Source organism: Arachis hypogaea, chromosome 14 (assembly GCF_003086295.3).
Source record: "Arachis hypogaea cultivar Tifrunner chromosome 14, arahy.Tifrunner.gnm2.J5K5, whole genome shotgun sequence".
Classification (NCBI taxonomy): domain Eukaryota; kingdom Viridiplantae; phylum Streptophyta; class Magnoliopsida; order Fabales; family Fabaceae; genus Arachis; species Arachis hypogaea.
In genome coordinates, this window is record NC_092049.1 from 137,854,011 (window position 1) to 137,905,642 (window position 51,632).

The following is a 51,632-nucleotide window of genomic DNA, read 5'->3' on the forward strand; positions in this document are numbered from 1 at the left end:
TCTTCCATCCCCATTCTTTTCGTTCACCATGAAAAAGAAAACAGCACTTAGAAGAAGTGGCCGAACCCTCATTCCAAAAAGTCCACCTTTTTCATCACCTCAAACTCACACCCATATCCATCTTCATTCTACATCCTCTTCTACTCATACACCCCCTCCAAAAAGACCGAAACTATGCGCCGGAAAGTCGTTGCTCAGAAAACTTCAGGGAGAGGCAAGACTGGAAAGAAAAAGCAACCGAGTGTTGAAGAAGATGAAGAGGAATCACACACTTCACCCCCTCCATCACCACCCAAAAAATCCACTCCACATGCAAAAAGCTCTCAGAAGAAGAAAAGCTTTGTGTTACATGACACTAGAGAACCTGCAAATTTGGAATCACTAGAGTTCAAGAACAAATTTCACAAAACTCACTCACATTTTGATCCCTCTCGGTTCTACTGCTGTGTCTTCTATGAATTCCACAAAGAGGTTCTGCTGACACGTCATCTCTGCCCCTCATACTTGGTAAATCTTGACAATCTGGCCACCAAAGGAATCAACTTCTCTTCTCTGTTCGATGCCCTGAAGTGGACCCCATTGGTTCACATTCAGAAACTTGTTTACCCAGGGCTGGTCCGGGAATTCTATGCAAACATGCGTTTGATAGATGGTTCAATTCACTCTTACGTCAAGCGTGTTTACATGACTCTCAATCCTCAAACCATAAGCGCTTCTCTTGGGTACGAGGATGAAGGACCAAAAGTTTACATGATTGATAAATGGGATGATCTAGTTGGAGTTGCACAGCAAATTGTCTTGCAACACATCTGTGCAAATCTTTCTGGATTAGATGGATTAATCCCAACCCATCGAGCACTTGGTCCTGGGAACTCACTATTGCACCGGATCATCACTCACATCCTCACTCCACAAAGTGGTTCTCACCATAGAGTAACAGTTTCTGACTCCATTATTCTCTTTGCCCTTATTACTTCTTCTCCAATTTCATTTGCTTATATTATGATATGTCATATGTGGGAAGCAGTTAAAAGCACTAAAAAGGCTAATCTTCCTTATGGAATGTTCTTCACATGTATCTTTGAGTATTTTAAGGTTGATTTATCTAATGAAGTTGTTAAAAACAAGGTCTCGACGATTAAAGGAGGAGGAGTTTCGGGTAGGAAAAGCAAGCGCTCAATGCCCTCCGAGCCGTCACTCAGCGATCTTGAGAGCGTCCCCCTGAACCTTCCAAAGTGACTGCATCAATCAGGGAAGTTCTTAATGAATTTCTCAACATGTCAAAGTTGATGGTTTAATCCCACAAGGCTGCCCGGAAGTTGGCATATGAAAATGAAAAGGCCTGGAAGAAATGTCACGAAAGGGTTGGCTTCATGATTCAAAGCTTTGAGGATGAGATGGGGACAGAGGATAACGAAGATGATTCTGATTCAGAGTTCAATCTTTCTGATGATTGATGACTGTTTCTTTGTTTTATTTGATATTGGCATTATTAGGCTCAATCTTATTTTGTAGAGGCATGACTTGATACTCACTGCTCTATAACACTTTGATACACTTTTGTTACTTTATTATGGATATTTTGTTGTGCTGTCAATACCTTTCTTTGCAGGTGCCCCTTGATGACAAAAGGGGGAGAAAAAAGGTTTCCAAAATTGAAACTGAAACAGGGGAAATTGAAAACTGAAACAGGGGATGAAATTTTTCCAAAATTGAAATTGAAACAGGGGAAACTGAAAACTGAAACAGGGGATAAAATTTTCAGTTGAAAATTCATGATCACCCTTGTTAAAAAGATGCATGTTGATATTGCATTTGTTTCACTGAGTTCACTGCTGCTGGAAATGCATTTGACATTTGGTTATGATATATGTTTGGCAATGCACTTGATTACATGAATGCCTGGTTGTTGATGAATATGCATGTTATATTGAATATTTTGAATTATCTTAGTAAAATATGTTTACTATGTTTATAATACATTCTATTTACCTTGAAAAATTGATTTATGTTGGATTTATTTTTGGCAGTTTCTTTAGCTCGTAATGATGAAAATTGCTGTGTTTGAAAAGATTAAATCATGATTGAAAAATATTTTTCCTACCAAGAATGCTCTTATTTATTTTTGAACAGCAAGTCTTCTGCCAAAAATAGATTTTGATTGATTATGGTGAGTTTGAGCAGAAAATCAATTTATGATAACAAATGAGTTTTGATTATCATCACACTCTGCTCATAAATCAAGCATTCAACATTTCAAAATAAATATGTTGAATAACATTGTTACTTGAAACTTGATTAAATTGTTACAGGTTAGTGCTTCCCTTGTAAAAATGGTATATATTAAGGGGGAGCCATGTGACAATTAGAAAGGGGAGAAATTCAAATTCAAAGGGAGTATTCTTTACTCAATCTTTAAATTTCTTTCCATTTCAATTTTAATAATGTTTGTCATCAAGGGGGAGATTGATGAGTTTGAAAAACTCCAATTTAATTTTGATGATGAACAAACATCATTGAAATATTTAATTAACAAAATTATTAATTTGATTTTCATTTAACATATGTTAATTAATAATTTTGTGATGCAGATCATAATTGGGCCGAAAATTATTTGATTTGATGCAAGCCCAAGTGTGAATTTATTCAGCATGGATATAAAAATTAAAATGACTATATGGCTGAATTGTTGTGATATTAATTAGGCCAGAATGAATTTTGTTGCTCCAAGCCCAATCATGACTTATGCTAAGTGATCCAATGCTTGATCCAAAAATCCATCAGGAAAGCAAATGTTACCATTTGCCTTGTTTCTTCCAACGGATCCCATTTCTCTTCCTTGAATGGATTTCAAATTTAATTTGCTAGCATTGGAAACATGAGAGAGAATATGAGTGACATGATTGATGTGTTTAAGCTACACGCCACTCTAAGGGAAGTAAAAGCATCTTTTTAATTAAATTGTTTAACTCATTTAATTGCTTTTCTTCCAAGTTGTTCATTCTTTTTCATATCTTTCCTTCTCTTCTTCGGTCATTAACCAGGAAACCATGAAAGTAAAAATGAGCTACCAAAGTGAAGGAAGAACAATCTACAAGACCATCATGATGATGGCAAGAAAACATAAAAAAGAAAAAGTATGCTGTTGTTAAGATCTTCAACCATGAATGGTAAGATATGGTGACAAGATCTTGGCTTCTTCATACCAAAAATGGTAGAAGTAGATTCGGCCAGCAAGGAAGAGATTCTTGGAGGCATGGCTTGTCTTTGATTCTGCTCAACCACCACAGGAAGTAGCTAGAGTGGCGAAGTGATGGAAGAGGCAGAGATTGAAGCAGATGAAGCCATCATCATCATGAAGCATCAAGGGCCAGAAATCCATCTTGGATAGCAAGCCAAGGATGGAGCGCTCGGATTGATGGAGAGTGATGACCAAGGAAGGACTAGAGGTAATTGCATGTTGGGTTTTGCATGAGTTATCTCTTCTCTCTCTCTGGCCGAACCGGTTGCATGTGAAGGAAGAAGAAGTTAAGCTTGGATTTTGGTTTCAAATGTGGAAGCTTCCCTCTTCTATAAAAAGAGAGAACAGCCACTATTTGGAGCAAGGAGTTAGAAGTAAGCAGTGAGAGTGCAAAGCACAGGATTCTCAGAGCTACCTAAGCTTATAGATTTTCTTCTCCTTCAATGTATTCTGTTTTGTATTTTTCTGTTTAATTTTGTCATGTCTTGAGTCTCATGGAAAAAGATAAACAGTGAGGTTTGTATGAAAAAGCCATAGAGCGGAAAAAGGCCGAGAGTGCAAAATTAAAAGAAAAAGCCATAGATGTCCTTAGAGTTCCTTTGTTCATCTATGTTGTGTTTCATGATTTTGTGGGAATCCCCTTGTAAGTTGGGTTAGCACTTTACAGTTTGTAATCAAGTTGATTATAGTGAAATTCCATCATTGTTGTGATGGAGACTGGATGTAGGCTGCATTGCACTTAGCAGTTGAACCAGGATATATCTGGGTGTAATCTTCTTTCTCTACTACTCCATTTCTGTTTCTACTGCACAGGAGCTAAAACAAAAAATTATCTCGTGCCAAGTGACGAGACAAAAAGAAAAAGTCTCGTGGCTAGGGACGAGATAAAAACAGAAAAGTCTCCTCAAAGTTCAGCAAGTGTTACCAAGTAAAAAAAGGGGGTTAAGATTCAACCCCCTTCTCTTAGCCACTGAAACCATCATAAAGATTTCCAAAATTTTCTGGAATAGTTCCATTGAAATCATTTTCACTCAAATCCAAATATTTCAAGGATAAGAGACTTCCAAATTGTGGAGGAATGTTCCCATGAAAAGAATTGGATCCCAAATGAAGGTACAATAAATTAGTGAGGTTTGAAATTTGAGGAGGGATTTCTGCAAAGAGGCTATTATATGCGAGATCAAGATATTCCAAGAAGAGCAAGTTGCCAAACTGATGGGGTACTTTTCCTTGGAAGCCAGAGTGTGAAAGATTGAGGTATCTCAAATGGGTTAAAGAGGCAACAAAGATAGCAATTGATGGGGTGAGATTGAAAGAAATGTAACTAAGATCCAAATAGTTCAAATGATGCAACTCAGCCAGTGCTGTAGTAATGGAGCCAGCTCTTACAATATGATCAGAAACATGAAGATCAAGCTTCAAAACATGGCCTGTTTCATTGCTACACTGGATGTGTTCCCAGTTACAACACTCTTTTTGATTGTCTCCGTGTCCCCAAGAAGAAAGCCAAGCATTGTTGTTGAGATGAAAACCGTGTTTCAAAGCAAGTAGTGCATGCCTTTCACTCTCTATGCACTTCACAGTAACGTTGCCAATCATGGGGTTTAATGCAAGTACATGTAACACTGATATGTGCATGAAGAACACAATAAAGACATAATAATGAAATGCCATAGAAAACCTTGGATTCATGGTAATTGTGTAGCAAATGGAAGCGTGTATACATGAATGAAAGAGGAATGATTATTTACAAGAGCAAAGGTCAGTCATATATTAAGCTTAAGCTAACCACCTATGTGTCAAAGACTAGTCCAAAATTGAAGACATGAAGAATGGAGTTGAATTGATCAACGCGGGTTAACTAATCTATTCTTAATATATAAAAGTAGATACATAGGTTTACCCACATTATTTCTAAGTTATTTCTCTTCTTCTACTAACGCCATATCAGCACCAACGCTTACTTGACAAAATTTTAGAATCCACCACTCAAATCTTGTCAAATTAACTTTTATTTTCACATAAAACACAAAACACAACTAAAAAACACAATAAAAACCAACAAATTAACTTTTTCAAATCAATCCTTATTTCTAAAACAACAAAAACACAAATTAACATTTACCCTAACAAAAAGCTCTCAAAACCAAAGAGCTTATTACCTTTCTCAAATCCTCACCTTTTTAGCACCTCTCCGTACCAAGATCTTATTTCCTCCATCCTCTTCCGATCCCATTCTATTTCCTCCGTCCTCTTCCGGTCCCATGAGCCATTGTTTTTTCCTCAAAACAAATTGTACATCGCGATATCCATCTCCGGCGGAGCCGCATTGCATAAATTGCAGAAATCAAGGCAAACTCCATTCCTCTTCTTGCGGTTTTCTGCCAGAGCTCGATTTTGGGTCTCAGACCAACATCACCACTCGCCGCCGTCAACGTAAGAAATTTGTCTCGGATATCTTCCTAAAGATTTTCAACTTTGCCGTTTACTCTTCTCATTGTTCAATATCATTTTCAATAGCCCTATTTATTTGTTATAAATAATAACATTTTAATTGTGAACTCATTGCAAGTAGCACAAGTTTATGTATTCTTCTTTTGTAAACGGTTCTCCAAAGCTCGATTCTGGGTCTCAGACCAACGTCACCATTTGGCGCCGCTAACGTAGGAAATTTGTCTCAAGTATTTTCCTAAAGATTTTCAACTTTGCCGTTTACTCTTCTCATTGTTCAATATCATGTTCAATAGCCCTATTTATTTGTTATAAATAATAACATTTTAATTGTGAACTCATTGCAAGTAGCACAAGTTTATGTATTCCTCTTTTGTAAACGGTTCTATCCAACACTCACAACCAAAATTAATGTGCATTTAAAATTATTGCTCCATATATACTATTGATTGCAATATTTCATCATCAAATTATAAATTGTTATTTTACATGTGGAGTACTTCTTCCGCAATTTATATTTACGTGTTCCTCTTTTTCAAATTGTTATTCCACATGTGCAGTATTGCTTCCACAATTTACTTAGAATGGATTATCATTATTTGACCATGTCTTATTCTCTTTGTTGTAGAAGGATTTGCAGTGGTAATGACAGACCGGATGAGATAATACCTAAAATTGTTAGATGAAAATCAATCCATCACTATTTAGTAAAATATTTAAAAAAAATTAAAACAAAAAACTCTTATATATTATTATTCAATTGAAACATCAAGTATTAATTAAATGCAATAAACATACATTAAAAGTGTCATAATAATAATAATTATAAAAAATTTCAGTTACAAATATTCAAATTCTACAATTTATACATATTAAGACTCTTACTACTCTTCATTTCTTAATCTCTTATAATAATTGTAAAAAATTCTTTAAATTTAATATAACATTTTTATATGTTTTTCATTCTCATTATTTATTTTTTTCATTATTTACAAACAAAAAAATCGCAAGAAAAGATAAAGTGTAGCCTTTAATGCAAATCGAAAAATGAAAAAACAAAAAAAAAATACAATTTTGTATAATTCTAATATAAATAACTTATGTCTTTTTTAAAAATAAATAAATTCAAAATCTATTTATAATATGTTCTCTAAAATATTTTTAATATAATATTTATTAAAATATACTATATAGTATAAATAATCTACCTCTCTGCGCAATGCGCAAGTCTCACTCTAGTAGATATTAATTACGTAGACCAAGTAACTAGTGCATTAGTGCAGTGAACCGATACAGATGAATGAAGTTGATCAGCGCGTTTTAATTAAGACTAGATTAAAACCTGCTATATATTAAGAGCTAAATTAATTATATTATATAATATAAATTTAAAATATTATATTAGATTAATAATTAAATTAGTTCTTGAAAAATAAGGTATTTTTTAAATTCGTCCCTTAAAGAATTTTTCAATCAAATTAGTCCATTAAAGATTACGAATTAATTATATCTATCATTCAATTACTCTACTCACAATTTTCGTCGACAATTAATAATGTAAAATGTTAATTGATGGTATACATGACACATAACATGTTGAATTAAACGTTAACTAAATATGTTTACAAAAACCAACCAATTTAATCACTAGGTCATATTAGAAATAGGATTCTTGTAATTGGGGAAGATGACTAAATTAATAAATTTTCATAAACATGTTTGGTCAATATCCAATTAGACATATCAGGTATTATATATGTTATCAATTAACGTTTTATCACATCAATCTTTGAAAAAAATTGTTAATGGAGTGACTAGAGGACAAATATGATTAATTCTCAATCTTTGAAGGACCAATTTGATTTTAAAAATATTCAAAGAATGAATTTGAAGAGTGTCTTATCTTTGAGAGATTAATTTAACTATTAACCCATATTATATTATGGATGAATTAATAATATGTAAATTAATATTGAATTTAAAAGTTAATTTATAACAAATATTATACAAAACTTTTATTTGAAAATTTATATATAATTTAATATGATTATTTAAAAAAAATAAATACAAAAAAATAAACCGTTTTGATGTAGATAATAATCGTTATTTTTTAAGTTTTGACTAATGATATATATTAAATTTAATTAATTAAAAATTTTAAAATTTTATTTAGTGATATATTAAAATTAATTTAAATTTTGTAATAATTAATCATAAATGATATATTAATATTATATAAAAATTTAATTATTTTTTATATTGTAAATTGACAAATATGTATGTAAAATTATTGACGAGGCATAAATACAAAAAATAATATAACATAAATGAGTAAAGCTATGGAACCAAAAGCATATCAGCCAAAACCCAGCTAAATACCTTTAGATGAATTCAAAATCTCTACGAGTTAATATATATGGATGTTTCTTCTACTAAGTATCAGAATGTTTCTTTTTCATATTAAATGGATGTTCTTTTATATATTTTTCGAATTTTTTTGTATTGCAAATGTGAATGTCTCTATTTCTTTAAGAATTTTATATTTTTTTAAAAATTTTATAGATATTTAATTATTTTTGTTAAAATATAATTAGATGTTTCTTTTGTTAAGTATTAGGATGTTTTTTTTATTTTTCTGTAATTGTTCAAGGACTTCTTTTAACTAAGATCAAGTATGTAGTTTATTAAAAGGACTCCTAATATCTCAAAATAATTGCGTACAAGGTAGAATCTCTTCATACAATGTGATGAAATTCCAGAAAAGAGTGTGTCCAAACACAAAAAAAAACACATTCATAAAGAATCAAAAGAAATATGAATACAACCTCCCACATCTGTCAACATCCATACCCTTTAACTACTAGTATAATAACTATCCCTAGACCCTAATAAAAACAAAACCCAGTACACACTGATTCCAGCCCCTTCTCACTTGAAGTCGCATTGCATTCTACTTATCACCAAACATGTAATGCTTCACATAAAACCTTGAACGCAACAGTGAGAGAGAGGGGTTTATGTGTGTGATTGTTGGAGGTGGGTAGGTTAATGTGAGAGAGAAGAGGAAAGTTTTTATAGGTTTTAATTAAGTTTACTTAATCAATTTAAAATTTTTTAAATTTTAAATTTAAAAAATTTAAAATTAATTAATTATTAATATAAATTAATGTAGTTTTGTTTAGTTTTTTGCTGATAAGCTTTTGGTTCTTATACTTTTCCAACATAAATTCATTCTATTATATGTTAGTATCAACTTTTATATAGATATACAAATAGATAGATAGATATCTTGCGCTATATTTCACGTGATGGAAATGATACAGTTGAAAAGTGGAAACCACCACGAGTGTAGTTTATTTTTTTTTTTTATGGAAAAAATCAATACAAAATTAAACATAAAAATGATGAGAAGTTGTGAATATTCCTTCCAAAAAAAAAAGAGTTTTTAAATAAATGAAGAAAATTTATCAACTTCAATTGTCCTATAGTTAAAATTTATCTCCTCTCATTGTGTTTCTTGAAATGTTAAGAGGAAACCAATGCTTTTTGAAAGCTTTTCTACTTTCTTTTTCTTTGAAAGAAGAAAATATTAATTTTATATGAAAATGGTAAGCATGAACTGAACAAAAACAGAACTACCACAAGTCCACAATAACTAACACTTAATATCGTTCCTGAAAATAAATTACAGCAATAAAACAAAGGCCAAGTTTTACAATCACACCAATATAACAAAACAAACACCCTGCAGCTATAGCAGAAAACCTAAAAAGAGGGCTAGAATATGCAAACATAACACTTATTATATTAACTGCATCTCTAAATGTTATTGGTCTCCTTCCAAATGGATACACATGCATGAAGATTCTGGCTGTATCACAAACAAAGCTACTCTTTTGCCTGAAAGATATGACAACATTACATGTTAGATAATATTCAAAATATATATGTGTAAAAGAGCAGAACTATACATTTAAGTAACATAAATGCAATCCATATCCCATAAACATATATTATAATACAAGAACAAGTTCACATGTTTACAATTGTATATATATAAAGACTAAATATATAATAAAAGAGTCTGCATGTATAAAAAGTGAAAACAGTAAACACTCTCTTGAGTATAGTTTAGGCTTAGTTTGGTAAAGCTTTTACTTTTCAAAAGTAGCTTATAAAAGTTAACTTTTAAAAGATGGCTTTTTAAAAGTTGTAGCATTTATGTTTGGTAAATCAAATAAAAAATAACTTTTAATAAACATAAGCAACATCAATTGTGTTTGGTAAAATAGCTTTTAAAATTCAAAAATACTATAATAGACATAAATGCAAGCATTGAATTTAAAAATTAGTTAACATATGAGGTTACATGGCTTGGGATTCGGTGGTCCCAGAACGTTTGGACCACTTAGTGGTCCCATAATAAAACATGTTTTTTAAGTTTTTTTAACAACTGCTACATAATCCTTTAACTAATTTTAATTATAGATTGACCCCATATATTTTATATAATTATAAGGGGTCAATTTATAATTAAAATTAGTTAAAGGACTATGTAACAGTTGTTAAAAAAACTTAAAAAACATGTTTTATTATGGGACCACTAAGTGGTCCAAACGTTCTGGGACCACCGAATCCTGAGCCACTCTGTTTTCGAGAGCTGTTGATATACTTAGGCTTAGTTTGGTAAAACTTTTTGAAAAGGTGCTTGTGCTTTTTAAAAGTTCAAACTCCTCATTTTGTGTTTGGTAAATAAAAAAGATCATGTGCTTGTGCTTGCAGCTTTTAAAAGATCGGAGTACTTTTAAAAGCACCTAGGATAGAGCTTTTCAAAGTTGGCTTGTACTTTTCAAAATTTAAAAGTTTAATATAACCTCGTATGTAACCTGGCTCAGGATTCGGTGGTCCCAGAACGTTTGGACCACTTAGTGGTCCCATAATAAAACATGTTTTTTAAGTTTTTTTAACAACTGTTACATAGTCCTTTAACTAATTTTAATTATAAATTAACCCCATATATTTTATATAATTATAAAAACGATTTTTTATTTTATAAATAATTAATTTATCATAAATCTATCATGTTCATTAACAATCAAGAACAAAAACAATTTGTTGGCCATTACAATCGATTAAAATATTAAAGTTGATTCGTCTCGTTCGCGAGGAATCATAAAATTGTGTTTTCTGCGAAAACCAATCGATTGGAATAATGAATCAATCGATTGGATTACAGTTTACCACTAAACAATCGATTGAAAATTGCCAAAAATATGATTTTCGCATAACTCAATCGATTGGTCATACGATCCAATCGACGATGAATAAAAATTGGATTTTTGTAATTCAATCGATTGTTTAGAATTTCCAATCGATTGAATGCTTCAAAACAACCTGGGTCTCACCAAATTCAATCGATTGCTTTTGTGACTCAATCGATTGAATTTACCCAAACAATATGAATTTGCCAATTTCAATCGATTGTAGTGTGTGTGAATTCAAATTCAATCGATTGAAATAATAATTCAATCGATTGGAACATAGGCGTAATACATTGCGTTCCAATCGATTGAATTATTATTTCAATCGATTGAATTTGAATTCACACACACTACAATCGATTGAAATTGGCAAATTCATATTGTTTGGGTAAATTCAATCGATTGAGTCACAAAAGCAATCGATTGAATTTGGTGAGACCCAGGTTGTTTTGAAGCATTCAATCGATTGAAAATTCTAAACAATCGATTGAATTACAAAAATCTAATTTTTATTGATCGTCCAATCGATTGGATCATATGACCAATCGATTGAGTTATGCGGAAACCATGCTTTGGCAATTTTCAATCGATTGTTTAGTGGTAAACTGTAATCCAATCGATTGATTCATTATTCCAATCGATTGGTTTTCGCAGAAAACACAATTTTATGATTCCTCGCGAACGAGACGAATCAAATTTAATATTTTAATCGATTGTAATGGCCAACAAATTGTTTTTGTTCTTGATTGTTAATGAACATGATAGATTTATGATAAATTAATTATTTATAAAATAAAAAATCATTTTTATAATTATATAAAATATATGGGGTCAATCTATAATTAAAATTAGTTAAAGGATTATGTAGCAATTGTTAAAAAAACTTAAAAAATATGTTTTATTATGGGACCACTAAGTGGTCCAAACGTTCTGGGACCACCGAATCCCAAGCCAAACAGAGTAGCACTAGAGAACTTGAATGAAATCAATCCACTTATACAAAAACACACTAAAACATGCACTCTTAAACCAAAAAACGTGAATAAAATATATAAAACCAAGCTTCACACCCATATATAAATATCCAATTTAGAAAATATAAACAGAGTGATACGAAAAAGCATTCTGTCCAAACTTCATCAATTCGCACCTACAACATAATTTTTAACCATGGAAATCCTTAGAAAAAGTGATACTTATTCTCAACAACATATCCACTTCAAACGGATAACCATGAAGATCTTCTTGCATCAAACGAACACATGTTCGGTAAAATACAACATATGTTTGTTAGGAACTAATATTATAAGTAAGCTACTGTTTTAACTAGGAAGTAATCAACTAAGCTATGTTTTAACCATTCAAAAATCAATAATAAATGGTTTATTTGGTGTGTCCAACTTAAGGTTTCAACTATAATAAAGTACATTTTAACACTACTATAGTTTGTTTCGTTTATATAGATCAGATATTAATTTTTTTGGTATACCAATATTATGAATATAACAACTATATCAACAATAACAAAAACTAGAAGAAATGAAAACGGTGCATACCTTCATATTTGAGATCTGATCCTTTTCAGCTTGGCCACCTTGATCGCTGTAAATACATAGAGCTTGTCATAGACATCACTCAACAACTTGAAATAAGCATATCTCCAAGATTTCTTCAAAATCAATGAGAAGCAAACTCCCCAAAATGCCATAACAAATCCAGCAGCCATAGCAATGTAGAACCCCTCGCTTACAAATTGTTCATCATCATCACCATCAGCATCATGTTCACTGATCTGGTGACCATGAATGGGACAAGTATTGTTGAGGGGAGCACCACAAAGTTTTGGATTTCCTGCATAATCAGAAGCATCCCTAGTTTGAAGTTGCGTGCCAAGTGGGATTTCTCCAGATAAATCATTGTATGACAAGTCAAGAACACTGAGACGGTCAATCTGAGCAAGCTGTGAAGGAATTGTTCCTGACAAATGATTTCTGGATAGATCAAGAAAATCTATTGACTTCAGCTGTCCAATAGTTGGAGGAAGGTCTCCACTGAACAAGTTTCTTGAAAGATTTAAAGAAACCAAGCCAATAAGACTCATCATCTCAGTTGGTATTTTCCCTGTTAACCTGTTGCTGGAGAAATCAATACTTCTCAACAATCCCAGGGTGCTTCCATATTTTGACATTTTTCCTTTCCATATGAGTGATGTGCTATCATTATAAATTATGGAAACTTCGGGTCCATAGGTAGAACCGTTATGCACGTCAGTCGTGATAACATTATTATGATAGTCATCGGTAATGGTTGCATTTGAATTTGCTAGAGTGGCCATAGCAGAAAGATTACTTATGCATTTAGGTATATTGCCAGAGAGAATATTGAGAGAAAGGTCCAAGACATGGAGTTCATGAAGATTGCACATGCTTAATGGAATGTTACCATGAAAATGATTGGAATGTAAGCTAAGTACAAGTAGCTTTGGAATATTATCTCCAATCCAGCTTGGTATTGTTCCTGACAAGTTATTACCTGCAACATCAAAAACTTGTAGTTGTGTGCAATTATGCAAGGATGATGGTATCTCTCCTGAAAAATCATTGCCTTCAAAGTGTATTGACTGGATATTTGTTAAAGACCCCAAAGATTTTGGCATATTTCCATAAAACTGATTATTGGATAAATCTAGGACGACCAATAACTCAGAACTCCTCCAACAATCGGAAAGTTCTCCTCTAAGGTTGTTGTTTGACAAATCCATAAATCTCGTGTATTTGGATGAGTTTGCACATAGAAGAGGATTTGCAATTGAAAATCTGTTATTGGACAAGAAAACATGTTCAGCAGTTGAAAGGAATGCTGGAATTGGGCCTTCAAATAAATTGAAGCTCAAATCAACTGAAAGACCTTCGAGAGAAACAATAGCTGGTAGAATTTGGCTTTCAATTTTTCCTCGAAGACGGTTGTGAGAAATATTCAAATTCAACATCTGAGGAAGGGGTTCCCAAAACCAATTAGGAACAGTGCTAGAAATTCCAGCATAGGAAATATCCAAATCCCAAATATAAACCTGGGTCTGAAGCCATTTTGGAAAGTTAGGCCCCAAATTGCAAGAAGCCAAGTTAACGACACTTAAATTGAAAGGGGGAACCCAATCGACGCTAACATTAAAAACAAATGCATTATGAGACAAATCCAAAGTGTAAAGATTGGAAAGTCTTGAGAAATGAGCTTCAGATATCAAACCATGCAACAAATTATTTCCAAGGCTTAAGTCACTTAAATTGGATAGTTGTCCAATACCTTCATGAATGGTTCCACTTAACCTGTTGTTATCAAGTCGTAACACTTTCAAAGATGAAAGCTGTGAGAGGTCAGGGACCATCCCCGTAATTTCATTCCATCCCAGATCCAAGATTTGTAAGGGTTTATGAGCACAAGGAGAAAACTCTCGAATATATTCATGAAACTCCCCTGTCAAGTGGTTCTTCGATAGGTGTATTTCTACCAAATTGCAACTATGAAACAAGGATACAGGTATTTGGCCTTTGAGCTCATTATTTGCAAGATTTAACTCCTCAAGGGAGCTCAAGTTGTCCCCGAATGTTTTTGGAATGGTTCCTGTTAAACCATTATTATTCATTCTGAGAGTAACAAGGCTACCAGTGGAATTCATTAACCAGGGGAATATCAAGGATGCATCCCTTGGAGAGTTGTTAGAGATATCCACATATGACAGAGAAGTGGAGAAATTAGAAGGGGATGCAAGTGATGAAGTGAGCACCGAATCAACAAGATTGCAACCATGCAAGTCTAAATATTGAAGATGAGAAAGGCTACTCACTTGTTGTTGCCAATTGCTGGCACCACTTAGATTCATCCAAGGAAGTGAAAGATACCTCATGGTTGAAAGCTCAGATAGCCATTGTAAATCAGAACTTAATGACATGGTTTTGTCCCAGGCATAATACATAGGATGGAGGTCAAGATGCTGTAAACGAGAAAGGTTTTTGAATTGACTAGGAATGGTTCCGGTGAATGCATTTGCACTTAGATTAAGATGTTCCAAGGATAAGAGATTTCCAAGTTGGGGTGGCATTGTTTCATTAAGGCTATTATCACTAAGATCCAAATATTTCAAGGATGACAAATTTGTGAGTTGAAGAGGAAATCCTCCAACCAGATTATTGGAACTAAGATCAAGGTACACTAAATGAGAGAGATTTGACAACTGAGAAGGGATTTGTTGCGGAGGATCAAAATCATTCCCTCCTAGATCAAGATACTCGAGGAAGATCAGATTTCCCAATTGAGGGGGTATGTTTCCACCGAAAAAACAATAAGAGAGACTGAGATGTGTCAAAAAGGTTAAAGAGGCAATGAAAGGAGGGATAGATGTGGTGAGAGTAAACTGAATACCGCTAAGGTCCAAGTAGTTCAAATGATGTAACTCAGCCGTGATGGGCTTATGGAGCCAGCAAAGTGATAACCATGGAGATCAAGCATGAGAACATGACCAGTTACATTGCTGCACTTGACGCCTTCCCAGTTGCAACACTCCTTCTGCTGCTCCCCATCTCCCCATGAAGACGGCCAATCATCATCATCGGTCAGATCGAAGCCACGTTTGAGAGAAAGCAGAGCTTGCCTTTCACTCTCAATGCACTTCACGCTTGGCACCACCACTGCACTGCTGGTCCATGCAAGTACCTGCACCATCAACACCGCATAAACTACACCATTCATCATCATCACTCCAACCACACAATATTTCAAGTGAAGTTGTTGTATCATATCATATGTGTGTGCTCAACAAAATAAGGCCATATTTCCAATTTATAACAACTGATTCAAATTAACAAAATAATCAACGCGTACGTAGGTTATACTCACAAAATACATAATGAGGACAGCAAATTCCACAAAGACTAATTCAAACCAAAGATATATACTAAATCTAATATAAATAACTTGTCCAGTGTGGCTCAAATGCTTCCACTCACTCAACGTACTCTATACTCACATCACTCATGACTTCAACTATTGACTTAACAAGTCAGCTTATTATATTCATCACACTAGCTATGAATTATTTATTGTTAGTTCTTTCTTAAATATTTATTATGAATAAAAAAATTAATAATATTACGTGATAATATATAAGAGATACTTTCGCTTGCTTATTACTCCAATTTCAATTTGAGTGCTTTAATTAGAGAATTCCACTCATGAAATCAAATTTCAAAAAAGCTTTCCTAGTTTGATGTACGTTGCATTATATGAGAGACTCAACAGTCAACACCAAACATATATTCCTAGAAAAATTGGCTTTCTTATCTCTTTCAGTGGGTTGTGGACTTTCGTGAATATTTCGAACCGGGTAACAAATAAATAAGAGAATTTGTAGTTGAAGTTGACACAATGATCCTGCATTTTGTACAAACACTCGTGACATTCATCTCCACTAATTTTACGTCAATTTTCTGGTTCAGAAATGTTTAGTAACCAAAGAAAAACCATAATTTATTTTATTTAACATTTATTAATTGTTGTGACAATTAATGAATGCTAAATAAGATAAGTTGTGGCTATTTTTTTATCTTCCTAACATTACCGTTTTTCGATTATGCATAAGCTTAAGTCTTCTCTAACCCTTATTTTAGTAAAATTTTTATTTTTTAAAAATAGTTTATAAAAATTGTGTTTAGTAAATTAAATTAAAAAAAACTTTTGATAAATACAAATAACAATAATTAGTACGTTCGATAAAATAATTTTTAAAATTTAAAAATATTATATTAGACATAAATATAAAAGTTAAATTTAAAAATTAATTTATATTAATTATATTAAATTTCTTAATTTTAATAAATATAAGTTAATTTTAAAAAAGTTATTTTAGATACTTTTTAAAATATCCTTATCTTTTAAAAACTATAAGTATAAATGTATGTTTACTAAATAAAAATTAAAATACTTATGATATATATTGAAAAATACAAATTCTTTCTCAAAAGATAATATATTTTAGATATGAATGCAATACTACACAACAAGACTATTGAAGATATGAATGCAATACTACACAACAAAACATTGATGGACTCATTTATGATTGGATATAATTTTCTGCTGTTTTTTTTTGCAGCACATGTTAGTGTAGACGTGACCTTTATATTATCTGTTGCATAAATATTATGATCACAATGAAACAATACTAGCATTGTCACTATTGGATACACTTGATGCATTTTTAATGTAAATAGAGATAACAATTAAATTGGTCTTTTAGTTTTCACTTAATGATGATATTAGTCTCTCAATTTTAATCCCTAAATTAAGTTAGTCCTTCTATTAGTAAATTATTATCAAATTAGAATGAGATAGCGCAATGTATGGAACAGTAAATTAATGATAGTATATAATAAATATTAAAAACTATTATATTTTGTAGAATTAAATTAAATATGTGTAAACTAAAGTTAAATTTAAAAAGTATTTTATTTAGAATAATTTATAATACAAAATATTTGGATGTTGAAATTATTAATTTAGTGACATTTTTATTTGGTGGTTTAATTTTTATATTTATTTTAGTTGATGGATTAACAAATATGGGTTTTAGCAACGCCAAATTTTGCAACGCCTTAAACCGTTCTCTAAGATAGTTTTAGACAACGGTTTTTACTTTTTTGTAGTATTACTGTTGAATTCAATTTTTCATTATTTTATAACAACAAATTAAAACCATTCTCTTTGACTATTTTAAAGAACGGTTTTATAACCGTTACTATGATTTGTTTTTAAGCAACGGTTTTTTATTGTTGTTTAAATAATTGTACAAAAGAAACACATAAAAATCGTTGCCAAAATGCTACATTTTAAAACCGTTCTATTAGATGATTTTAGACAACGATTTTTACAATGTTGCTGATGAAGTTCAATTTTTTATTACATTATAACAACAAAATAAAACCGTTCTCTTTAACTATTTTAAAGAACGGTTTTATAACCATTACAACAGTTGTTTATTAAACAACAATTTTCTAATATTATTTAAATAATTATACAAATTAAAATATACATATAAAAATAATTATAAATAATCATACAAATTTAAACAATTTATTCTATAAATATTAAATTTATAAAATACTCAAAAAATATTGTTATAAATATATAAAACATTATTTTTAGAAAAAATAAAATTAAAATAAATTTATAATAAATATTATATATTTTTGTTATAAATATATAATGTAACATCTCACATTTTTGAAAATTTAAATGGATAAATTGTGATTTTATCTTATTAAATTTAAATTTTATAATTTTAGAAATTATTCTATTAAAAAATAATTAAAGAGATTCAGAGATAAATTCATTTTGAATCAATTAATATTCTTAAGTAATTTTATTGTAATGGAATATTTTGTATAATTTTAATAATTAAAAAATAAGAAAGAATTGTACAATTTAATTTAAGTAACTTTTATTATAAAAAAGTTATGACTTATTTTATTAATTTAAACTCCTTATTTTATAAATTAATCTATTAAAAATAATTAAATTAATTTTATTAATATTTAAAATTAAATTAATTAATATTTTTGTGTAATTTTTATTAATTAGTTATTTCATATAATTTGAAATTAAAATTCTGATGATAGAAAATGATAAAAAGTTATATTATTTAATTTAAATAATTAATATTTTTAAATTTAAAATTATATTTTATAAAATGTGATTAATACATTTATTTTATAATTTAAATTAAAAATAATTATTTTAACTCATTGATATATTAATAAATAAAATTTTTTATACATTTTAAAAATAATTTTTACCATATTAAATTTAAATTTTAAATTATTATTTTATCTTAAATATTTTATAAAATTATTATATTACTAATATATATTTTACCATAATTATAGAATTACCAAATAAAACTCTAATTTCACAAATTCCTAAATTTGTTACCTGATGGCTGAATCCCTAAACACACACTTACAGAAAAGGAAACAGAAGGAAAGGGGAAAAGGAAGAAAAGGAAAAAAGAGAAGGGGGAATCGGGGAAGAAGGGAAGGAGAAGGAGAAGAGCCCGCCGTCGCTGCGCCCTGCCCGCCTGTCGCCGCCGTTCCGTGGAGCTGCCGCCATCGTCGCGCGAACCGGAGGTGTGGAGACGGAGAAGAGTGCGCGCGAGAGAGGAGAAGTAGCCACCATCGTCGAGGACTCCATCACCGCCGCTGAAGGTCCTGACCGTCGAGCTCGTCGTCGCCGTCGCACCTCCCATCACTGCCGCCACTGAGGAGCTCGAAGAGAGAGAAAGGGTTCGCGCAGAGAGAGAAACACGATGAGGGAGGAGGAGGTTGCCTCTGTTGCTGCCAAGCCGTCGCTGGCGGGGTTGGGTTCGCCGTCGCCGTCGCCGTTGGCGTCTGGATCACCACTCTGTTTCTGCTGCAACTCGCCACTGTCCTGGTGAGCTTTACCGTGCGAGTTACTTTGCTGTTGCCTAATATTGATTTTAATGTTGACTTGGTATAATGTTGTTCTGATGTTGATTTGGGAACTGGTTATTTGGAAATGCTGTTGTGATTTTATTTTTATTTTAAGATTGATTTAGTATGTAACTGTTTCTCTGGACTCTGGCAATGCTGCTCTGATTTTGTTTTGATTCCAATTGCCCTCATACTCAATTTCACCAAACTGGACATACACTTACCTTGAAGCAGCTTGGTCTGATCATTGGCAAAGGTCAGTTATTCATTATTATTAGTAGCTTGACATTGTGGTTTAGTTCTTTTACTTTCATATTCATTGCATAGGACAATATTTTGTGCATTTTTTTTTCCTTTGAATCTACCGCTGCTTGTGCAATCTGATGATGAGAATTTTTTTTAATGGTCGAGTATATGGCTAAATTCTTGCATAGGACAATAATTGGCTTCCATGTTGTATTTGTAATTGTAACAGCCTAATTTAAATAAGTTTGTATCCTTGAAAGGCCAGCATGGAAGGAAGCTTGTGCTACTCTTGAAAAGCTCCTTTCAGGTACAAGTCGCAACCTCAATTTGTTCTTTTCTTTTACTTTGTTTCCACATTCTAATGCCTTAAACGCTACACTTTCACTCCCTTTAAACCCAAAACCGCACTTCTTCGTCACTTGCTCTGCCTTCTTCCGGTACCACAGTTTTTCCTTCTTCTCATTATGCTCTTCATTTTGTTCAATTTAGCTTCTTTTTCTTTTTTATTTTTCTTTCAGTTCATTTATTTTTTGAAGTGGTAACGTAGCTACTTTATCTGTGTGATAATAAAGGTGACGTTGCTGGTCCCTAATAGCATTCAGTTTTAAGAAATTTGTTGCTTTAGATAGTTTGGTGCAAATTGTTATAGGGTTCTAGGAGAGGGTAATTCAGGTATTTTTGAGTCTTTTGAGATGAATCAATTAATAGAGATTGTTGAAGTTGATTAATTGAAGGCATGGAGAAAGAGGGGAAAAAGTTCTGTTAACAATTAACATTCATTTGTATGTTTTACAGAAATGAGTAATATTGTTCAAATTTGGGAGACTGTTATAAGCATTTTTTTCTCTTGATTACTCTTATTTTCTTGATTATACACATTTAAGCAAGAGAAATTCATGATTTTTGTGGTGATTTTGTCTTCAGATTCTCTGCTGGTGAAGGCTGCCATACAGCACCACATTTATTGCAGACTCTGCTCTCTCATTTGGCGCAAGCAATAGCAGATTATGTTGTTTTCCAAGTGGAGTCTGGGGCTCACTGCATACAAATATTTGATTCATGGGGTGGACAACTACCACCTGATATGTGGGAACGCTGGTCAAAGCCTTATATCAAAGAGGTAATGTAGAAATAGTTCCCATTTATTTTCATCTTATTGAAATTGTGTTCTAATTTTTCAAACCGTTCTATTTGGGATCCATGTCATAGCAAGCCTAAGTGTATGTATTTCAACTTTTGCTTATTTGTTTAGTTGAATCTTTGAACTAGACAAACCATGTGTTGCTTTCAAAGGTTTGCAATGATTACAGGTTTTGTTTTATGTAAATTATTTTGTTCCAAGCTCTCATGATTGTCATTTGGTTGGTAAATAATAAGATGAGCTAAGAGCTTGTAATTTATAAGCATCGAGTGGTAAATAAGCTCACTGGATGTTGATCTTGGTCTTCTGAATTTCGGAGAGAAAGTCCAAATCAGAGGCTACACCTTCAAACTTTTTTATTTAATTGAAACTATGTTGCTGTTAGTGCATCATCATAATTTATAAAACATAAAATATTTGCGAATTGAACGTTGGGCGCAAGATGCTATTGTTCCAAATTTTTTCCTCTTTTGCCATGTACTGATTTCTAAACATCCAGATTGTAGATTTGGTCAAGAAAAGATGCCTTGAGACACCGATTGTTCTTTATATAAATGGAAATGGTGGCCTCCTTGAGCGTATGAAAGATACTGGAGTTGATGTTATTGGGCTGGACTGAACTGTGGATATGGCAGATGGAAGAAGATTGGGTAGTGGAATAGGTGTGCAGGGAAATGTGACCCTGCCTACTTATTCTCCCCACTTCCTGCCCTCACTGAAGAAATTCAGAGGTTGGCGATTTAATATCTTTTTAACTCTGACATTCTTCATTCTTGATAGTCATATCCTTTACCTGTTCAGCCTGCATTTTCCCCCTGTTCATGATTCAGATCCAGTGCGACTGTCAAGGTTATTATTCACATATACCTTCCTTGATATTTGGTTAACTATCTGCATAACTTTGTGTTTGTCTTTTTAATGCTTAGTATCCAGGTTTTCTAATCTTCCAAAAATGTTTATACAGATAAAAATGAGATTTAAGATTCTTTCTAGTTCTTTATGTGGAGCAGTTGTCATTGAAGCCAAGAGAGTCCACTGAAGCTGAGTTACCATACCAACTTTGTTGAAGAAAAATGAAGAAATTGCCACTCTTAGGCTATACCGCTATAGTATTATGATATTTTGAAAAATGATGATATATAAGTAAAAGTAGTTATGATCTAGATTAGTATTATGTTATTTTGCAATGATGATATAATGTGATTGTGGATCTTACAACAATTTTTATAAGTCAAATTTGATGGTAAATGTTCAATTAGTTTTCTTTAGTAATTTGATTCAAATAGTTTAGGTTATTTATTGACACTAAATTAAAAAAAAAAGTTGGAACTAATTTCAGTAATGAGAAAATTCTTGTAAATAAAGAATTATATTATAAAAAACCGTTGTCAAAAGTCACAAAAGGCAATGATGTTAAAACCGTTATCAAAGACAACTATAAAATGGCAATGGTATTAAAACTGTTGCCAAAAAACGACGCTAATGGCAACGCTTTAAAACCGTTGGCTTTGTGAATAATAAAATTACAACAGTTTAAAACCGTTGCCTATCCAGTTATGGTTTTAGACCGTTACGTCATGAAAGAGAACAATTCTAAACCGTTCCCTATCCAGCAACAGTTCTAAACCGTTCTTTAAAAATTATTGTCAAAACTGTTGTCTAAACCAGTAACTTTGGCAACGATTTTTTTGTTATCTTTACCTTAGGTAAAAAACCGTTGCCTTTGAGCATTGGTAACGGCCGCATATATCACAGGTCAAAAACCGTTGCCAAAGCGTTGCCTAAAGTTTTGGGAACGGTTTTTCAATCTACGGCAACAGTTTTTGACTGTTGCGAAAACCCTTATTTGCGAAAATCCTATAGTTTTCTTATATGGCGCTCGTCCTCTTTTTTATTTATTGGTTGTTGTTAGAGTTGTTATTTTCTCCTTTTTGAATTATTGAGATCTATGCATTTTTTAGACACCTGAATTAATGCTCCTTAAAACTTTGGAGTATTAAAACTTTTTTTAAAAAGTTAAACAAAAGTTAACACTTATATTTATTTTTTTGTCTTTTTTATTTAATATTTGTTTGGACTAAGATTATTATTTCAATTTGGATCATTTCAAGTCTATTATATTTTTGTATTAATATTACTCATATTAAATTATTATAACATTGAAAAAAAAAAGATTATTATAACATTATTATAAAAAGTTTAAAAAACTGAAAAGTAAGCATATTTTTTGGTATTAATTTTAAAAGACTAAAATATTTTTAAAAATTAAAGTTATTTAATTTGAATTAGAAAATTAATTTAATTTTAAAAAGAGTAAAACTAAAAAATTATATTTAAATTTAAAAAAATAAAATTAATTAATTTAAAAATTATACAATATTTATTTAAATATTAGTAAAAAGACAAAAATATCTTTTTGGTATTGACGTTGTTTACATGCATCAAAAAACTAGAAATTTAAACAATAAAAATTATTTTAGAATTAAATTTATTTAAATGAATTAGAAAACATAATTTTAAATTTTAATTTATCAAATATTCTTATAGATAATTTTATAAAGACAAAAATGTCCTTATAAAAATTAAGGGTCGACTTACAAGCTCGAACAACCAATCCAACAATAAATTATATAACTTTTATCTAACCCTAATCTCATTTTAATTATCATTTATCTTTTTTTATTCATATTTTTTTCGTTGTAGAAAATTTTTCTTTTCTTTTTTCTTTTATTTAAAAATATAATTCTAATTTTGATTGATATTATTTAATAAATTTATAATGTTAAAATTTAAATTTGATTTTAAAAGACTAAAATACACTTTTTATATATTTTTAAATGATAAAAATACTCTTTAAATAATTAAATTTATTTTATTAAATTAAAAAATTGAATTTGAATTTTTTTTCTCTTGGTAACTAAAAGAAACAACACGGGAATGTGAATTTGAATTTAATTAATAGAACTAAATAATATAAATATATTATTTAGTATTAAGTTTAAATATTAAGATATTTTTTTAAGATTAGATTATTTAAATGAGTTAAAAAGTAAAATTTTGAATTTTAATATAAAACACTAAAATAGGAACAAAAACAGAACAATTAAAATAGAGATAAAAATTGAAGACAGTTTAGGAAGATATCCAAAATAGAAGAATAGAAAAATTAAAATAAGGAGTAAAAATTCTAAAATATCCTAAAAACATTCTATTTGAAACAAAAATTTAAAAAATAGGAACAAAAACATATCCAGGTTCCAGAATAAAAGAACAGATCCAGTATATATGAAGAGATTTAAGATAGACTAAACAGAACAACCAAAAGAAGGGAGTATGACTCAAGCGATTTATATTTATTTTAAATTATAATTAACAGTTTTAATAGTTATTTTTTTAAATCGAATAAATATAATTAATCACATAAGTATAATAATACGAATATGTTTATTTTTATCAAATTAAATTAAGTTATTAATTAAATTATATTTATTTAATTTTTAATTTAAAAATTTTATAATTTAAAATTTTAAATTATGCAAATAAAATTGGATTAATTAAAAATATATCAGTACGATGTATCGTATTGCAATGAGTTTATGAAATTCTAAAATAAAATAAATCTTAAAAGATAAAAATAAAAAATTGTTATGAAAAACAATAAATTTTTTATTTTATTTCATTAAAAAAATTAACACTAATAAAACACTAAAATAAAAAAAATCGTTGCTTAATAAATAAATAAAGATGAGAGATTAATATTTTATGACTATTTTATGTTTTTTATTTAAAAGTATAATTTTAAATTAGTGTTAATTTTTTGAATACTAACTTTTCACATTAAAATATTAATAATAACGTAAAGGAGTTTTAAAATTCCAAATAATACAAGGAGTATTGTAATATTTATTCACTTTTTATTGTGTTGTTTGTTTTATCTTTGCATGTATGTTTTTTTTGGAAGATGTGTTTTGAATTTATATGGTTTTCTTTCTCTTTAATTTCTTGATGTGTATGCAGTTTTCTAATGATATCTACCATAAAAGGAACAAAAATGTGTAAATTTTTTTTGAATAATTTATTTTTAATAAGAATAATTAAAATAGTATAAAATAAAATTATCTGTTAATATTTTTCTTTGACCCACTCTTGTCAGACAATGTCTCAAGTGATACAAATTTAAAATAGTGTTGGAGAATGTTTAAAATTGGATCTCTAATTTCTTTCACAACAGTTGTGACTAAAAAATTTGCTTTCATTGTACTTTTAATTGGTCTATACAAATCATTTGCATAGTCTATTTTTAAATTTTTTATAGTATAGACTTTTTCTTCTTGTAACAAATATTTAAATTTGTTCATTATATTTTTCTTCACAGTTATATGAAAAGGTATTTTCTACAGTGTTAGTAAATCATAGTTAATAATTAATTAAAAATTGATTACATTTATTTTTTTAAGTTATTAGAAAATGAACAATAAATAGCATATTGAAAGAAGTATAATTTTAACGATATTGAAATATAATTATATATAAAGTATTATAAAATAATATAAAAAGCAAAAATAATTAAAGTATTTTTTTGTAAATTCAATTTAAAAATACAATAAATATGTTTGTTTTGTATCTTTTTATTTAATATAATCATTTCTAAGCAAATAGACCCCTCTTCATTTGTAGGTGTTAATGTTTTTCATAGACGAATCACACAAAATTTGATAAACTAATTGTCTGTTTATTTGGTGATATTTTCCAAAAAATGATGCTCCATTGAATAAGTTTGAGATATTGTGTAGTTCAAAAATAAATTTCTTGTGCTAAATTTGATGTTATTTGAAGGAATAGTGATAAGAGACTTATATAAGTAGTTCAAATAGTATCGAATTTAAATATTTGTAACGTAAAATTTATTATGATTAATAATATTATTATAACATTTGTAATATGGATGTTTATTACATTTAATGAGTTATTTATAAAAATTAATAAATTAATTATTGGGATTATAAATTTGTTATATTGTTTATATCGGTAAGATATAATAAATATAGGATATGGATTCAATGTTTTTATAGGTTACAAATTTAATTAGATACTATTCATTTCTAATTATTATCATTGGTAATTTTGCATCCGCATTTGTATATATTTTTATTATTTATATATTTTTTGTATATTTTTTTTGTTAATTTAAAAATAATAATTTATTTGACAAAAATTGAGTGATTAATTCTAAAATTTTGTTAAATATGTTATTGCTAATATGATATTAGTAAATAAAAAAATTTAAAAATAATGTGAATAAATTCGTCTCTCAATTTGCCTAATGTCATGCTATTACAGTTGTTAATGTTACATGTCAGCATTAACGCCGTTAAAACTAAGGGATAGATTAATTTGATCATGAAAATTGGAGCATCAATTTAATTGTTATCTAACTATAAATATGCCAAAATAAATTGATAGAATAAAATTATCTGTACCATGCTGTTTTTAGCAAAAGCGGTATTAAAACAGCAATAAAAGAGACAACCTCCTATTATTTTCTTATAGAATATGGCACGTATGTCTCCAGTTAACTGTAAACACAAAAAATCTTATCAGAAAATTAATGTTTCACATTTTCATGCATAAGCAAAAAAAAAAAAAAAATACAAGGTATGTTCCAAAGGTTGTTGACTCGTTGCTAGTACCTAGTAAAATGTTGATTAGATCCTTATCATTGATAAAGAAATTGAGAGTTAACTACCTCCTCCTGCAGCTCTTAAATCACAAAGAAAATTGCATAGATGTTAACAATATCATAAAGGCGAATTCGGCGCAATTCTCTGCTACATGGCTGAGGCAAGCTCACTTTGCCCCTAGGGGTAGAAAGTACACTTTCAAAGTACCATACATAACGGCGTTGGCTTGGTATTGATACCTGAAATAGTGAAATCACATAGGGTTCTAACTTCTATAGTTCATATTTGTTAAGGATAAAAGAATACCTTGAGAAGGTATAGGCCCAAAATATTAAAACAAAAGGTTTAATTAATTTTATCAAATTTGTAATTAGATTATATTTATGTATTTTTTATCTTTTAATAATTTTAATTTTATAAGTAAGTTTTTATCAGTATAAAAAATAATAGAACTAAAACTAATAGAATATGTGTCTCTAGCGCAAATTGAAGGTTCTCATAATTAAGAACCTAACTAAATTTTTAATAACATTTTTTAGAAAAAATATACTATTAATTTTAAGTTTAATTATTTTGTTGGTATTTATAGTTTTATCAAATTTTTAATTAGGTTCTTATATTTTTTTTTCTTTTTAATTGAGTTCTTATACTGTTTTTAATTTTATAATTAAATTTTTTTAGTGTAAAAAATATTAGAATTAACTGAATATTTATTTGTAAATTAAATGTATCTATAATTAAAAACTTAATTAGATCTTTAATCACATATTTTTTAGGAGAAATATTCTATTAATTTTAATATTTTTTTCATAAAAAAAATTTAATTACAAAATTAAAAACAGTGTAAAAATTTAATTAAAAAAGGTATAAAAATTTAATTATATATTTAGTGAAATTATAGGAACTAATAAGATAATTAAACTTTAATTTTATTTTTTTAACATAAAAAGATATAATTATAAAATTAAAAATAATGTAAAAATTAAATTGAAAGAAAATTCGAATTGCAAATTTAATAAAGTTATAATGACCAAATTCAACCAAAGCAAAATCATAAAGGCCTAGCTTTGTAGATCCATTCCTTATAATATTATTTTTCTTGCAGATTGTAAGAGTCAATATCCAAATTCATCTGTTGTTGAAGACAAATTTATTTTTTTAATTGATGGAATTATACCTAACATAACTTACTCCTTCATTATTTGTTATCCTTCTCTTTGCATACAATTGAAGAGCCTTATCTAGCATGTCAGAATAAGTTAGATATGAACACACCATTAAGCCAGTTCTACCGTTTCTTATCTACAGCATTGGATAAAAAAATATTTTATATGTATTCTCAACTTCTTAATGATTTCTTTCCATCTATCTTTGCTTATTTGGTATTTAAGTGAGAGAGAAGCTAATAAAGATAACAAAATTTTATTTTAAAAAACTGGGTTTATGCTCACATGTTTTGGGGAACAAAGATGGATATATACTTTTATGAATATATAAATTTATATAAAATCTAACAATTATGTAACTAAAAAAGTATACATAAATTGGATTAAAAAAAATATGAAAATATTCAATTGAAATTTATCTATTTAACTTCATATAATATTTCTATATTCATTCTTTTTATGTTAGTCATTTTTGTTTTTATTATTATTATTATTATTATTATTATTATTATTATTATTATTATTATTATTATTATTATTATTATAGTACAGCTAGAGACGAACCCAAATAAAGAATAAGAGAGCATTTGCCCCACTAAATTTGATAAATAAAATATATATATATATATATATTCCCCAGTATTTTTGCCATCATATTAAGGTATAAATTTTTGTTTTGAGATTTATGTTAAAAAAATTATTTTATTAAATTTAACATTCAAACATACTTATTTTATTAAATTTGATTTAGCATAAAAAAATTAAATAAATAAATCAACTCAATAAAAAAATTAATAAATAGCGATGACGTATTTTTTGACGCAAATCGATTAGTTAATTACTAAAATAAATCTTAATTTTCTAGACATAAGTAAAATTGTTTTTCACCTTTTTGTCTTAAAAAATAGATGAGATAAAAAAACCATCTAGCTATTAATTAATATTTTTATTTTAAAATGATATAATATTTTTTTATTTTAACCCTTAATAATCTTGCTTATAACAACTGATTTGATTTTAAAAAGTTTTTTATGCCATAAATATTGTAATAAATAATTTTTTTAATTGAGTAGGAGGTAATTAATAATTGAAAATTATAATAAAAATTTGTATATTTTTTTACATAGTTATTCATTCGCCACATTCATTTTTTTATATGACCATTTATGTGATAAATATAAAAGCTAATTATTAACATGGATTTTATTATAATTTTGTTGCTTTTAATTTTAATATAAATTTAATATTTTTTATTAGTATGTTCATGAAATATAAAATGATAAAATATTATATTTGATTGAAGAAAATAATTTGTTACAAATATGATTGGATAAGGTTGGATGTAGAACTTTAGAATGCAAGTAGGGTTATGAATTCTCAACGTCCGAGTATGATAGAGTTAAATTTAAAAAAAAAAATCGCAGATAAAATTATAATAGAGTCTAAATCCTACCCGTTGCGAACTCTACCAATAACTGATATTATTTACTTTTAAATTTTCAACTTTTAAGTAGACTAGCCCAATAGTTCATTATAAAATAAACATGCTAATTCATCCTAATAGATATGGTAAGCAGAAATTAAAGAAAAACAGAACTACCACAAGTCCACAAGCACTTCCATAATAACTAACACTTAATATCGTCCCAGAAAATAAATTACAGCAATAAAACAAGGGTAAGTTTGACAATCACACTCATATAACAAATACTATGCAATATAGGTGAAATGTGAAAAAGCATCCTCTTCTGCATTCCTCCCTGCAGCTACAGCAGTAAACCTAAACAGGGCTAAAATATCCAAACATAATACTTATTATATTAACAAACTTTTTTCTTATATTAACTGCATCACTAAATATTATTGGTCTGCTTTCAAATGGATACACATGCATGAAGATTCTGACTGTATCACAAACAAAGTTCTATCTTTTTAACACAAGATACTGTCTACTCTTTTGCCTGAAAGATATGACATCGTTACATGTTAGGTAATATTCAAAATATATAAAAGTGTTAAAAAGCAGAAATATATATTTAAGTAACATAAAACCATATCCCATATACATATATACATATATTATTAACACAAGAACAAGTTCACATGATTACAATTGTATATGTAAGAATGTATATATATATAAAGCCTAAATATATAATAAATAAAAGGGCCGTGTGATGAACATGCATGTATAAAAAGTGAAAAACATGAATAATATTTTATTCATGACACTAAGTCACGCAGCAATAAAATATATAAAACCAAGCTTCACACCCATATAAATATCCAATTCAGGAAATATAAACAGAGTGATCTGAAAAAACATCCTCTCCAAACTTCATCAATATATGCACCTACAAATCTACAACACATGTAAATACTTAACAAACTAATACTTATTCTCAATAACGTTACTGAATTATGCACTTATCTCACTTCAAATAGATAACTATGAAGATCTACCTTGCATCACACGAATTCATGTTCAGTAAAATTCACCATTTGCAGTAATGGCAACAGGTAGCACATATTCAGAGTAACAAAAACGCTAACATATTATATACTTAAGCTACTGTTTTAGCTAGGAATTAATCAACTAAGCTATGTTTTAACCATTAAAAAACAATAATAAACTGTTTGGTGTGTCCAATTTGAAATTTCAACAATAAAGAAATACATTTTAAAATTTTAGCACTACTATATTTTGTTTCATTTGCATAGAGCAGATATTAATTTTTTTTATATACCAATATTTTGAATATAACAACTATATCAACAAAAATAAGAAATAGAAGAAATGGAAACGGTGCATACCTTCATATTTGAGATCTGATCCTTTTGAATTTGGCCACCTTGATCGCTGTAAACACATAGAGCTTGTCATAGACATCACTCAACAACTTGAAATAAGCATATCTCCAAGATTTCTTCAAAATCAATGAGAAGCACACTCCCCAAAATGCCATAACAAATCCAACAGCCATAGCAATGTAGAATCCCTGGCTTACAAATTGTTCATCATCATCACCATCAGCATCATGTTCACTGATCTGGTGACCATGAATGGGACAAGTATTGTTGAGGGGAGCACCACAAAGTTTTGGATTTCCTTCATAAGCAGATGCATCCCTAGTTTGAAGTTGCGTGCCAAGTGGGATTTCTCCGGATAAATCATTGTATGACAAGTCAAGAACACTGAGATCGTCAATCTGAGTAAGCTGTGAAGGAATTGTTCCTGACAAATGATTTCTGGATAGATCAAGAAAATCTATTGACGTCAGTTGTCCAATAGTTGGAGGAATGTGTCCACTAAAAAAGTTTCTTGAAAGATTTAAAGAAACCAAGCCAATAAGAGTCATCATCTCAGTTGGTATTTCCCCTGTTAACCTGTTGCTGGAGAAATCAATACTTCTCAACAATCCCAGGGTGCTTCCATATTTTGACATTTTCCCTTTCCATGTCAGTGATGCGCTATCGTTATAAACTCCAGAAACTTCACGTACATGGCCAGTACGGCTAAACACATCGCCATATTCATAATGATAGTCATCGGTAATGGTTGCATTTGATTTTGCTTGAATGGCCATAGCAGACAGATTACTTATGCATTTAGGTATACTGCCAGACAGAATATTTAAAGAGAGGTCCAAGACACGAAGTTCATCGAGATTGCACATGCTTAATGGAATGTTACCATGAAAGTTATTGGAATGTAAGCTAAGTACAAGTAGCTTTCGAATATTATCTCCAATCCAGCTTGGTATTGTTCCTGACAACTTATTACCTGCAACATCAAAAACTCGTAGTTGTGTGCAATTATGCAAGGATGGTGGTATCTCTCCTGAAAAATGATTGCCTTCAAAGTGTATTGACTGGATATTTCTTAAAGAGCCCAGAGATTTTGGCATATTTCCATAAAACTGATTATTGGATAAATCTAGGACGACCAATAACTCAAAATCCCTCCAACAATCCGAAAGTTCTCCTCTAAGGTTATTGTTTGACAAATCCATAAATCTCATGCGTTTGGGCGAGTTTGTACATAAAAGAGGATTTGCAATTGAAAATCTGTTATTGGACAAAAAAACATGTAAAGCAGTTGCAAGGAATGCTGGAATCGTGCCTTCAAATAAATTGAAGCTCAAATCAATTGAAACAAGTTGGTCAGAAACCATAGCTGGGCCTTCAATTTTTCCTAGAAAACGGTTGTGAGAAATATTCAAATAAAACATATGAGGAAGGGGTTCCCAAAACCAATTAGGAACAGTGCTAGAAATTCCAGCACAGGAAATATCCAAATACTCAATCATGGTTTGGGTATGAAGCCATGTTGGAAAGTTAGGCCCCAACTTGCAACGGGCCAAATAAATGTCAGTTAAATTGAAAGGGGGAATCCAATCCACGCTAACATTAAAAGCCAATGCATTATGAGACAAATCCAAAGTGTCAAGATTGGAAAGTCTTGAGAAATGAGCTTCAGATATCAAACCTTTCAGGAAGTTATTCCCAAGGCTTAACTCAGTTAAGTTGGATAGTTGTCCAATACCTTCATGTATGGTTCCACTTAACCTGTTGTTACCAAGATGTAACTCTTGCAAAGATTGAAGCTGAGAGAGGTCAGGCACCATCCCCGTAATTTCATTCCATCCCAGAAGCAAGATTCGTAAGGGTTTATGAGCACAACGAGAATACTCTCGAATATATTCATGAAACTCTCCTGTCAACTTGTTCTTGAATAGGTCAAGGTGTACCAAATTACAACTATGAAACAAGGATAGAGGTATTTGGCCTTTGAGCTCATTATTTGCAAGATTTAACTCCTCAAGGATACGAGTGGAATTCATTAACCATGGGAATATCAAGGCTGCATTCCTTAGAGAGTTATAAGAGATATAGACAAATGAGAGAGAAGTGGAGAAATTAGCAGGGGATGCAAGTGATGAAGTGGGGATGGAATCAACAAGATTGCAAGCATGCAAGTCTAAATATTGAAGATGAGAAAGGCTACTCACTTGTTGTTGCCAATTGCTGGCACCACTTAGATTCACCCAAGCAAGCGAAAGATACCTCAGGATTGAAAGTTCAGATAGCCATTGTAAATCAGAACTCATCATGTACAAGGAATCAAGGTCAAGATACTGCAAACGGGAAATATTTTTGAATTGACTAGGAATGGTTCCGGTGAATGCATTGTAACTTGGATCAAGATGTTCCAAGGATAAGAGATTTCCAAGTTGGGGTGGCATTGTTTCATTAAGTCTATTATAACTAAGATCCAAATATGTCAAGGATGACATATTTGTGAGTTGAAGAGGGAATCCTCCAACCAAATTACTGGAACTAAGATCAAGGTACACTAAATGGGAGAGATTTGAGAACTGAGAAGGGATTTGTTGCGGAGGATAAAAACAATTCCCTCCTAAATCAAGATACTCGAGGAAGAGCAGATTTCCCAATTGAGGAGGTATGTTTCCACCGAAAAAACAAGAAGAGAGATTGAGATGTGTCAAAAAGGTTAAAGAGCCAATGAAAGGAGGGATGGATGGGGTGAGAGTAAAGAGATTACCACTAAGGTCCAAGTAGTTCAAATGATGTAAGTCACTGAGTGATGGGCTTATGGATTCACGAGTGTAATGACCATGAAGATCAAGCATGAGAACATGGCCAGTTACATTGCTGCACTTGACGCCTTCCCATTTGCAACACTCCTTCTGCTGCTCCCCATCTCCCCATGAAGACACCCAATCATCATCCGTGGCATTGAAGCCACGTTTGAGAGAAAGCAGAGCTTGCCTTTCACTCTCAATGCACTTCCCACTTGCCACCACCGCTGCACTGCTGGTCCATGCAAGTAGCTGCACCATCAACACTGCATAAACTACACCGTTCATCATCATCACTCCAACCACACAATATTTCAAGTTAAGTTGTTGTATCATATCATATGTGTTCTCGACAACCAAAGGGGCATATTTCCAATTTATAACCAACTGATTCAAATTAACAATATACTCACAAAAAATACATAATGAGGACAGCAAATTCCACAAGGAAAAGACTAATTCAAACCAAAGATATATACTAAATCCAATATAAATAACTTGTCAAGTAGTGTGGCCCAAATGCTTCCACGCTCACTCAACGTAGTCTATACTCACATCACTCATGACTTTAACTATTTGACTTAACAAGTCAACTTATTATATTCATCACATTCACACTACCAATTATTTATTGTTCATTTTTTTAAATATTTATTATGAATAAAAAAGTTAATAATATTACGTGATAATATACAAGAGATACTTTCGCTGGCTTATTACTATTTACTCCAATTAATTAGAGATTTTCACTTATGGAATCAAAATTCAAAAGACCTTTCCAAGTTTGATGAGGTCTTGTTAATTTATGTACGTTGCACTATATGAGAAACTCAACCGTCAAGAGCATAGTTATTAAAATCGGATCGGATCGATTGGTTCGACTGAAAAACTGATAAATCAAACTCAATACCGGTTCGGTCTATGCTTATGACCATTTAAAGTAGAGACTTGATACAAACCGGTCAAATCTAATGTGAACCGGTGAAATCCAGCAAAAATTGGACCGATCCGAACTGCTCGATCAGCAACTCCACCGTGTTCTACCGTGTTCTCTTTAATTTATATACAAATTATAATAGATATAACATTCTTTTTTTTACTTATATTCAATTTATTTTAATTTTAAAGTTCACTCATTCTGAAATTAATTACATTTTATTTAAGTATAAATTTTATTAAATATATACAAATTAAAAAGATAAACAAAAAAATTTAATTAATCACAAAAAAAATTGTATGTGAATTTCCACCTATAATAATATAATAATAAAATAAATATAAACTAATTAATAAAGTATTAAAATTTAAAAATGATAATTATTTTTATAAAAATAAAAATATTAATAATAAAAAATAATTAAATTTTATTTAATTATTTAATTATACTAAATTAACCGGTTCGACCAATGACCTACCGGTTAAATTAATGATCCAGTAACTTTATCGGTTTAATTACCGGTTCGATTTTGACAATTATGGTCAAGAGTAACACCAAACTTATATTCTTAGAGTGTGGGATCGGGAGAATTATAAATAATTTTTAAAAATTTTAAGATAAAAGTATTATATTCTCTTATTTAGATAAACTTAGAAGTGAATGATTATAAATATTTTTAAAATATTATTTATATACATTCTGAAATATATCACCATAAATGTTATTCCTTCGTGCATTTTGGGCAACAAAAATTGGCTTCATGATCCCTTTCAGTGGGTTGTGCATTTTTGTGGATATTTCAAACTAGGGTAGCAAATAAATGAGAGAATTTGAAGTTGAAGTTGACACAATGATTGTGCATTTTGGACAAACACTCGTGACATTCATCTCCACTAATTTTATGCCAAGTCTTCTCTAACCCTTACTTTGGTAATTTTTTTAAATAGTTTATAAAAACTATGTTTAGTAAATTAAATTTAAAAAAACTTTTAATAAACACAAAATAAATAACAATAATTGCATGTCGAATTAGGAGATAACGTACACAAAAAAATAACAATAATTATATTTGGCAAAATAATTTTTAAAATTAAAAAATATTATAGTAGACATAAATGTAAAAGTTAAATTTAAAAATTAATTTATATTAATTATATTAGACTTTTAATTTTGATGAACACATGTCAATTTTAAAAAACTCCACCTTAAATACTTTTTAAAATGCTCTCATCTTTTAAAAATTATAAGTACAAACACATAATTTTTTTTATTTACCAAATAAAAAATGAGATACTTATGCCATTGAAAAGTACAAACTCTTTCTCAAAAAATTTACCTAATGATACATGTTTCAAATGCTCGTGATATGAATAAATCAAGTATGTAATAACCAAAAAAAATAATTAAACAATAGATGAGACAGTGGGATCCACTCCTACATATTTTCTTCTTTCTCTAACACTAGCCCCACACTCACTCACCTCTTATTGTCGCACACACCCTCACTCACCTCACACCCTCTCCCTCACAGCATACACACACATAGACTTGAAGGAAAAAGAAAGAAAGAAAAGGGAAAGAGAGAAGAGGGGAGACCGTGAGAAGAGAAGGGAGGAGGAAGGAGAGAGCTGTCCACACCAAGCCACCACGCGAGGAGAGAGAGAGCCACACCTCGTCATCGCCGGCCTGGAGCTCGCCCTTCGTGTCGCATTGCGTCTCCGCCAGCCGCCAGCCGCGTCCAGCTCACCGCCGTCGTATCACCATCAGAGGCCAGAACCGAGTGAGATGCGTCTGAGAGAGGGGACGAGCGCGAGAGAGGAGACGAGGAAGAAGGACTGCCGCTGTTCTACCTCGCTACTGTCAAACTGCTACAGCTGCCGCGCCTTGTCTCCGTCGCTGCTGAGTCTCAACCGCCGCGATGCCAAGTCGCCGTCACTGAGGAGAGCACGAGGAGAGAGAAGGGAGAGAGGGTAATGGTGGTGTGTTGCCGCTGCTGCTGCCGTTGCTGGGGAAGGAGGTCACCTTCGAGCTGTGCGCAGCCATTCCTTGCTGGCGCAATTGCTGGTCCTATGCTTCCGGTTTAAAGATCTTATCAGAGCTAATGTCGCCATCACTGTTGTGGTATCTGGAAAAACGCCGCCAAATAGTGCCTTTGTTTTGGTCTAGGTCATTTGCTTAAACTTGCATCGTTTCCACTTTTGCTATGTTACTATTCCATTTATGCTACCTTGTTTCCATTCTGTTTCAGCCGCTATAGCTGTGACTATTACAAAGTTGTTGTTGCGAGATTAGTTGGAGTTGTTGCTACTGCCTCGGTCTAAATTCTACGTCCTTTCGATCCATTCTATTCCAACCATCTTCACCCTTTTAATTTGGCACTCCGGTTTCTTCGGTCCTTTGGGACCAAGTTGTGAGTAGACTTTACATTTATAATTGTTTGACTTTACGTCTATAATTATTTGGATATACGATGCTTGAACTTAGTTATACTTACAAAGATTATTATCAAATGATTTTAAATTGGTTTTACTAATTGATTTATTAGAACTAAATCCTTATCCTTGTTAAACTCATTTTAATATGCACATGAGACTATATATTTTTAAGAGACTATATGTATGTTTAAAGAAGTTTTATATTATTTTAAAGCATTTGATTTTATTCGAATATGTATTTTTGAAGCATTGAAATTTTGTTAGTATTCACTTATTTTGGAATTGTGAAATATTTTGAAATGCCTTAAGATTGAGAAAATATGATTGAATATGATTTGGATGAGAAAGTATTATCTGATTTGATTTGATTCGATACCTTATATAGACTAAATCTCTATTTTGGTCCTTGAGATTCACGTGATTACCCATTTTGGTCCTTGAAATTCAAAATTACCTATACTGGTCCTCCAGATTCAAGTCCCGGCACCAATGTGGTCCCTCGACTCTTTTCGGCGATGACTAGTCAAACGGAATGCTGAGATGGCACCCTCACTGCCACTCTGGATGATGAGTAAACGACATTGTTTACCCTTGGCATCCAAACAAGTAAGAAATGTCATCGCTTTGTATATGAAAGGAGAAGAAACGATGGAGACCCAAAATAAAGTATTCTTCTTCTTCTCTACCTCCACTATTCTTCATTTCTGACTTGTTTGGGTGCTAAGGGTGAACGACGTCGTTTACTCATCATCCAGCGTAACGTGTAGGCCACACGTTGGATTTGTTATTCCGTACGGACACACTAGAGGAAAGGGCTACCCATAGAGGTAGAGCCGCTCAAGTGTGGACTTTTGATTTGATTTCTGTATGAGAACTCCATTATTGATTCACTTATTATTATGAATTAAAATGAACATATGAATAAAATGAACATCACCTATACTATTCAGAATAACCATCCGGATACCAGGGATAATAAACATCTCATGTTATAAAAAGCTAATTTTGGGTTCACCAAGGTTTGAACTCTTGACCTTCCGAATCTGAAACTCTAATACCATGTCATGAAACCTAGATGCATCTGGCTCAGACTTCAGCTAACAGGGGCGTTGCTAGCCTAACGTGTAGGCCACACGTTGAATTTGTTATTTCGTACGGACACATTAGAGGAAAGGGCTACCCATAGAGGTGGAGCCGCCCAAGTGTGGACTTTTGATTTGATTTCTGTATGAGAACTCCCTTATTGATTCACTTATTATTATGAATTAAAATGAACATCACCTATACTATCCAGAATAATCATTCGGATACCAGGGATATAATAAGCATCTCATGTTATAAAAAGCTAATTTTGGGTTCACCAATGTTTGAACTCTTGACCTTCCAAATCTGAAACTCTAATACCATGTCATGAAACCACTCATCCCAAAAGCATAACCTAATAGGATAATGTAACACTAATAGTCATATCTCTAGTACTTTCTAAACCTTCATTGTACACATTGTACGCTTAGGCCATTAGCTTCCTATACTTTCTCATTTTTGATTTGTTATTTTCTTTAATTTTTTTGTGTCTATTGTTTCACTACTCTTTTCTTCTCTTCCTTGTTTTAAGTTATATTTTTATAATTGGATAAATTAAATTTGTTCTAAGTGAGTTTATCAAGGGTGCTATACCCTTGTACCTTGGCCCTCGTCTATGTGTGTGGACTTAAAAAGGATCAAAACCGAACTTCTATTGCATAGTAATAGTAATAATAAGAGTTGCTTTATATTATTATAATTAGTATAAATAAATAAGTAATTTCAAATGCATCATATAAGTTTTCAAAAAAAAAAAAATTAATTAGAAAAATAAATATTTGCTATCTCGTATGTGTTTGTTTATCTATACTAGGTCTCTTAACTAATTAATAAATTTTGATATTAGAAAAATATTTTTAAATATATATATATATATATATATATATATATATATATATATATATATATATATATTTCAAAGAAGCACATTGACGAGGAAGTTTTTACATGGATAACACATGTTTTGATCTTAATAGAAAATTTATACCAAATTTTTAAATTTATCTTTATCATATGATTTTTAAGAAGTTTAGATATATGATTTAAGTCTTAGATTAGCTATTTAAATGTATTTATCTTTTTAACCGGCAAGAATATTTTGCATTGTGTGATTATGTTGTAATTAGTTGAACTTCTATAGTAATTGATAAGCAAGTTATCATAACAATGTTTTAGGTTCGAGTTATGATTGAGAGGATTTTGTTTTGTCGCTAGTGTATTCATCGTATCCCCCTTTAATTCCATGATTATCACAACTCTCTTTCTTATAATCATTACTCTCTCAAAAGATTTTTTTTTATTCTAATGCATATCATTGTTTTCCTAAACTCTTGTAATAGCATTTTGTCTATAGTAGTCTTGTTTTTGCATAATATTTGTACACACTATTAAACTTATGGTTTCATAATGTGATTGTATTTATTTCGATTGAAATTGTCACAACGTTGCTTTTCTCTTATTCTTAAATTTGTTATTCGTTGCATCAATGTTTAATTCTATGAAATATGTGTAACTTGTACTGCTCACGCGATATTACATAGTACATTGGTTTGAAATTCGGGGACCGAATTTCTAAAGGAGGAAAGAATGTAATAACAAAAAAAAATTAATTAAACAATAGATGAGACAGTGAGACCCACTCCTACATATTTTCTTCTTTCTCTAACCCTAGCCCCATACTCACTCACCTCTTACTGCCGCACACACCCTCACTCACCTCACACCCTCTCCCTCACAGCACACACACATACAGACTTGAAGGAAAAAGAAAGAAAGAAAAGGGAAAGAGAGAAGAGGGGAGACCTTGAGAAGAGAAGGGAGGAGGAAGGAGAGAGCTGTCCACACCGAGCCACCGCGCGAGGAGAGAGAGAGCCACACCTCGTCATCGTCGGCCTGGAGCTCGCCCTTCGTGTCCTGTCGCGTCGTCGCCAGCCGCCAGCCGCGTCCAGCTCGTCGCCGTTGCATCGCCATCAGAGGCCAGAACTGAGTGAGATGCGTCTGAGAGAGGGGATGAGCGCGAGAGAGGAGACGAGGAAGAAGGACTGCCGCCGTTCTGTCTCGCTACCGTCAAACTGCTACAGCTGCCGCGCCTTGTCTCCGTCGCTGCTGAGCCTCAACCGCCGCGATGCCAACTCGCCGTTACTGAGGAGAGCACGAGGAGAGAGAAGGGAGAAACTTTGTGAAAGGGGAAGGAGAATACGATAGAACTCGTCGCCGGGAAGAGGGGTAATGGTAGTGTGTTGCCGCTGCTGCTGCCGTTGCTAGGGAAGGAGGTCACCTTCGAGCTGTGCGCCGCCGTCAGAGCCATTCCTTGCTGGCACCGTTGCTGGTCCTATGCCTCCGGTTTAAGCATCTTATCGGAGCTAATGTCGCCATCACCGTTGTGGTTTCTGGAAAAACGCCACCGAATAGTGCCTTTGTTTTGGTTTAGGTCATTTGCTTAAACTTGCATTGTTTCCACTTTTGTTCTGCTATTATTCCATTTATGCTACCTTGTTTCCATTCTGTTTCAGCCGCTATAGCTGTGACTATTACAAAGTTGTTGCTACGGGATTAGTTGGAGTTGTTGCTACTGCCTCGGTCTAAATTCTACGTCCTTTCGATCCATTCTATTCCAACCATCTTCACCCTTTTAATTTGGCACTCCGGTTTCAGTTTCTTCGGTCCTTTGAGACCAAGTTGTGAGTAGGCTTTACATTTATAATTGTTTGGCTTTACGCCTATAATTATTTGGATATACGGTGCTTGAACTTAGTTATACTTACAAAGATTATTATCAAATGATTTTAAATTAGTTTTACTAATTGATTTATTAGAACTAAATGCTTATCCTTGTTAAACTCATTTTAATATGCACATGAGACTATATATTTTTAAGAGACTACATGTATGTTTAGAGAAGTTTTATATTATTTTAAAGCATTTGATTTTATTCGAATGTGTATTTTTGAAACATTGAAATTTTGTTGGTATTCACTTATTTTGGAATTGTGAAATATTTTGAAATGCCTTAAGATTGAGAAAATATGATTGAATATAATTTGGATGAGAAAGTATTATCTGATTTGATTTGATTCGATACCTTATATATTTGAAAGATCAAAGATTTGTTGTGTTTGAAATTATATGTTTTGAATTGGTTTGGGAGGCTCGTATTAGAAAACCATAGTTAACGGTGGTTATGACGTTAACCTAGATGCATCTGGTTCAGACCTCAGCTAGCAGGGGCGTTGCTAGCCTAACGTGTAGGCCACACGTTGGATCAGTTATTTCGTACGGACACACTAGAGGAAAGGGCTACCCATAGAGGTGGAGCCGCCCAAGTGTGGACTTTTGATTTGATTTCTGTATGAGAACTCCCTTATTGATTCACTTATTATTATGAATTATTATTTTTTAATTAAAATTATTTTGATATAATGTTTATATGGTCTCATGTCGATTATAGATGTATTGTCTAATCACTGAGTTGCAAAACTCACCCCGTTTTTCTAAAAATATTTTTCAAGAACAATTCCTTGTCTATGTGAGATTTTTTAATTTATTCAAGAAGTAACAATCTGCGATGAGTACTTATTCTTGACGAGTTCCTAGATGTATATTGATGGTTTCAGTGGCTAAGAGAAGGGGGGGTTGAATCTTAGCCCCCTTTTTTGCTTGCTAATACTTGCTGGATTCAGAGGAGACTTTTCTGTTTTTAGCTCGTCCCTAGCCACGAGACATTTTCATTTTGTCTCGTCACTTGGCACGAGACATTTTTGGTTTTTGCTCCTGTGCAGTAGAAAACAGAAATGGAGTAGGAGAGGAAGAAAATTACACCAAGATATATCCTGGTTCGGCTGCTAAGTGCAGTGCAGCCTACATCCAGTCTCCATCACAACAATGATGGAATTTCACTATAATCAAACAGATTACAACTTGTAAAGTGCTAACCCAACTTACAAGGGGATTCCCACAGAATCATGAAACACAACATAGATGAACAAAGGAACTCTAAGACATCTATGGCTTTTTCTTTTAATTTTGCACTCTCTGCCTTTTTCCGCTCTATGGTTTTTTCATTACAAACCTCACTGTTTGCCTTTTTCCATGAGACTCAAGACATGACAAAATTAAACAGAAAAATACAAAACTGAATACATTGAAGGAGAAGAGAAAACTGTTAGCTCAGGTAGCTCTGAGAACTCTGTGCCTTGCACTCTCAAATTTTCTCCTTGCTTCAAACAGTGGCTGTCCACCCTTAATATAGAAGAGGGGAGCCTCCACTTATTGAAGCCAAAACTGAACCAACTTCTTCCTCCTTCAACAAACCGGTTCGGCCACATAGAGAGAGAAGAGATAACCATGCATTAACCAACATGCAATTACCTCTAGTCCTTTCTTGATCATCACCCTTCATCAATCCGAGCTCTCCATCCTTGGCTTGCTCTCCAAGATGGAATTCTGGCCCTTGATGCTTCATGATGATGATGACTTCATCTGCTTCAATCTCTGCCTTCAACCATCACTTCGCCACTCTAGCTACTTCCTGTGGTGGTTGAGCAGAATCGAAGACAAGCCATGCTTCAAGAATCTCCTCCAGCTGGCCGAATCTTCTTCTTCCATTTTGAGCATGAAAGACTCAAGATATCCTCACCAAATCTAACCACATTTGGTGAATATCTTAGCCACAGCTCATTTTTATTTTAGTATGTTTTCTTGCCATCATTGTGATGGTCTTTAGGCTTGCTTTCTCTTCATCTCGGTAGCTTACTTTTGCTTCCATGGCTGCCAATATTTTCTGAGTAATGACCGAAGAGAGAAAGAGTTGTGAGAGAGAAGAAAGAGAATATGGACATTAACTAAAGTGGTTTGATAAAGCAAAGTAAATGTTTACTTCCCTTTACTGAGTAACGTGTAGCTTCAATAATGTCCATCAAATCAAAGTCACTCATGTTCTCTCTCATAGTTCCCATGCAACACATTGTAATTAAATGAATTTTGGAATCCATCTAATGTTTGAATCCTTGGATCCGTTGAAAGCAATTTTGCTTTCTTCCTTCTTTGGTTTCGGATCATGCATGAGAAACTCTTATAAAATATGGGCTTGATTGTAACAATATTTGATCTTGGCCCATTAATAACATTTGCTTTCCTGATAAGACTTGGAGCATGCATAAAACAAATGGAAAGCATGTAACCCACTTGGGCTTAGAGTAATCAAAATCATTTGGGCCCAAGTAACATTAAAACAGCCATTTTCATTATTTATTATCAAACCAAGGCTGAATGTAAATTGGGCTATCATGATAAATTTGTTTTCGGCCCAATATTAATCCTGCACAACAAAATTATTTTAATTAACACAATAACCAAGATTAGCTTAATAATTTTGCTGTTAATAATGTTTGATCATCATCAATTTAGTTTAGAGTTTTCCAAACTCATCATATATGCTCCATATGACACAGGCAGGGTCCAACCATTCTTAATTATTTTAATTTTGTTTAAAATGTATAATTATTTAATTTAGGACTTGTAAAATATTTATAACTTTCTTATTCAATTTATATTTGAGCATGTTAGACTTGCTATGGGATTATTTTTCTGAGCGCCGGTCATGGCTCATTTTGGGCCATGACAAAGTATTATTTAGAAGTTATTAATTTATATTTTTAGAATGTTTAATTTAGTTTGATGTATTTTGATTTTGTTTTTTTAGTTATTAAATTGAGTTTTATGTTATTTTAACCTAATAAGAGGATATAAATATCTCATAAATTATTGTAGTCGTCATTCAATGATTAAATGTTTGCACACCCCTTTTGGTTTCGTGATGAAACCATGGTGTAAACAAGTGAAGTTGAGTGAATCTATCTCTTGTTACATCGAAAAATTGGGTAGAAGGCTGAGTGAGTCACTTCAATTCAATTATCAAACTATGACCTAGACAAATTAAGTCAAGGAGTTCATTTTTTGTTACGTCAAAAAAATTAGTAAAAATTAAAATGATTCTCTTTTTATTCAATTTCAATTTATCTTTTTTATTCCGTTTGAATTCTTGTCTTTTAAGAAGTAGAATTATCATTTCTCTGTTAAAAAATATAAATTGTTCAAAGGACAAATATTGATATATAAATAATAAAGACAATATATAACTAACAAACACAATTAGACCAAAAGTTTAAAAAAAAAAAACACTTAAAAAATAAAGCATCCTCTTCCATATTACAGACATTATGAAATATAAGTGAAATGTGAAAAAATTCCTCTTCCATACTCCACCTTGTAGCTACAACAGAAAACCTAAACAGGGCTAAAGTATGCAAACATAACACTTATTATATTAACTGCATTACTATATGTTATTGGTCTCCTTCCAAATGGATACATATGCATGAAGATCCTGACTATCACAAGCGAAGCTCTTTTTCACCACATGATATTGTGAAATCTTTTGCCTGATACGACAAAGTTACATGTTAGGTAATATTCAAAATATGTATTGTGTCAAAACCTGAAATATATATTTAAGTAACATAAAATATGCAAACCATATCCCATAACATTCAATATTTGCAGTATTGTCAACAGGTAGCACATATTCAAAATAACAAAAAAACTAACCATATTATATAATTAAGCTACTGTTTTAGCTAGGATCTAATCAACTAAGCTATGTTTAAACCATTAAAAATCAATAATAAACGGTTTGGTGTGTCCAATTTAAAGTTTTAACTATAATAAAGTACATTTTGACATTTTAGCACTACTATATTTTGTTTCATTTACATAGAGCAGATACTAATTTTTTTTTTTTTGATATAGCAACTGTATCAACAATAATAAAAACTAGAAGAAATGGAAACGGTGCATACCTTCATCCTTGAGATCTGATCCTTTTGAATTTGGCCACCTTAATTGCTATAAATACATAGAGCTTGTCATAGACATCATTCAACAACTTGAAATAAGCATATCTCCAAGATTTCTTCAAAATCAATGAGAAGCAAACTCCCCAAAATGCCATAACAAATCCAGCAGCCATAGCAATGTAGAACCCCTCGCTTACAAATTGTTCATCATCACCATCAGCTTCATGTTCACTGATCTGATGACCATGTATGGGACAAGTTTTGTTGAGAGGAGCACCACAAAGTTTTGGATTTCCTGCATAATCAGAGGCATCCCTAGTTTGAAGTTGCGTGCCAAGTGGGATTTCTCCGGATAAATCATTGTATGACAAGTCAAGAACACTGAGACGGTCAAGCTGAGCAAGCTGTGAAGGAATTGTTCCTGACAAATGATTTCTGGATAGATCAAGAAAATCTATTGACTTCAGCTGTCCAATAGTTGGAGGAATGTGTCCACTAAACAAGTTTCTTGAAAGATTTAAAGAAACCAAGCCAATAAGACTCATCATCTCACTTGGTATTTCCCCTGTTAACCTGTTGTTGGAGAAATCAATACTTCTCAATAGACCTAGAATGCTTCCATATTTTGACATTTTCCCTTTCCACATGAGTGAAGTACTATCATTATAAAATCCTGGAAATTCAAGTTGATAGTAACCAGTAGTATCATGGAAAGCGGCAAATACATAATTATAGCCATGGCTAATGGTTGCATCTGGATTTGCTTGAGTGGCCATAGCAGAAAGATTACTTATGCATTTAGGTACATTGCCAGAGAGAATATTTAGAGACAGATCCAAGACACGGAGTTGATGAAGATTGCAAATACTTAATGGAATGCTCCCATGAAACTTGTTAGAATGTAAGTTAAGTACAAGTAGCTTTGCAATATTTTCTCCAATCCAACTTGGTATTGTTCCAGACAACTGATTGTTAGCAGCATCAAAAACTTGTAGTTGTGTGCAATTATTCAAGGATGATGGTATCTCTCCTGAAAAATTATTCCCTCCTAAATGTATTGACTGGATATTTTTTAATGATCCCAGAGACCTTGGCATATTTCCATAAAAATGATTATCAGACAAATCTAGAAGAACCAAGAATTCAAAACCCATCCAACAATCCGGAAGTTGTCCTCTAGGGTAGTTGTTTGACAAATCCATAAATTTTGTGAATTTCCACGAGTTTGCACATAAAAAAGGATTTACAGTTGAGAATCTATTATTGGACAATAAAAGTTGTGAAGCAGATGAAAGGAATGCTGGAATTGGGCCTTCAAATAAATTGAAGCTTAAATCAATTGTTTGAAGACTTACAATATTATTGCCTGGAACGGAGCCTTCAATTTTTCCTCTAATATGGTTGTGAGAAAGATTCAAATACGATATCGTAGAAAAACGTTCCCAAAACCAATTAGGAACTGAGCTAGATATTTGAGCTTGTGAAATATCCAAGTGCCCAATATTCACTTGGGTCTGAAGCCATCTCGGAAAGTTAGCCCCCAAATTGCAAGAAGCCAAGTTAATGATACGTAAATCGAACGGGGCAACCCATTCAGCGCTAATATTAAAAACCAACGCATTATGAGACAAATCCAAAGTGTGAAGATTGGAAAGTGTTGAGAAATGAGTTTCAGATATCAAACCATGCAATAAGTTATTTCCAAGACTTAACTCACTTAAATTGGATAGTTGCCCAATGCCTTCATGTATGGCCCCATTTAATCTGTTGTTATCAAGTCGTAACTTTTGCAACGATGAAAGATGTGAGAGATCAGGCACCATTCCTGTAATTTCATTCGATCCCAGATCCAAGATTTGTAAGGGTTTATGAGCACAATGAGAAAATATTCGAATACATTCATGAAACTCCCCTGTTAGATTATTCTTGGATAGATCTAGGTTTGCCAAATTGCAACTATGAAACAAAGATAGTGGAATGGTTCCTGTTAAACCATTATCATTCATTATGAGAGTAACAAGGCTGCTAGTGGAATTCATTAACCATGGGAATATGAAGGATGCATCCCTTAGAGAGTTGTGAGAGATATCCACATATGAGAGAGAAGTGGAGAAATTAGCAGGGGATGCAAGTGATGAAGTGGACATGGAATCAACAAGATTGCAATGACTCAAGTCTAAATATTGAAGATGAGAAAGGCTACTCACTTGTCGTTGCCAATTGCTGGCACCACTGAGGTTAACCTGACTAAGTGAGAAATGCCTCAAGGATGGAAGTTGAGATAGCCATTGCAAATCAGAACTTAACAAGTAGTTCTCATTGTAAGGATCGAGCTGGAGATACTGTAAACGAGAAAGATTTTTGAAATGATGAGGAATGGTTCCGCTGAATCCAATTCCACTTAGATCAAGATGCTCCAAGGATAAGAGATTTCCAAGCTGAGGAAGTATTATTTCATCGAAGGTATTAAAACTAAGATCCAAATATCTCAAGAATGACATATTTGTGAGTTGAAGTGGGAATCCTCCAACCAAATTATTGAAACTAAGGTCCAAATAGTTCAAATAATGTAACTCAGCCAGTGATGGGCTTATGGAGCCAGCAAAGTGATAACCATGGAGATCAAGCATGAGAACATGACCAGTTACATTGCTGCACTTGACGCCTTCCCAGTTGCAACACTCCTTCTGCTGCTCCCCATCTCCCCATGAAGACAGCCAATCGTCATCATCCCTGGCATTGAAGCCACGTTTGAGAGAAAGCAGAGCTTGCCTTTCACTCTCAATGCACTTCCCACTTGCCACCACCACTGCACTGCTGGTCCATGCAAGTACCTGCACCACCAACACCACATAGACTACACCATTCATCATCATCTCTCCAACCACACAATATTTTAAGTTGTTGTATCAGATCATATGTGTGTGCTCAACAACCTAAGGACATGTAACCAATTTATAACCAACTGAGTCAAATTATATTCATTAGTCAACAATCAACGCTTAGGTTATAATCACAAAAAATGAAAAAAAGGTTGACGACAGTCAATTCAACGAAGCCTAATCCGAAACAAAATAATGTATATCTTCATGTGCAAGGAGACATACATGTCTAACAGTCTAAGTGTGGGCCATATGCTTCCACTCACTCAATCTTTACCCAACTAAATCCCCCCAGGTTAGTATCGGGAATTAACGAATTTTACCATTTTACTCCAATAAATTTAAAATTTATTATATTAATAGCTAAGTTCTAGAAATCATATTGACTTTTGAATTCTTTTTATATTAAATTAATAAATAAAATATTGAGACTTACTACATTAGACACAATCTTAAATAAATGACATTGTTTTATTTTGACGCTTAAATAAAATAAAAAACGAGAAGATGAAAAAATATTTATATGATGTGCAAATTGTTTTATTTCCTTTTATTCTCTAAAATAATTTTATTTTTATCTTGTTTAAGTGTCAAAACAAAACGAAGTCATTTAATATTGTGTCTAACATAGTAGTTATTAATTGAATACCGAAAAAAATCTAAAAACCGATAGACATATGATGCCTCAAGCTAAATCTCATAGATCAGTATAATAAATTTCAAATATAAAAAACTAAAATAATAAAAGTCGTGAATTTCAATGACCGCTATCAAAATTTTGTCCGCGAATCCTACTGTGCCAAAGCCCGACTTTAAAATGGGACAGACAGCTTGTCCTGCTCCACCGAACCCTACCTTAACATGGGACGGGCCAACCTGCTTCACTAAATTAAGGGACTCAAAGTGCTACCCCATTTTATGGTGAGCTGGTGGACCGGTGGCTAGCCCATTTAATTTTTCTTTAAAAAAATTAATAAAAAATTAATTTTAAATAAAAAATAATTAAATTATAATATAATATTTTTATTTTTTTAAATTTTTAATTTTAATAAAATTATTTAAAATGATATCTATCAATAAAATTATTTTTATTTTTAAAAATAAACCACATAATTTAAACATATATATAAAAGTATAAAATATAATAAATAAAATTAATAACTAAAAAAATAGAAAATATATTTAAAAGTTATATAATTATTAATTTTTGTAATATTAATTATTTTTTATTTAATAAAATAAAGTAAAATAATCTTTAACTTAGCATGTAATGCGAATTTGATGAACTTTTTTTTTTTATGAATTCTAAATTTTAATCCGTCCTATCTTTTTGACAAATTCAGCGAAGTAACCCGATAAATTTGACCCATTTTATCAGTCTTATAGTTAACTATTGTCTTAACTAGTGGAAGGCCCGCGCTACGCGCGGGGCATTTGTGAATTCATTGTAAATTTTTTTTGTTACATTTTGAATGTTATTATACATGTAATCTATGAGTACCAAAAACATTTGTTATATAAAAATATAAAAATCTTTTGTAACATTTTATAGCCTATTCTATTAGTGGCCCATTATTAGTTTTTTTTGGACACATTAATAAGTTTTTTAGGCCCAATACTTTTTCATTACATATAACCCATAACAGTACCTATTATTTATAAAAAAAGTTTAAACTTACCCACTACCTACAAATTATACTAAAAGGGACAGTTAACGGTAAAATTTGTTCCTACCGCTAATACATATAAAAAAAAATATATAAATAGTATGTAAAATTAGAAGATTGAATTTAAATGTTTCATTTTTTAAAATATGAATACGTTAAATGAAACACAGTATCCAACGTTCTTGATAATAGGTGTTTATGAACATAATAACTCCCTTTTCACCTATCAATGTGCTGCTTTCATTACAACAAAGTTCAAAAAAAAAAAAAAGCATAAACAACAGTTCATCAAAACTTCTTCCTTTCTAATCCACAGCAGCGAAGCAGCGAAGGTTCAGGAAGAAATTCACTAATTATCAGCATAAACATTATACTGGGATATGATTTTCAGATCTGCAAGTCCCAGTGAGTGTTCCTTTGATTGAGATTGTTTTGCAATTGTTCACTTTCATATTATCAGTAAAGACTGTTTGTCTTCTTCAGCTATAACCATCGAATGATTTTGGTCCAAGGTAAATCTTGTTACAAATTTTGCAATTATCACCTGAGAAAAAAAATCCGTCATCTATTCATATTATGTATTGAAATCATGCCTTTGATTAGGATCTTCATGTATTCCTTAAACAGTATCTATATTGACTCTTCTCTGACCTACATACACTGGGTAACAGATAATGAAAAAAAATATGAAATGCTACACAACCTGTCCTCAATATAGCTGATGCCTAAATTTTCACAAAATAAGTTTACTCATTATGCAAATTCACTGCTTCATTGAAAATAAATTCTTAAAAAATCCATTCGGTATCTCCATCCTCCAATTGTAAATTTCCTAAAAAAAGGAGAAAAAAACTTGATATAAATTTTTGTTTTCACTATGATTGTATCTCTTAACTTCATTTAATTTTGGTGCTTAAGCAATATTATAATGCTTTATGTCAGTTTAAATCTTATAATTGTTAGTTTTCCATTATCTAATATAATTGGGGAAACTTATTTTTCTCTATGTATCATATATGGTGTGTGTATCTCACTCTTCCTTTATTATTTTTTTAAACTGGTATTAACCCTACTGATAGTTTCCAAGCTTTGTTAGTTTGTTTAATAATGTTATGAAAGTGTAAAAATTCTGAAGTTTGTTAATGAATCCTTGAATGAAACATTGAAACATGAATGAAATGTTTTGTATGGGAAGAAAGAGGGATTAAAAGACAGGGTAGGGGCAAATGCAACATGCATGTCTTGGAAAAAGGATATAGGTTATAAGTTTACTGTGCACTGCAATCTAGAATTTACTTTTCATCTCTGATTTGGTTGAGACTGGGGAGCATTGTTGTGCTGTTGACAGAGAACATTTCCTCTTTTTCCTTCTTTTCCTAATTTTGTATAGAGGATAGCTCTTTCTTTTCCTAGGATTATAATATCTTTCGTTATTTTATACACGTGAAGCTAACAATACTTTTAGATCCCATCCAGTGTGAACATTTTGGACAATGGCTAATGGACAATGATTTCCAAAGTTGATCCTCAAACATGGATCTTTTCATGTAATTAATGCATGAAAATAATCTAACTAATACCCTTACAAATTCATTTTATTGTGGCTGAGTTAGCAAACCTATATCTTATATCTCGATCTACACCTAATTATCATATCAATTATCTTCAATTTTCAGTTCTCAAACTTAATTAATGTATGATTTATTGACAGATTTAACAATCGATTTTTCCTCTTAGTGGAGACTGAAACCAATCAAGTTGTCTGCTCTTGTTGCTGAAATCCAAGTAAGTCACTTATATTCTATGATACTCATAAGTAGCTTATATTATATGTGATTTGTTTAAGTGGCATATGACCTTTGATATACAGATGTACTTGATAATAATGGGTAAAGGATTTTACTTCTATTTTCAGCTCAAAACAAAAACAGATTTATTTTCACTTTCAATATGTGAAAATCCTTCTTAAAGTGACACTTCCTGTAGTATAAACATAGTTAATATAATAAATTTTTACTACATTTTGCATTAGTGAAGATCTTAATGCCCTTTGGTTTTACTCAAAGTTTCAGCTCAAAATCAGAATAGATTCATTTACACTTTTAAGATGTGAAAACTCTGTTTAACGTGACAGTTCCACTTCATAATAACTTATATTATACATAGTTAATAAAATTAACTTCTACTACAGTTTGCATAAGTGAAAAGATTAATGGACTTGGGTTTTACTCATAGTTCAAACTCAAAGTCAAAACAGATTCTTTTACACTTTTGAAGATGTGAAAACTCTCTTTAACGTGACACTTCTTCTTGAGGATAAATGATAGTCTATTATCACTACTTTAATCATTTAAATATACATTTAATAAATATACCTTGAGTGTTGCTGCTGGAATAGAATCATAGCTCTGTCAAAGGCATTATGCATCTTGTGTTGTCTGCATATTGACCATGAGAAATATGAACCGCATTCATCTTGTGTT

The 51,632-nt window shown here is 31.4% G+C and overlaps 3 protein-coding genes across 12 annotated transcripts; all 3 read right to left on the bottom strand.

Annotated features, from left to right (window-relative positions):
* Window positions 1-9,312: 9,312 nt before the first annotated feature.
* LOC112743348 (receptor-like protein EIX1) lies at window positions 9,313-15,805 on the bottom strand. Of its 2 annotated transcripts, none has more exons than XM_072215176.1 (2): window positions 12,510-15,805; window positions 9,313-9,592 (listed from the first exon to the last, which is right to left on the bottom strand). In XM_072215176.1, exon 1 carries the CDS (start codon window positions 15,050-15,052, stop codon window positions 12,512-12,514), a length of 2,541 nt encoding a protein of 846 aa, XP_072071277.1. In that variant the 5' UTR covers window positions 15,053-15,805; the 3' UTR covers window positions 9,313-9,592; window positions 12,510-12,511. The 2 variants fall into 2 exon arrangements, with proteins under 2 accessions (XP_072071277.1, XP_072071278.1); XM_072215177.1 differs by having other exon boundaries at window positions 9,313-9,563; window positions 12,510-15,758.
* A 13,480-nt stretch (window positions 15,806-29,285) lies between these two features.
* On the bottom strand, window positions 29,286-33,753 carry LOC112743349 (receptor-like protein EIX2). 9 transcript variants are annotated; one of them, XM_072215185.1, is made up of 3 exons: window positions 33,705-33,753; window positions 32,701-33,557; window positions 29,286-32,560 (listed from the first exon to the last, which is right to left on the bottom strand). In XM_072215185.1, exon 3 carries the CDS (start codon window positions 32,530-32,532, stop codon window positions 30,505-30,507), a length of 2,028 nt encoding a protein of 675 aa, XP_072071286.1. In that variant the 5' UTR covers window positions 32,533-32,560; window positions 32,701-33,557; window positions 33,705-33,753; the 3' UTR covers window positions 29,286-30,504. The 9 variants fall into 9 exon arrangements, with proteins under 9 accessions (XP_072071286.1, XP_072071281.1, XP_072071284.1 ...); XM_072215180.1 differs by lacking the exon at window positions 33,705-33,753 and having other exon boundaries at window positions 29,286-29,649; window positions 30,503-31,472; window positions 32,178-33,696; XM_072215183.1 differs by lacking the exon at window positions 33,705-33,753 and having other exon boundaries at window positions 29,286-29,649; window positions 30,503-32,560; window positions 32,701-33,676.
* A 10,081-nt stretch (window positions 33,754-43,834) lies between these two features.
* LOC112744525 (receptor-like protein EIX2) lies at window positions 43,835-47,537 on the bottom strand. Its single transcript, XM_025794186.3, has 2 exons — window positions 44,604-47,537; window positions 43,835-44,186 (listed from the first exon to the last, which is right to left on the bottom strand). The coding sequence occupies exon 1, from the start codon at window positions 47,474-47,476 to the stop codon at window positions 44,606-44,608; it is 2,871 nt and encodes a 956-aa protein (XP_025649971.2). The 5' UTR covers window positions 47,477-47,537; the 3' UTR covers window positions 43,835-44,186; window positions 44,604-44,605.
* Window positions 47,538-51,632: the final 4,095 nt, after the last annotated feature.

Coding starts and splice junctions, on each gene's coding strand:
- LOC112743348 (XM_072215176.1), bottom strand. CDS start 15,052: ATGCCACCCCAACTTGGAAATCTCTTATCCTTGGAACATCTTAATCTA.
- LOC112743349 (XM_025792561.2), bottom strand. CDS start 33,627: ATGATACAACAACTTAACTTGAAATATTGTGTGGTTGGAGTGATGATG.
- LOC112744525 (XM_025794186.3), bottom strand. CDS start 47,476: ATGATGATGAATGGTGTAGTCTATGTGGTGTTGGTGGTGCAGGTACTT.